The sequence below is a fragment of the Moschus berezovskii genome, chromosome 22 (genome assembly GCF_049115385.1).
Source record: "Moschus berezovskii isolate FMDL1 chromosome 22, NW_MosBer_1.0, whole genome shotgun sequence".
NCBI lineage: Eukaryota > Metazoa > Chordata > Mammalia > Artiodactyla > Moschidae > Moschus > Moschus berezovskii.
Genome location: NC_142481.1, coordinates 17,342,327 through 17,411,523, shown reverse-complemented (window position 1 = coordinate 17,411,523; position 69,197 = coordinate 17,342,327). Strand labels below are relative to the sequence as shown.

General features: G+C 48.3%; 3 protein-coding genes and 1 long non-coding RNA gene across 7 annotated transcripts; all 4 read right to left on the bottom strand.

Moving 5' to 3' along the window:
• Positions 1-9,317: 9,317 nt before the first annotated feature.
• LOC129546153 (uncharacterized) lies at positions 9,318-11,631 on the bottom strand. Its single transcript, XR_008683833.2, has 3 exons — positions 11,407-11,631; positions 10,147-10,220; positions 9,318-9,588 (listed from the first exon to the last, which is right to left on the bottom strand). It is a non-coding gene; the product is annotated as an uncharacterized LOC129546153 (long non-coding RNA).
• An 18,338-nt stretch (positions 11,632-29,969) lies between these two features.
• On the bottom strand, positions 29,970-33,464 carry KRTDAP (keratinocyte differentiation associated protein). Of its 2 annotated transcripts, XM_055410988.2 has the most exons (6): positions 33,318-33,464; positions 32,011-32,049; positions 31,874-31,915; positions 31,652-31,696; positions 30,802-30,849; positions 29,970-30,126 (listed from the first exon to the last, which is right to left on the bottom strand). In XM_055410988.2, the coding sequence occupies exons 1-6, from the start codon at positions 33,402-33,404 to the stop codon at positions 30,088-30,090; spliced, it is 300 nt and encodes a 99-aa protein (XP_055266963.2). In that variant the 5' UTR covers positions 33,405-33,464; the 3' UTR covers positions 29,970-30,087. The 2 variants fall into 2 exon arrangements, with proteins under 2 accessions (XP_055266963.2, XP_055266964.2); XM_055410989.2 differs by lacking the exon at positions 31,874-31,915.
• Positions 33,465-42,850: 9,386 nt separating this feature from the next.
• Positions 42,851-55,892, bottom strand: DMKN (dermokine). Of its 3 annotated transcripts, XM_088830738.1 has the most exons (20): positions 55,291-55,892; positions 54,836-55,027; positions 54,674-54,724; positions 54,356-54,400; positions 53,963-53,990; positions 53,775-53,917; positions 53,069-53,104; positions 52,869-52,931; positions 52,638-52,676; positions 50,594-50,644; positions 50,394-50,441; positions 50,079-50,126; positions 47,925-47,981; positions 47,530-47,577; positions 45,493-45,540; positions 45,106-45,147; positions 44,697-44,768; positions 43,918-43,941; positions 43,762-43,809; positions 42,851-43,158 (listed from the first exon to the last, which is right to left on the bottom strand). In XM_088830738.1, the coding sequence occupies exons 1-19, from the start codon at positions 55,690-55,692 to the stop codon at positions 43,762-43,764; spliced, it is 1,485 nt and encodes a 494-aa protein (XP_088686864.1). In that variant the 5' UTR covers positions 55,693-55,892; the 3' UTR covers positions 42,851-43,158. The 3 variants fall into 3 exon arrangements, with proteins under 3 accessions (XP_088686864.1, XP_055266980.2, XP_088686863.1); XM_055411005.2 differs by having other exon boundaries at positions 53,775-53,990; XM_088830737.1 differs by lacking the exon at positions 45,106-45,147 and having other exon boundaries at positions 53,775-53,990.
• An 8,009-nt stretch (positions 55,893-63,901) lies between these two features.
• Positions 63,902-68,495, bottom strand: SBSN (suprabasin). The gene is made up of 4 exons (XM_055410821.2): positions 66,964-68,495; positions 65,087-65,152; positions 64,925-64,969; positions 63,902-64,054 (listed from the first exon to the last, which is right to left on the bottom strand). Exons 1-4 carry the CDS (start codon positions 68,446-68,448, stop codon positions 64,031-64,033), a joined length of 1,620 nt encoding a protein of 539 aa, XP_055266796.2. The 5' UTR covers positions 68,449-68,495; the 3' UTR covers positions 63,902-64,030.
• Positions 68,496-69,197: the final 702 nt, after the last annotated feature.

Here is a 69,197-nt window from a genome sequence, read left to right as displayed (position 1 = left end):
TTCTCAGAAATTCTCATTGACCACACTTGTAGTGTGGTTTTGTGGGGGACACTGCGGTGGGAGAAGGCAGACGTGGGTAGGCCCGGAGAGGGTCTAAGGGAAAACACACAGCCAAGATTCCAACTCCATTCCCTTTAACTTCCCTGCTCCTTCCCTCCAGATTTCTATTGGTTCTCTCACTCTCTCTTTTTTCAACTTTCTCTGCCTCCTATGGTTAAATATTAATACTTTTGCCCTATTTTTTTTCTTTTCACTATTTTTCTCTTGTCACAGGAAATGAGGATATTTCTCATCTACAAGTTGCACATTCAACCAGGAAATTGGGCCAAAGATCTCTAAGCCTTCAGACTCAGTAGTCCAGTAACCTACTTAGCAGTGTTTTGAAGGTGTGATAAGGGAGAAGCTGTGAAGTGGTTGGGGGTGGGGAGCCAAGGCTGCGGTCAGCTGTCCACCAATAGCTTACTTAAGGAGGGGCTCTTTTCTAACCTCAGGCTCCCTCTCCCTAATCGTTGTCCCCTGCCATCTGTCAGCCCTAGCCTCAAGGAAACAGTGTTAGAAAAGTAAACATACTGCTCCCAAATCTAGATGTTTTAAACCATGTACAGCAGTCTCAAGTTTCTAAAGTGCCATATCAGGACTTCTCTGGTGGTTCAGTGGATAAGAATCCATCTGTCAATGCAGGGGACACGAGTTCAATACCTAGTCCGGGACAATCCCACGTGCCTCAGAGCCTGTGTGCCACAACTACTGAGCCAGAGTGCTGCTACTACTGAAGCCAGTGTGCCTAGAGCCTGTGCTCTGCAATAAGAGTTCAGTTCACTCACTGAGTTGTGTCCAATTCTTTGCAACCCCATGGACTGCAGCATGCCAGGCCTCCCCATCCATCACCAACTCCTGGAGTCTACTCAAACTCATGCCCATTGAGTCAGTGATGCCATCCAACCATCTCATCCTCTGTCATCCCATTCTCCTCCCATCTTCAATCTTTCCCAGCATCAGGGTCTTTTCAAATGAGTCAGTTCTTCACATCAGGTGGCCAAAGTATTGGAGTTTCAGCTTCAGCATCAGTCCTTCCAGTGAATATTCAGGACTGATTTCCTTTAGGATGGACTGGTTGGATCTCCTTGCAGTACAAGGGACTCTCAAGAGTCTTCTCCAACACCACAGTTCAAAAGCATCAATTCTTCAGTGCTCAGCTTTCTTTATAGTCCAACTCTCACATCCATACATGACTACTGGAAAAACCATAGCCTTGACTCGACGGACCTTTGCTGGCAAAGTAATGTCTTTGCTTTTTAATATGCTGTCTGCTGCTGCTGCTGCTGCTAAGTCACTTCAGTCGTGTCCGACTCTGTGTGACCCCATAGATGGAAGTCCACCAGGCTCCCCTGTCCCTGGGATTCTCCAGGCAAGAACACTGGAGTGGGTTGCCATTTCCTTCTCCAATGTGTGAAAGTGAAAAGTGAAAGTGAAGTCGCTCAGTCGTGTCCGACCCCTAGCGACCCCATGGACTGCAGCCCACCAGGCTCCTCCATCCATGGGATTTTCCAGGCAAGAGTACTGGAGTGGCTTGCCATTGCCTTCTCCAATATGCTGTCTAGGTTGGTCATAATTTTTATTTCAAGGAGCAAGCGTCTTTTAATTTCATGGCTGCAATCACCATCTGCAGTGATTTTGCAGCCCCCTCAAAAAATAAAGTTGATCACTGTTTCCACTGTTTCCCCATCTATTTGCCATGAAGTGATGGGACCAGATGCCAGGATCTTAGTTTTCTGAATGTTGAGCTTTAAGCCAACTTTTTCACTCTCCTCTTTCACTTTCATCAAGAGGCTCTTTAGTTCCTCTTCACTTTCTGCCATAAGGGTGGTGTCATCTGCATACCTGAGGTTATTGATATTTCTCCCAGCAATCCTGATTCCAGCTTGTGCTTCTTCCAGTCCAGCGTTTCTCATGATGTACTCTGCATATAAGTTAAATCGAAGTCACTGCAAAGAGAAGCCCGTGCACCACAAGGAAGAGTAGCCCCCACTCGCCACAACTAGAGAAGGCCCCTGCAGCAACAAACACTCAGTGCAAACAAAAATTAATTAATTTTAAAAAAGACTAACTCACTTAAAAAAATAAAGTGCCACATCAGACCTCACATCATCACACATAAGCATTCATTCATCCATGAAAGTTTGTAGAGGCCTATGGTACATTAGGCCCTGTTCTAGGTGCTAAAGACACAGCAGTGTACAAGGACAGGACCCCTACTCTCAGACAGGTCACATCTGGGGGAAAGGCAGACAAGGGGACAATAAACAGACACTCTGAAGCTGTGTTAAGGGCTCTGAAGATAGTAAGACAGAGCCAGGGTAGGGGATGACTTTGAGGAATGAATGAGTGGCTTGGGAAGGCCCCTGGAATGCGCCCTTTGAGCTGTGACCAGAATGACAAGAAGAAATTATGCAAGCCAAGAACTGGAGAGAAAATGTTCCAAGCAAAGGGTTCAAAGCAGGTACAAGGCTGGAACAGGCTGAATTTGCACAAGGAACAGAATGGCCAGGATGACTGGACTTGAGTGATAGTTGGAAGACAGGCAAGGAATAGATCATAAGGGGCCTCGAAGTTTCTGATAGGAAGCACAGTGAATTCTCTTCTACCTGCTTAACAACACGGAAAACAGGCTAGAGCTGTCAAGTGACATGCCCCAGTCCCCATCAAGACGGTCTTCGGAGCCCTGGTGCAGACCCTAAACTCCCTCTCAAAGCTAGATGTGCTCACGGGCTCTCTCAATCAGTTACCTCTTTGCGGGAGAGAAAGGGTAGCAGGAAACATGATTCATGAGGTGTGCACTAGTTTGGTACAGAACGCTGGAGGTGGAGGGAGATGTAGAGTGACTGCCAAGACTACCAGGAAAGAAAGGAAGCAGAGGTGGGACAAGACACCTGAGCCCCCAGGGCAGAGACCAGCGAGGAAAGCGAGGTTCTGGGAAGGAGTCATGGCTGGGGGAAGGAAGGATGCCTGGGATATGGGACAGCCTGGGTGGGAGGCAGAGGCAGTAACCAGCACCATCTCAGGCCACAGAAACAGAAATGGCGATGTGAGGACAAGTCACGGAACCTGGAGGAATTTTTAAAAGCTCTCACTGGAATAGCCAGCAGGGTTTCCAGGGAAGCAGCAGTCACAGTAAATGGGACTGAATCCTGACTTACACTGTGTGACTCAACTTCTCTGTACTTTAGTTTTCTGATTAAAAAAAAAAAAATGTGACTAACACAGCTTCATGCTATTATGAGGATTAAGTGAGTTTAATATTGTACATACAAAACACTTAGAACAGTATCTTGCACCTTGTAGATATTTATACAAGGTGAGCTTTAAAAATGTAATTCTGTTTTTCTGCATTGTTGTCGTTGTTCAGTCCCTCAGGCATTTCCAACTCTTTGCAGCCCCATGGACTGCAGCATGCCAGGTTTCCCTGTCCTTCACCATCCCCCAGAGTCTGCTCAAACTCATGCCCATTGAGTTGGTGATGCCATCCAACCATCTCATCCTCTGTCATCCCTTTCTCTTCCTGCCTTCAGTCTTTCCCAGCATCAGGGTTTTTCTGCATGGAGCCCTCCAAATGCTTCTCATGCATGGCTCTGAGGATAAAACTCAAGGTCTCCCTGGGCCAGCAAAGCTCTGCATGATTTGACACTTGTCCATCTGCCAAAGCTCGTCTCTTCCTCACCCCCGTATGGCACCCCATCCTTCTCACTTCATTTTTCCTTTGTGCAAATTCCAACTTGCTAAGATCTTGCTTTCTGATTCTTTGCACTTACTGTCCCCTTTTTCTTGAACCCTCTTCCCTTAGATCTCACAGGGCTGAGACCTCATCTTTCAGACTGCTGGTGACTTAAACTTTGCTTGCTCACAGGATGGTCAGCCCAGTCTAAAATTGCCTCTCTCTGAGACACTCACTCATGTTATTCTGAGTTACTGACTTTACTGCATTTATCACTCTCTTGTATCTATTTTTTCTTGCTATTTCTACAAAAGGTGTACATGTCCATAGTTTAATGAGTCAAATAGTTTGCTGTGAAAAACAGCATATACCTAACCCTCTCACCCACCATGGACATTTACCCCTTCCAGGAGGCAACTGCTTTCACCTTTTTTCAATTGAATATTTATCCCTCGTGTCTATAAGGAATTTGCTTATTTTACTATTCTCTCTCATTTTTCAGTATCAGGTTTTAGCTCCTAACTCCCCCAATGCGAGATGTGGATTTGGCTCTCCCAATACATAAACACACTTCCTACTCTTCATATTCATAGTATACTTACATCATAATCATAAGAACAACACTCAACGCTTATGTTATTGTGACTATGTAAATAATGGAGCTCTATATGGGAAATAGATGGGGAAACAGTGACAGACTTTATTTTTTTAGGCTCCAAAATCACTGCAGATGGTGATTGCAGTCATGAAATTAAAAGACGCTTACTCCTTGGAAGGAAAGTTATGACCAACACAGATAGCATATTAAAAAGCAGAGATACACCAACAAAGGCCTGTCTAGTCAAGGCTATGGTTTTTCCAGTGGTCATGTATGGATGTGAGAGTTGGACTGTGAAGAAAGCTGATCACCGAAGAATTGATGCTTTTGAACTGTGGTGTTGGAGAAGACTCTTGAGAGTCCCTTGGACTGCAAGGAGATCCAACTAGTCCATCCTAAAGGAGACCAGTCCTGGGTGTGCATTGGAAGGACTGATGCTAAGGCTGAAACTCCAATACTTTGGCCACCTCATGCAAAGAGTTGACTCATTGGAAAAGACCCTAATGCTGGGAGGGATTGGGGTCAGGAGGAGAAGGGGATAACAGAGGATGAGGTGGCTGGATGGCATCACCGACTCGATGGACATGAGTTTGAGTGAACTCCAGGAGTTGGTGATGGACAGGGAGGCCTGGCGTGCTGCGATTCATGGGGTCACAAAGAGTTAGACATGACTGAGCGACTGAACTGAACTGATAACAAACTATAATTACTTCTATATCCTGCACAACTTTCACCCCACCCCGGAATTAATAGTTAACTTATTTTTCATTTCCTTAGCTTTTTACATATTTATCATTGATTTCACCCAAACTGTTTGCCAATTGTCTTATCTCATCTCAAGACCTTCAGAGTTATTAGCAGGAGACGGATTCATCTTCTTGAGCCCTCTCCAGGAACTTTCTGATCTGTTCCAGTCTGGACTAGCAGTGGTTTACGCCAGCTGAGTCTTGGACATTTTAAAACTGAGGGGTTTTTTGCCACTCTGCTCTTGTTTCTCTTCCTTGGTTTATGTCCTCTCACAGCTTCTCTGTTATTGTGGTCGTTGTTTAGTCACTAAATCATGTCCAGCTCTTTTGTGACCCCAGTGGACTGTAGCCCACAAGGTTCCTCTGTCCATGGGATTTCCTAGGCAAGAATACTGAAGTGGGTTGCCATTTTCTTCTCCAAAGGATCTTCCCGATCCAGGGATCAAACCCACATCTCCTGCATTGGCAGGCAGATTCTTCACTGCTGAGCCACCAGGGAAGTCCAGTAACAGCTTCTCTAGAAAACGATAAATGTTTTGAGACTCCACACGTCTGAAAATGTCTTCAGTCTACCTTCATTCTTCACTAATATCAGCTGTATGTGGAATTCTAGATTGGAAATAGAAATAATTTTCCTTCAGAACTTTTAAGGCGTTGCCATATTGCCATCTGGCTTCCAGTCTTGTTGAAAATTTCCAAGGCATTCCTATTTCTGATTCCTTGTTTGTGATCTTTTTTTCAGTGGAAGCTTGTATGGTCCTTTACCTTTCTCACTATTATTCTAAAATTACCCCACTGCACTAGGCACTAGGTTTCTTACAATCTGCAAAATATCCTTCAGTTTGGGGAAATACTCTTAAAACATTTTGTGATTATTTCCTTGCTTTCATTTTCTCTCTTTTCTCTTTCTAGAACTCCTACTATTTGGGGGGATTTTGGACCTCGTAGCCTGGCCCACTAATTTTTCCTTCTCCCCCATATTCTTTCATTCCATTTTTTTTTCATCTCTCCATCCTTTAGCCCTACTTTCCATGAGATTTCCTCAAGTTTATCTCTCAGAACTTCTGTTCAATTTTTCCTTTTTTTTTTTTATCACTTTTCATATGCAAGGACCCTCTTTTATTCTTGACTTTATTCCTGATTTTTATTCTTGACTGATTACAACAAAGTCCTGGTTGTAATATCCACTCTGATATCTTTAAGAAATTTTCATCTCCTTGTTCCAAGTTACTTTAAAAGTGCTGGACTCAATCTTTTATGTCAGAAGATGTCATCATACATCTGGCAGTCCTTGATTGTCTGCTCATCTTGAAGAGAAGGAAGGAGACTAATATTTTTTGAGATATAAAAAATATATATATAAATAATGTGACATGTTGTCTAGGAAGAAAAGAAAAAAAAAGTTTGCATTAAAGGCAGAAAAGAAAAAAAAAATGAATGAAAACATGGCAAAATCTCCCTAAGTGTTGAATCTGGGTGATGGATAAGATTCTATTGTACTACTCCCTCTACTTTTGATCATATTTGAAAATATTCACAATAAAAATGTGGTTATTGGCAGAATTAAGTTCCTTGATATCTTCTGTACTGAGGGCCTCTTTTCCTTGCTGGCTATGAGCTGGAGGTCTCCCTCAGTTTCTTATCTCTCTGAAGGGCAGCAGGCCTCTACCAGAGCAAGCAGGAAAGCATAAGAGGACAAGAAGGAAGACAGTCTTTTTTATAAACTTGACCTTTAAATTGATCTTTCATCATTTTTTCTCAGCTCATTTTGAAAGGGGAAGTGAATTATACAAGAGTGTGATTACAAGGAGGTGAGATCACTGGGGCTGTCTTGGAGGCTGCCTTCCATAGGTACAAGGTAATGACTGGAAGCTGTGAACACATGAGTTAGGCTTCACTGGAGGGTTATTCAGCTGGGTCATTTAGTTAGGGAACTTCTGATGTCAATTGCTTCTTGGGCTGATCAAATTTTCCAGGAAAGATTCTTCTAATCTCCTGCCTGGAAAGTGAAAGTTGGATTTCCAGAAATTTAGGATTCAAATGGAAAAGACAGGTGAGCGGTCTCAATATGTACCGTTCCTTTAATCTCTGATGTACTTTATGTTGCTCCCTCATCCTACTGTCTCTGATGCCCCACATTCTAAAGACGCTCTGTGTTCTCCTCTCCAGAGAATAAAACTCCAGTCTTTCCCTGTGTGAGGGGCAGCTGCCTTGCATCAGAAAACTGGAGAAGAGATCTGGGGGTTCTTTTCAAATAAACTTTCAGCCAAGCTTCCTTATGTTAGCTTGCCCTTCACCCCCAGAGGCACCTCTTCCCACCAGTTTGTGAGCCTTCTGTGGGCTCAGCAGTAGAAGCTTGATTGAGTCTTGGCTTTTCCCGCTGCTGGTTTGGGATTCAACTTTTCATAGGTCTGACAAATCAGTTACCAGTTACGGGTGGCATTAGTGGTAAAGCATCAGCCTGCCAATGCAGGAGACACAAAAGACTCAGTTTCAGTCCCTGAGTTAGGAAGATTCCCTGAAGGAAGAAATGGCAACTCATCTCAGTATTCTTGTCTGAAAAATTCAATGGACAGAGGAGCCTGGTGGGCTACAGTCCCTAAGGTAGCAAAGAGTTGGACATGACTGAGCACACTGTCATTCATCTGCTCTCCAGCTTCCAAAATTCTGGCAGCATTGCATCCTCCTTTCTTCTCCCTGTTCTTCTAAGTCTAGTGCCTTTCAAAAAGATCTCTTTATTGTCATTATGGTGTGATCTCAGGAGGGAACCAATGGAAACATGGGTATTCAATCTACCATCAGCAAGTATTTCTTTTTATTATTGTTATTTGTTTGTTTACTTGTTTATTGCCTGTCTTCCCCTCTTGATTGTGGGTTCCAGGATAACTTGTTTTGTTCACCTGCCCATCCCCAGCATCCAGAACCATTCTTGACACAGGTGGGTGTTCAGTAAATGATGGAATCAATTTGCTGGAGAAGGAAACTTGCTACTCACTCTCAGCGTGGTGGTAGCAGACCCACCAGGTCTCTTGACTTTTTATCTTGTGTTCTTCTTGTCACAGGGTGGGTGATTTTGCTGACTAAGGATGTGTAACAGGTTATAAGCTGCTTCACATGTTACAGAGTGCTTTCAGAATCTTACCTCATTTGATCCCGACACCAGACCATGGACCAGATAAGAAAGAAATTATTGGCCCTAATACAGTTGTGACTCTTGCTGAGAACTACCCCGTGCCAGAGAAATCACCAACCTTGTTTCTGATCTTTTACCCCATGCTGCTGTCATTGGTCTGGCCCCTCCTGCCATTTTGTTTGCAAATAACTCTTAAGGCTTGGCACTTCCCAAGGAAATAGTTCTCAAGAATCCAAAACAAGCTGTTTCACAAAGAGGAAAACAAGTACAGATGTGGGTAAGTAGCCCAGGGGCCTTTGAGCAAACAGAATGTCTGAGTTTTGTGACATGGCTGGGGCAGAGAAAGAAGAAAAGTGGGACTATTGGAATTAGTAAAGCATAGAGAAAAGATTGGTACTGGGTGGGAGCGGGGAGTTAGATGTTCAAAGGAGAGAGAAAAAATCCCAGAATGTAAAAGCAGTATGTGTGGTGGGAGAGTGGTGGGAAGGGAATAACTATCGACCAGTAGACTCTTTAAAAAAAAAGAGAGAAAAAAGAAAGGTGGTGGGAGTGAAAGGAGATGAAAAGAAAAACCATGTTACAATGATAAAGCCAGTTACAAAATACCCTAGACAGCCAGTTCTATAAAACATGACATCACTATCTTGGGATCTAAGACTGGCTTAGTCTCTAGACAGTCTGAACGCTGCCTGAGGCTCCCCAGGGAAAAGTGAAAGTAGAAGCCACGCACCCTTAAGGGAGACAAGATGCAACTTCAGACACGTTCCAAAGGCACAGGTCAGAGAGATAAAAGGCTATGAGGTCTCACACTTTCCTTGTGCTACTTGCTCTCTTCTCTTGGACTCTGCCTGCCACCTCCTGGGTAGATAAGGTTACTACCTGCCTCCAAAGCCTGGGCAAACTCTGGGAGATAGCAGAAGACAGGAGAGCCTGGCGTGCTGCAGACCTGGCCTCTGTTACTCACATGCAGCCAGGAATCTCTCAGAAGCAGAAACTTAGGGATGAGGAGTTGACAAGGGGTCCACCTCCTTAACCCTGCATCAAATCTCGATGAGTTGTAGTGTGACAAAAGGCTCAAGACATCTTTTTAAAAAAATTATTTTTTTTATTTATTTATTCAGGCTGCACCGACTCTTCTCTAGCTGCGATGAGCAGGGGCTACTCTCTAGTTGCAGTGCTCGGGCTTCTCATTGTGGTGACTTTTCCTGTTGCAGAGCACGGGCTCTTAGGGCATGGGCTTCAGTAGTTGTGAAGCATGGGCTCAACAGCTGCAATTCCCGGGGTCTAGAGCATAAGCTCAATTGTTGTGGTGCATGGCCTTAGTTGCTTCCCCGGCATGTGGGATCTTCTCAGACCAGAGATCGAACCAGTGTCCAGAGGCTTAACACATCTTACAAAGCTACAAAAACAAATATAGGATCAATTGCACAATGATAGACAGTAACTAGACCTTTGGTGGTGATCACTTTGCTGTGTATGCTGCTGCTGCTGCTGCTAAGTCGCTTCAGTCGTGTCCGACTCTGTGCGACCCCATAGACGGCAGCCCACCAGGCTCCCTCGTCCCTGGGATTCTCTAGGCAAGAACACTGTAGTGGGTTGCCATTTCCTTCTCCAATACGTGAAAGTGAAAAGTGAAAGTGAAGTTGCTCAGTCGTGTCCGACTAGTAGCGACCCCATGGACTGTAGCCCACCAGGCTCCTCTGTCCATGGGATTTTCTAGGCAAGAGTACTGGAGTGGCTTGCCATTGCTGTGTATACAGATGTCAAATTATAATAGTATACACTGGAAATTTATATAATGGTATATACCAATTTTACCTTGATTTAAAGAAGGGAAATTAAAACTTTCTTATTTTAAAAAAATGTTTTATTGTTTATTTATTTGGCTGTACTGGGTGTGGCATACAAACTCTTAGTTTCAGCATGTGGGATCTAGTTCCCTGACCAGGGATCAAACCTTCGGCCCTTTCATTGGGAGCGCAGAGTCTTAGCCACAGGACCACCAGAGAAGTCTCAGGAAATTAAAACTTTCTAAAATAAAGAAGAAAAGAAGGAAGGAAGAGACAATTGCAAAAGAGCAGCAAAAAAGATAGGCATTAAAGCTCTCCAAAAGCATAAAGAAAACAGTATCATCCATTATGTTATTAATAAAATAAATATATGTAACAGTAGCAGCTAAGTGTCCTGAGACCTTGATACATGCAGTCACAGTGCTAATTCCTCTGCACTCACTCTTTAGCAACTCCTTACCAAACCACAATGTCAGTACTGCGATGGCTTTTCTTTTTACAAAAAGGGAAACTGAATTTTAGATTGATAAATCACTTGCCCAATATCTCATAGCAAAGAAAGTGGCAGAGGAAGGACTAGAACCCAGGTCTGTGTGACTCTGGAGACTGAACTCTCAGCCATCAAGTTTTATCCTGCTTCTCAAAGAAGAGCAGAACATTTGTGCACATGTCTGAAATCAGGAAAGGCTATGCAACAGCCAACAGTGGTTACTTAGGGAGTCGGGGAAGGGTCAGCTTTCATCAGCTACTTTAATAATTCTGTACTGTTTGCATTTCCCCAATGAGCACATGTGTGCTCCCCAAACACACACACACAGAAGAAAAGTCAAATTACTCTAGCATTTAGGCCTCGTTTACTGAGCAGTTGCTGTGTACTATGTCCCACGCTAAGCACTTCATATTCAAAACTCACTGACTCCTCACAGCTGTGTCTGGAGGGAGGATATTATCATTAAACCCTTTTACACATGAAGAACATGAGACTCAGAGATATGGATTGACCTTGCAAATGTTGCATAGCAATGCAGGGATTCTGCTCATGTCTGACTGGTTTCAGAGCCTGCTTTTACCTGCTTCAGAGTGCTGCTGATTGAGCAGTAACGATCATGATGATAATAACAGCAGTTTAAGTACTTACTGTATGCCAGACCTGTGCTTTCTGTTCAAGATCTCATCAAATCTCCATGGCTACCCCCATTTTACAGATGAGAAAACTGAGGCTCAGCAGAGAATGAGTCACTTACTTGCCCAGAACCACCCAGCAGAATTGGAACTAGAATCCAAATCATCATACATGGCACTGGCACCCACCCAGCTGCTCAAACCAAAAACTCAGTAGTTATCCTTGACTCCTTCCAGTCTCTCCTTTTTCTCCATGTCTAGTCCATTGGTTCCAGTTGGTTCCAGCTTCCAAAATACGTACTCACTTCTCACTAACCAGCTACTGTAGCACCAGTGGAAGGTACCGCCATCTCTCATCTGAGCCACTGCAAAAGATTGCTCACTGATCGCCGGGTTTCCATTTCTGCTTCAGGCTCCATCCCATCCACTCTCTACACTGCAGTCAAAGTGCTCTTTTTCAAGTCTGTTGCTAAATATCCTCTCATGCATCCTTTCTCAGGATCTTAGAGGAGAAATTAAGCCCTGCAGAGAATGGTATGAGTGAGTGTTTTCTCTGTTTTCCAAAGGATGATACTGGCTAATACCATTCTTTTGTTAACACAATAGGAAATGACCTAATTCACAACACGCAGTGGATGCCTTAGAGTGTCAGGGCTTAATTCTCTGCAAGAACTGGGTGGAGGTGGCCACAAAAGTTACCTGTCACACTTCAATGATCACAGCCTTTGGGGCCCTTGTGACCTGCCAGCCACCACACCTCCACCTGTGCAGGCTCATTTTCTACTAACTTTTTCCTGAACACAAGAGCTTATTTTTGTTTCTTAACTATAGAAGCCTCATTCTTACTTAAAGGTTTTTACAGAGTCTGTTCCATCTGCCTGGAACTCCTGCCCCCAGGTTTTTCAGGGCCAGCTCCTTTGTAAATCATTCAGGTCCCAGCTCAGTTGCTACCAGTTCATAGAGACTCCCTGACGCCTTAATTAAAGAGACATTGCCAATTCCTGCTGTTCCACTCCCCATTCTGTTTCTTTTCCAGTGTGTATTTATCATCATCTGAAACTATCTTCTTTCTGTGTTCACTTACCTATTGAGTGTCTCCCCAGTTAGAGCTGAGCACTCCAGGGCAGTTCTATTTCTTCATGGTTGCATACTCAATAACCAAGAGAAAAATTTTCACAGGGAAGCAATATGTTTAAAAGTGTGTTTAGAGAACTTGTTAGTCACTCAGTTGTGTCCAACTCCTAGAGACCCCATGGACTGTATCCCACCATGGAATTCTCCAGGCAAGAATACTGGAATGGGTTGCCATTTCCTTCTCCAGGGGATCTTCCCGACCTAGGAATTGAACCCAGGTCTCCTGCATTTCAGGCAGATTCTTTACTATCTGAGCACCAGGGAAGCCCTTAGAAAATTTATCAAACATTTATGGTTTGTCAGTCACTGTGCTAAAAGTTTCCTTGCAATGTTTCCTTCTATCAACTCAGCACTGTGCAACAGAAATACAATGTAAGCCATTTTTAATTCTTAATAGCCACATTATAAGAAGTTTAAAAAAAAAGAAATTAACATTAACAATATATTTAATTCAACATGTTCAAAATATATTATCTCAGCAAGTTATTGTTTTTAAAACAGAGAAATATTATCTTTTTTTTTTTTTTTTGTACTCCTCTTCCATCCTTCCACTCTGCCTTCTGGGTTCTGAAGACCTCAGCTCTTGTTTCAAAATTTGGGAATTCGAAAGTTCACACTTCAGAACTGGGCCTCAATGTCCTTCAGACTATGTCTCAACTTTCCTGCCTTTTCTGTACCTCTCTCAGTGTGCCAATGCCCTTCAAGTGAGAAATGGGGATGCAGTCTGAAGTCTGAAAGTCAGAAACAGATGTGGTAAGTTGTCAACAGCAGGGTCTTACCCGGAAGTGGGATGGAAAGAGCAGAGGAAGGGGCGCCAGAGTCAAGGAGCATGCGCAGGGTAGCTTCCACCGGATGGACGTGAGAAGGGAAAGGAAACGACCGTGCGCAACAGTTGGGGGCTGCGGTGTCCTTTACTTGACGCTTGGCATCCTGCCCTGGCCGTGGAGCTGGGGCAGCCAGAAGAGGAGTTACCATTGGTGTTCGAAGCCAAGTCAGAACTGGACGTGGACTTTTCCACTGTTAACAGTAAGAAGTTTGGGCACGGAGGGGAGGAGGGTTTATTCCTGGGCAGGTTCTTTGCAGGGAGGGAGCTGGACTGGGCTTCTCTCAGATAAGAAGAGATTCTTGGTACTCAGTTGTGTCCAACTCTTTGCGACCCCATGGACTATAGCCCACCAAGCTCTTCTGTCTGAGGAATTTTCCAGGCAAGAATATTTGAGTGGGTAACCATTCCCTTCCCCAGGGGATCTTCCCGACCTGGGATAAAACTCATGTCTCTTGGATCTCCTGCAGGGGTGTATTGAAAAATGAATCAAAGCCAAAGTAAAATGTGTTTCCAAAATCGTGCCATGTCATAAAGATTTACATTGAATGAACTATACAATAAAAAAATACATCCTGGACAGTATAATAATGGACGATTTAATTTATAAGAGATAACAAGGTGGCCTGGTAATGGGACACTATTTTTAAGTTGTATGGTGAATGAGACCTTGGTTTCTTAATCTAGTCAGCCTGTCTCTGTAACTCTGAATAATCTGATTTGGAGTTAATTTAAGGAGTCAAAAGTTCGTTTTCCTGGCTCCTGCTTCCATAGAGGAGGAGCCCCAGATGTTCTGTTAGGAATTAGTGTGGAAGATTATCCCAAGCATAAGGAGGATCTGTGATAATCAGAAGTCTTGAGGGATCTTTTCATCAGGTCACCAACTCTAGATGGACGTTGATCCCTGGTGCTACACTGGGAAAGAGTATGATGAGGAGTCCTATGTGTAGGGAGAGAGGTTTGTCATTGTGGGGTCAGAGCTGGGGGGAGGTTGCTGGTTGAGTTGATCACAGTGACCCATGACAACACATTATTTAAGGAATGCAGAGAATCACATAAGAGGCACCGGAGGACTTTTTTTCTTGGCTGTGCCAGGTCTCAGTTGCAACACTCTGGATCTTCAGTCTTCATTATGGCTCATGGGATTTTTCACTGCAGCATGCACAGTATTTCGTTGTGTCACGCAAAGTCTTAGTTGTGACATGTGGGGTCTAGTTCCCTGACCAGGGATTGAACCTGGGTGCCTTGCATTGGGAGGGTGGAATTGTAACCACTGGACCACCAAGGAAGCCCTGGCACTGGGGAATATTAAGGTGGGTTTCCTCACCTGTGAGAGAGAGAGTGAGAGAATAGTATTTAGGGAGGTTCATGCTGTGGGAGTTGTTGGGGCCTTTACTGTAGGGCCAGGATGGTGTGGGGCCTTGGAGAGAGAGTTTTCAGAAGGAACATGTGAAGAGAAGTAATTGTTTGGCAGACTCAGAAGGAGGCTTGATCAGATGAAACCTTAGGCATGGACACGGAGACTGCTCCTTTATTCAATTCACAAGTGTTTATTGAGTACTTTCTCTGTGCCAGGCACTATGTGCAAGGGATACAATGGGAAGCAAAAGAGTTCCTGTCTTCATGGGACTCACCTTCTTCTAGCTCTATCTAAGAAATAGAATGTGAGCCACATATGTAATTTTAAAGTTTCCAATAGCCAGATTTTGAAAAAGTAAGACAAGTGAAATAAATATTAATGTATTTTCTGTAATCCAATATATCCAAAATATTCCAACATATAAAGTCAAAATATTAGTGAAATATTTATATTCTTTTTTCTTTTTTGTAATGTCTTTAAAATTCAATGTATGTATTTTACATTGCCCCGTATATCAGGACTAGTCACATTTCAAGGGCTTCATAGTCACATGTGGACAGTGGATAGCTGCACTGGAGAGTGCAACGAGTATTACAAAGACAAATTAATAGAGATGTTTCTGGTAGTGATAAATGCTATAACAAAATATGTAGCAGAATTGAAAGATCAAAAGGGCAGGTGACTCTTTAAGTGAGGTGATCAGACTGGAAAGGTCTCACAGAGAGGTGTTATCTCAAGAGAGTTGAATGAAGAGAGGGAGCAAGGGAAGTGGGGAATGAGTCATGTGGTAGAGGGAGCAGCTAGGCCAGTCGGGAGGAGCTCCAGAGGGGCTGGGTGTCTGGATCAGAGTGAGAAGGGAAATCGGGGAGGTAGGAGATGAGGCCCCTAGTAAAGTCCATAGGGTTTATTCTGAAAGTAATGGGAAATCATTGAAGAGTCAAAATTGGAAAGATGACATGATCTGATTTAACATAAGAGAAGGAGCTTACAGGGCTCCTGGGAGGTGATTGTGTATCCATGATGGTGCAGGGTCTGGTAGAAGGGCAGACGTGATAGTGGTCAACAGAAGTAGGGGGCACTGAGGAACACTACTCCAGTTGCCAGTCTGGGAGACTCGGGTTCATATGAGGAATGGGAGGGGTTTGTTACTGGGAGAGGACTGGGGGCTTTTTGTTTGTTTGGATTGTCATTGGTTTTGGGGAGGAGCACCCAGGAATGTTGTCATAGGTTTATCTGTTGGGTGTCAGGAATTGCAGTGGGAGTCTTAATAGGAGGGTAGTTGTCAAGGGTGGCATGTTGTGTTCACTTCTCAGAAGCATCTGAAGATATTTCATCATCAATATAAAAGTTCTTGGGCTGCCTCCCACAGTGCCATAGTTGTGGGGGGTTGTAATAAAGGAAACCAGTATATAAAACCACTGTATTTAGGAGATGGTGTGAGGAGTATGGGGTCAGCCACAGAACTCCTTCATGGCTGAATGGCTTTGGGCAGATTGAAATTAATGTCTTTATTGTTGTTTTATAATATTTTATTATGAAATATCCCAAATATACATAAAAATATGAGAAACTATACTAACAAACCCTGATGTACGTGTCCCTCAGCTTCATCCCTCTTATTTGATCTACCTGCTTCAGTCTTGTTTTAATATGTAAAACATTATAGACAGAGTTGAAGCCTGATAGGACCTTTCTTGATCCTATTTTCTTCTATTCCCGGAGGTAATAGACTCCTCAAGTGAGTGAAAATCCTTCCCACCAGTATTTGCACTTTTACTGTAAGTAGATGTACCCATAAACATATAGTATTGCTTTGCATGTTTTTGGGCTTTATATTAATGATTTCACACTACAGGTATTATTTTGAAACTTGCATTTTTCCTTTTCTTGTCAATATTTATTTAACGAAAGGCTTTATACTTTGATTTTTCCCTTCTGAATTAGGCTTCTGTACTTATTTGTATTACCCCTCCCCATGCAAGATGTACACAGTGATAGTTTTTATGGTTAGAACATGTTCCGGATTTTTTTAGACAATAAAGTATCCTCAATCAATGGCCCCTTGTTTGTGTTGCTGAAACTCAGCCTCTGCTCACCAGTGCCAAATAGAAATGCAGAGACGGAGTTTTGGATGAAGTAGAAAAGAGTAGCTTTTATTGCTTTGCCAGGCAAAGGGGGCCACAGAGGGCTAAAGCCCTGAAGACCATGTGACCCACCCAGGAGTGGGTACTAAGGAATTTTCTAGTGTTCAGGGAGCAGGCCATGATCAGCTCATGGACTACTCTTGGATTGGTTGACATCAAGGTGAAATTTCAAGTATCATCAACCTTCTGGTTTCAACCAGTCGAGGGTCTATGGTCTTGTGGTCAGCAGTTTTCATCTGGAGGGGATCTGCTTCCTGTAAAAACAGTTAGGATTTTGTGTCAGGCCTTTATCTGTATCTTTCAGGGAACTGGGAGTTGGTAACTCTGTTACGTGGCAGAGTTACAGTCTAAATTGTTACCAGTTCCCTAGCCCAACAACTGTTCTTTGTTTCTACATCTTCACTTTTCCCAAATATTAACTCTTGCATCAGCATTTTACTTCAAAAGACAAGGATACCAGGGCTTGTGCACAGTGTCACTTGGATTGCCTAATATCTTTTTTCTTCTCTATTTTGAAAGTTCACCTCAAGAAAGTCTGTTTCTTCTTGAATTCTTCTCTAAATACACATTTACTCCTGACTGATTATTTATAGACTAGCCCCATGGACTGTGATTCAGGCTCATAAAGTCAATTGGGTTCCTTATGATTTTCAAATAACATAATATAAGACCATTGCCAAGATCCTAGAAGAGAAATGGCAAAGGTAACACTATAATAAATTTGATCTAGGGGTATGTTTTGGATTTGCATTTGAATGTGAGGATGTCTGGCATTTAGAAAATTAGTGTAGTAATAACAATAAAAACAATTTCAAATTATAGCTGTTATATATGTTTATTGTCTTCTAGATCTGCACTGGCCAGTGTGGTAGCCCCTACCTACATGTAGTTCCAGATCATTTGAAATGTGACCAGTGCCACATGTTGAAAAGATAATATTTAGGGGCTTCCCTGGTGTCTCGGTGGTAAAGAATCCGCCTGCCAATGCAGTATACACAGGTTCAATCCCTGGTTCAGGAAGATTCCACATGCTGCAGAACAGCCAAGCATATGCACCGCAGCTATTGAGCCTGTGCTCAAGAGCCCGGGAACCGCAACTACTTAGTCCATGAGCCACAACTACTGAAGCCTACATGCCCTAGAGCCTGTGCTCCAAATAAGAGAAGCTATGAGAAACCCGTGCACTGCAAGCAGGGAGTAGCCACTGCTCATCGCAACTAGAGGAAAACCCGCACAGCAGCGAAGACCCAGCACAGCCTAAATAAATAAAATTATTTAAAAAAAGAAAAGATAACATTTTGGAGGTATAAGGGTAAATAAAATATATTATTAAGCACCTTGCATTTTTCCGTTAACAGCTGTTTAGCCTCAGCCTGGTTGATTTATGTATTTCTGTCTCATTTTCATTCCTGGAGACCTACCGTTCAACCAGATGGACATACCGTATTTTATGCATCCGTTCTCCTGTTGATGGACATTTCGGTGATTTCCACTGTGAGCTATCATGAGCACTGCTGCTGTGAGAATCTGGATACCTGCCTCTTTGCCTTGAGGTGCACGTTTCTAGTGTGTACTAGGACAGCAGTTGCTGGCATGCACGTGATGCGTCCACAGCTTTGTACTTTAGCACTGGTTTTATCATTCAGGAGTCTGACGAGAAACTTCACTGACAGCAAGTTAAACCCAGCCATGATTTGCCCCTTTGAGTTTTATTTTCCTGTGTATAAAGCAGACTCGATCATAGTACCCACTTCATTGAATTGCAGGAATTAAATGAGATTATGAACATAAAGTACTAACACAATATCTTACCACGTGGTGGGTCCTCTTTGCATCTCATTGACAGGAAATTAAAATCATTAAAAGCTCTAAGGCTTTGGAGTCTAATAGAAAGTGTTAGTCGTTCAGTCGTGTCCGACTCTTTGCAACCCCGTGGACTATAGCCCTCCAGGCTCCTTTGTCTGTGAAATTCTCTAGGCAGGAATACTGAAATACTGAATTTCCTTCTCCTGGAGATCTTCACAACACAGGAACTGAACCCCTGTCTCCTGCATTACAGGCCGATTCTTTACCATCTGAGCCACTAGGAAGGGAATCTAACAGACCCTGGGTTCAAAGCGTGGCTTTGCTGCTTCCTCTCTGGGTGCCTTTGGGAAAGTCATGTCGCCTCTCTGAGCAGCAGTTTCCTCGTCTGTTAGGAAAGAGCAAATGTGTGCTGCTGTGAATGCTAGCTTTCTAACTGTTTCTGGGTCATGAGATGACTGGCGTTACAGAGCAGAATGATAACAGCTACCCTTTGTTATTATGAATGTTAGGCTAATATTTATTGAGTGTTTCTTAACTCCTATGAAGTACTGCTATTATTCTCACTTTACAGATGATAAAACTGAGGCCCCAGCAGGTGGCCGCCCAGAGGTCACATGGCTAGTGAAGTGGTGTGTGTGGCCTCAGTCACTCAGTTGTGTCCGACTCTGCTACCCCGTGGACTGTAGACCACCAGGCTCCTCTGTTTGTGGAACTTTCCAGGCAAGAATACTGGGATGGGTTGCCATTTCCTACTCCAGGGGATCTTCCTGACCCAGGAATGGAATCTGCATCTCTTGTGTCTCCTGCATTGGCACGCAGATTCTTTACCGCTGTGCCACCTGGGAAGCCCTTGAAACCACATCTGACTGATTTTAAAGTACATGTGCTAATCACCAGGTTATAAGCCCTAAATGCCTCCAGCATGCTCAGCAGTAATTTCTAAACATTTTTTTGTGAAAGAAAGCATTTTGTCTGGGAAAATCTTATATAGAACCCCAGCCTGTAAAGCAAATGAATGTTGTACAACTCCAGTTAAAGTGAGAGTAGCGTCATAGGTCCATGCCAGTTTAATTCAGGCTCTGTTTAGGCTGTGTGAGCTGAAACAAATTACTCATCTCTCTGAGATTCGGTTTCTTCATTTGCGAGATGGGGATAATATACCGACCTAATAGCTTTGTTATGTGGATCAACTGAGACAATATATGCAAAACACTAGGCATGAAGCCTGGCTTGTGATAAGAACCAAATTAGAGTGGCTGTTGTTGCAGTTGTGGCTGTGTTTGTTGCAGGAATCTCTTCACTGACCCCGGAATGAAGTGGAAATTTCTCAGCCTTGTATTCATGGCCCTCCATCATCTGACCCAACCTGCATTTCCAGCCTTCAGCACCTACACTGTATTACAACAACCCCAATCCAGTGTCCTGCACTACCAGTTCTGCATTTATGCTCTGTCCACTGGGGGAACCCTCCACAGTTCTCCTCCTTGCTCCAAAAGTACAAAAGTACACTTAAAAAAAATACTACTGGACCTGTTTGCAGGACAGAAATAGAGACACAGATGTAGAGGATTGATTTGTGGACACAGTTGGGGAAGGAGAGGGTGCGATGAATTAAGAGAGTGACATTGATGTATTTACACTGCCGTATGTAAAATGGATAGCCAGTGGGAAGCTGCTGTATATCACAGGAGCTCAACGCAGTGCTCTGTGATGACCTACTGGTGGGACGGGGTGTGAGTGGGAGGTAGGTTCACAAGGGAGGGGATATATGCATACATAAAGCTGATTTACATTATTGTACAGGGAAAGTCCCTTTCCTATAATGTTTTCCTTGAATAAACATGGGAAATCCCAAGAGATTTTGTTGATTTCCTCTCCCTGGAACCCTTTACCAGGTTCTTCTGTACTTTTTTCCCCCTGCAGACTGGTAGTTAGAACTACAACGGATGCTAGAGTTTTAATTTGATTTGAAGTTGACTGTTGGCAAGAATACTTCATAGATGGTGATCTGTCTCTTCTCTTGAATCAGGTCTCCTCACCTTTCTTGCAGTATTTGGATAGATCCATAAGTCCACAGATTGTCAGCCTGATCCAGCCTTCTCAAGTTCCCTGCCAGGGTTTCACATGATAGTTTTAGCAGTCACTGATGCTAGCTTAGACTCATTATTTTATTAAGTTTTGGAAAATGGTGATATTATAATTCTGTTAATCCTTCTGCATTTATTAGCTTCAAGTTCTTGTGTAAAGAAAAACTATTTGTTTGCCCAGAGGTACATTTCTTACAGGAAAGAGAATAAATGCTTGGTTCATTCCCTTTATTTAGCGGTTTTCAGAATAATGAATTCGGTTCCCAAGCAGCCTCTAAAGGTTACAAATGAGTTTGTTGGTCTTATTTAATCCTATTATGAATTCTTCAGTGCCTAGCTCCAAAGTTATTTCCCCTAGTATTTTTTACCCTGACTCAAAAGAAATTTCTCCCTTCTGAATTTAAGCACATCTTTTCTAACTGTGGCCTTGAAGAGATACCCCTCATCCAAGGTAAGGTGCAGCAGCTGCGCTTTCTTGGAGCAGCTGTGAAGAGATATCCCACGCCCAAGGTAAGAGAAACCCAACTAAGACGGTAGGTATTGCGAGGGGGCATCAGAGGGCAGATACACTGAAATCATAATTACAGGAAACTCGTCGATCTGATCACATGGACCACAGCCGAATGTGGGCCACTGGAGAAGGGAATGGCAAACCACTTCAGTATACTTGCCTTGAGAACCCCATGAACGGTATCAAAGGGCAAAATGATAGGATACTGAATGAGGAATTCCCCAGGTCGGTAGGTGCCCAGTATGCTACTGGAGATCAGTGGAGAAATAACTCTATAAAGAATAAAGGGATGGAGCAAAAGCAAAACCAATACCCAGTTGTGGATATGACTGGTGATAGAAGCAAGGTCCGGTGCTGTAAAGAGCAATATTGCATAGGAACCTGGAATGTTAGGTCCATGAATCAAGGCAAATTGGAAGTGGTCAAACAGGAGATGGCAAGAGTGAACATAGACATTCTAGGAATCAGTGAATTAAAATGGACTGGAATGGGTGAATTTAACTGATGACCATTATATCTACTACTGTGGGCAGGAATCCCTTAGAAGAAATGGAGTAGCCATCAAGGTCAACAAGAGTCCAAAATGCAGTACTTGGTGCAATCTTAAAAACGAGAGAATGATTTCTGTTCATTTCCAAGGCAAACCATTCAATATTACAGTAATCCAGGCCTATGCCCCAACCAGTAATGCTGAAAAAGCCGAAGTTGAACGGTTCTATGAAGACCTACAAGACCTTTTAGAACTAACACCCAAAAAAGATGTCCTTTTCATTATAGGGGACTGGAATGCAAAAGTAGGAAGTCAAGAAACACCTGGAGTAACAGGCAAATTTGGCCTTGGAAAGGCTAATAGAGTTTTGTCAAGAGAACGCATTGGTCATAGCAAACACCCTCTTCCAACAACACAAGAGAAGACTCTACACAGGGACATCACCAGATGGTCAACACCGAAATCAGATTGATTATATTCTTTGCAGCCAAAGATGGAGAAGCTGTATACAGTTAGCAAAAACAAAACCAGGAGCTGACTGTGGCTCAGATCATGAACTCATTATTGAGCCAAATTCAGACTTAAATTGAAGAAAGTAGGGAAAACCACTAGCCCATTCAGATATGACCTAAATCAAATCCCTTATGATTATACAGTGGAAGTGAGAAATAGATTTAAGGGACTAGATCTGATAGAGTGCCTGATGAACTCTGGACAGAGGTTCGTGACATTGTACAGGAGACAGGGACCAAGACCATCCCCATGGAAAAGAAATGCAAAAAAGCGAAATGGCTGTCTAAGGAGGCCTTACAAATAGCTGTGAAAAGAAGAGAAGCGAAAAGCAAAGGAGAAAAGGAAAGATATAAGCATCTGAATGCAGAGTTCCAAAGAATAGCAAGGAGAGATAAGAAAGCCCTCCTCAGTGATCAGTGCAAAGAAATAGAGGAAAACAACAGAATAGGAAAAACAAAAGATCTCTTCAAGAAAATTAGAGATTCCAAGGGAACATTTCATGCAAAGATGGGCTTGATAAAGGGTAGAAATGGTATGGACCTAACAGAAGCAGAAGATATTAAGAAGAGGTGGCAAGAATACACAGAAGAACTGTACAAAAAAGATCTTCACGACTAAGATAGTCACGATAACGTGATCACTGACCTAGAGCCAGACATCTTGGAATGTGAAGTCAATTGGGCTTTAGAGAGCATCACTACGAACAAAGCTAGTGGAGTTGATGGAATTCCAGTTGAGCTATTTCAAATCTTGAAAGATGATGCTGTGAAAGTGCTTCACTCAATACGCCAGCAAATTTGGAAAACTCGGCAGTGGCCACAGGACTGGAAAAGGTCAGTCTTCATCCCAATCCCAAAGAAAGGCAATGCCAAAGAATGCTCTAACTACCGCACAATTGCACTCATCTCACACGCTAGTAAACTCATGCTCAAAATTCTCCAAGCCAGGCTTCAGCAATATGTGAACCGTGAACTCCCAGATGTTCAAGCTGGTTTTAGAAAAGGCAGAGGCACCAGAGATCAAATTGCCAACATCCGCTGGATCATGGAGAAAGCAAGAGAGTTTCAGAAAAACATCTTTTTCTGCTTCATTGACTATGCCAAAGCCTTTGACTGTGTGGATCACAATAAACTGTGGAACATTCTGAAAGAGATGGGAATACCAGACCATCTGACCTGTCTCTTGAGAAACCTGTATGCAGGTCAGGAAGCAACAGTCAGAACTGTACATGGAACAACAGACTGGTTCCAAATAGGAAAAGGAGTGCATCAAGGCTGTATATTGTCACCTTGCTTATTTAACTTATATGCAGAGTACATCATGAGGAACGCTGGGCTAGAAGAAGCACAAGCTGGAATCAAGACTGCCGGGAGAAATATCAATAACCTCAGATATACAGATGACACTGCCCTTATGGCAGAAAGTGAAGAAGAACTCAAAAGCCTCTTGATGAAAGTGAAAGAGGAGAGTGAAAAGGTTGGCTTGAAGCTCAACATTCAGAAAACAAAGATCATGGCATCTCGTCCCATCACTTCATGGGAAATAGATGGAAAAGCAGTGGAAACAGTGTCAGACTATTGTTTTGGGCTCCAAAATCACTGCAGATGCTGATTGCAGCCATGAAATTAAAAGACGCTTACTCCTTGGAAGGAAAGTTATGACCAACCTTGATAGTATATTAAAAAGCAGAGACATTACTTTGCCAACAAAGGTCCGTCTAGTCAAGGCTATGGTTTTTCCCGTGGTCATGTATGGATGTGAGAGTTGGACTGTGAAGAAAGCTGATCGCCAAAGAATTGATGCTTTTGAACTGTGGTGTTGGAGAAGACTCTTGAGAGTCCCTTGTACTACAAGGAGATCCAACCAGTCCATTCTAAAGGAGATCAATCCTGGGTGTTCATTGGAAGGACTAATGCTAAAGCTGAAACTCCAATACTTTGGCCACCTCATGCGACAAGTTGACTCACTGGAAAAGACTCTGATGCTAGGAAAGGTTGGGGGCGGAAGGAGAAGGGGACGACAGAGAATGAGATGGCTGGATGGCATCACCAACTCTGTGGACATGAGTTTGAGTGAACTCCGGGAGTTGGTGATGGACAGGGAGGCCTGGCGTGCTGTGATTCATGGGGTCGCGGAGAGTCGGTCACGACTGAGCGACTGAACTGAACTGAACTGAACTTTCTAACTGTATCCAGGGCTTTCTACCACTTTCTCTTTATCTTCCACTGGATTAGAAGCTCCTTGATGGCATTCTGCACAGCACTTAACATAATGCCTCAGGTAGTGTTTCTCAATCTTCAGTGTGCCTCCATTTGAATTCTATGGGGAGCTGCAGTGGGGAGGGGAGCAGAGTTTTTGTTAAAATGCATATTCTGATTCACTGGCTCTGGGATGGGCTGAGATTCTGCTTCTTCACAAGCACCAAGTGGTGCCAATGCTGCTGGTCCAAGGAGCACACTTTGAGTAGCAAAAGGGTATGATGAATGTACGGGAAATTTCATTCACTTAGTAAGAAGTGCTTACTCAGACTAGTTCATGGGCTAGGCCCTAATACCTTAAAATGCAGAAGGTTTCTTGGTGGGTTTATTTGTTTTATTAGAATTTTTTAAATTTATCTTTTTGAATATATAATAGTACATATGGTAAAAAAAATTATTTTTCATAAAATCCAAAAGGGTACACAGTGAAAGTTCATCAGCCCCCAAAGATGATCACTGTTACTTCTTGAGTTTTATTCTAGAAGTAGTTTATGCATGCATGCATGCTGAGTCATTTCAGTTGTGTCCGACTCTGTGAGACCCTGTGGGCTGCAGCCTGCCAGGCTCCTCTGTCCATGGGATTCTCCAGGCAAGAGTACTGAAGTGGGTTGCTGTGCCCTCTTCCCGGGGATCTTCTCAACCCAGGGATCAAACCCTGCAGATGCCTCTTACATCTGTCTTCATTGGCAGGTGGGTTCTTTACATCTAGTGCCACCTGGGAAGTCCTACTTTATACATACAAGAGCTACCATCTTTTTTTTAACATACTGTTAGGGGAAGCACACTGATTGAAACCACCCACCCTGGCCAGGCACCATAGTAACCATTTGCATGAGTTGTTTTATGACAGGAGATCCAGATAAGGAATACGGAACTAAAAAGCCACCACCAACCGGAAGAGTTCGGGAAAGGTAGAAAGGAGACACCGGGTGTCCATCCACTTCCCAGAATCCCTCTTGCTAGCATCCATCTTGGCTGAGCGATGCGTGCGCCACCAGGAAAGACTCTGAATTAGAATGATTGGCCAAAGACCACCCAGAAACTAATCCCATCACCATAAAACCCAAGACTGCAGCAGAGCAGTTCTCCTGGGTTCCCTTACCCTACTGCTGTCCACCTGGGTGCCCTTTCCCAATAAAATCTCTTGCTTTGTCAGCACGTCGTGTCTCCTCGGACAATTCTTTTCCAAGTATTAGACAAGAGCCCAGTTTCGGGCCCTGGATTGGGTCCCCTTTCCTGCAACAATACTATTCCCTGCTCTGCCACTTTCTTTTTCCATTTTACTATATCTTAGAGATTATTCTATATTTCAACATATGTTTCTGCATCCTATTAATGAGTAGCATATGTCCACACAGAATGCATTTGTTGTTTCTGTGAAATGTAGAGTGAAATGGCTTAGCTTCTTCGTTATCCTGCACATTCCCCAGAGAGAACAGGTATCTTGTTTTCTGTTCTTTGAATCCTCTGAATTATCTCACCCATGTTGGTCCATCTTTGGCAGTTTCATTTGATCTAGAGTACATACATCACCCATTTACAAAAGCATGTCTGCATTTTTTTTTGCCTTCAGAGCCCAGTCTTCCTAGACCCATGCTGCTGCTGCTGCTAAGTCGCTTCAGTCGTGTCCGACTCTCTGCGACCCCATAGATGGCAGCCCACCAGGCTCCCCTGTCCCTGGTATTCTCCAGGCAAGAACACTGGAGTGGGTTGCCATTTCCTTCTCCAATGCATGAAAGTGAAAAGGGAAAGTGAAGTCGCTCAGTGGTGTCCGACTCTTAGCGACCCCATGGACTGCAGCCTACCAGGCTCCTCCGTCCATGGGATTTTCCAGGCAAGAGTACTGGAGTGGAGTGCCATTGCCTTCTTCACCTAGACTCATAAATTGTTTCTTAACTCTATAACCCCTCAACACTCACAGATTACTCCTGTGTTAATAAAATAGTGAGTTGTCCAAAAAGTTCGTTCGGGTTTTTCCATGCCATGCTTGGGAAACCCTGAACGAACTTTTCAGTCAACTCAATGTTATTGTGCAATACTGAATACGTAAATGTGCGTTATTGGTGGGGTTCAGTATGCACTACCCCAAATACGCTGCCTTAGCATATTGAATATTTCAAGCTGAAGGAATCCAAGAAAATAGATGCAGGAAGGACTCTCTGACCTTCCCTAGAAGCAGGTCACAAAACCCTCGTGTGTGAAGTGCCCTCCCTCCACCCAAGGGAAAAGATCATGCTTGCCTCCAATATTGAGGGACCCCCAAGAGGAATATTATTGAACACACCTAAGTTTTCCCAGTTTACTGAGCTCATAGCTCATTTGTCCTATCCCATTTCACCATGACTGCCCACTCTTCATCAAACCTAGCACAAAAACAGACAAGCCTGACTGCTGCTTCAGGCCTTCATTTATTTGTGAAGGCTCCCGTGTCACATAAAACTTATACTAGATAAATTTGTATGCTTTTCTTTTGTTAACATGTCTTTTGTTACAGAGACCCAGTCAAGAACCTGGAAGAATAGAAGGAAAAGATTTATTTTTCCTCCCCTCCAATATATTTAAGGAAAAAATAAAAACATTAGTAATAGAAGCCTCTGTCACTTCCTACTGCCTCCATGTATCCCTTCCCTGTTACATGATGGTCTCTCTACCTACGAGGTAACTACTATCCTGAATTTTGCATTAATCTTTCTCCAGTTTTCCTTTCTCAGTGGTTCTCAAGCCATTAGAATCACCTAAAGAGCTTGTTAAAACGTGAATTTCTGGGTTCCACCCCCAGTTTTTGATATCGTAGATCTGGGGCGAGGCCCAAGAATTTGTGCCTCTTGTAAATTTTCATGTGGTGCCAATGCTGCTGATCCCAGGCTTACACTTTGAGAACTACTTTATCTCAAAGATACTCCTGCCTTCTATGTAATGACAGCTTGTCTCCTTCCCTAAAACTTACTCACTCAATAAATATAGCTTAAGGACTTCCCCTTCTTCTTCCTCTACTCCATTTCCAATCACCCAATTTATGAGCGTTCAATCTTTGCTAAGTATTTTAATTGACTGTGGCATTTAACCAGTTTTCCATTTTTTCTTTCCCATTAATGATCCTGTTTATAAGTTGCTTCTTGTATGTGTGTTGTGTGTCAACTAGAAGAACGGGTATAAACAACATTTACATGTCTTGCTCACCTAGACTTTAAGCTGCTTGGAAGCAGGAACCAAGTGAAGGGGTTCAGAACATGCCGTGTTCAAATATTCTGCTTTGATGATTAATTATTGATTATTTTGAGCTGAGGACACTTATTAAACAGCAGATTACAGGAAGGGCTCTCTGACATCCCCCGTACACACCTAAAAGTGAGTTGTAAATTTTTCCTTGAGAAAGGTACCCTCCCTGTACCAGGAAGAGAAGAACATGCTTATCATAAAAGACTGGGAGTTGACTCCAGTCTATATAAACAAACCTACTAAAATAACCCTTATCTTCCACCAGTTCCCTTCACATACTTCGTAGTCACTGTCCCACGATTTATTGCCCCTAGTACAAACCCCTGTGCTTTGTCACATCCCCACAATTTATTATTCTTTTTGTTAAAAGGTGTGTACCGTATAATCTTTAGGACCTAACGACTTTGGGTTTTCATTTTCCATCTGAAGATACCTGTGTATATGTAAAAACAAATTAAATGTATATGCCTTTCTCCTGTTAACTTGTCTCAGGTCCATTTAATTATTAGGCCAGCCACAGAACTTAAGAGTGTAGAGGGAAGTTTTTCCTCCCCCCTACACAAGTTTAATTTCCCTTTGTAGTCTACTTCTTCAAGTAAACTACAGGCCACAGTTTGCAAGTTCAGTTGCTTGTAAGGGCCAAAAGACCTTACAAGAAATAAGTGAAATTTGCCACGTGGAGCTTAGCTGAGACCATGTCCTATGTAAAGACGGCAGCTGTTCCTTGGATTTAAGACAACTGAGGGCCCCTTGTTGTCTCATTTTCCCAGTTTTCAAGAGAAACCAGAAATAACCCCAACTAATTCAACAGTTTAAGTACCTACCGCAGCCACACAGAGCACACAGATTCCAGACAGAGTATGTCTGCAGGAACCGAAACTGAATCCATTCCACACTTCCGGACCTTTGCGGTAAATGGGTGGATGGATGGATGGGTGGGTGGGTGAGTGAGTAAGTGAGGAAATAGTGAATCTGGGTCTTCACTGCAGTTCTCAAGGTTGTGGGGGAGGGGGTGGAGAAAAAAGCAATTGTTGAGGACCTACTATATGCCTGGCCCTGTGCAAAGGGTTTTACACACCTTATCTCATTTGACCTTCATAACAACACCTCAAGGTAGTTATTATCATTCTTGTTTATTTCCACACTCATTTCACAGATAAAGAAAGGAGGTTTAAAATGGCCCAGGGTCACACCACTAGTTTTCTTTATTTGTTACCTACCTAATTTTTTTTTACTTTTATTTGCATTTATTTTTTGCGACATTTATTCCTGGGCCATAAGTTTTTGTTTCTGCAGTTTCTTCTGGGATATCTTTTTCTTCTGTGCAACCTCCTCTTCTGGTTTAGGAACAATCTGTTCTTTTTCAGTAAGGATCCTATGGGGTTTTCTGGGTCAAGTGAATAACGCACCATTTTTAGACGTCACTTTTAAGTCAGACACGACTGAGCGACTTCACTTTCCGTTTTCACTTACATGCATTGGAGAAGGAAATGGCAACCCACTCCAGTGTTCTTGCCTGGAGAATCCCAGGGACGGGGGAGCCTGGTGGGCTGCTGTCTCTGGGGTCACACAGAGTCGGACACGACTGAAGTGACTTAGCAGCAGCAGCAGCCTGCTTCCCTGATGTCTCAGGTGGTAAAGTGTCTGCCTGTAATGCGGGAGACCTGGGTTCCGATCCCTGGGTTGGGAAGATCTCCTGGAGAAGGAAATGGCAACCCACTCCAGTACTCTTGCCTGGAGAATCCCATGGATGGAGGAGCCTGGTAGGCTACAGTCCACGGGGTTGCAAAGAGTCGGACACGACTGAGCGACTTCACTTTAATTTTCAGGCTGCTTACTGGAAAAGCTATAACCTACCTAATTTTTAAGGGGTTTCAGATTATGATTCAAGCTGGGTCCTGAGCCTGGAATCCCAGATAGCTCTGTTCTACGAAATCACCAACACCAGAGGACTCAGGTTCTCAGAAGGCAGGTCGGGCAGGGTGCCGGATGTTCAGGGGCAGCTTAGTTTCCTCGGGGATCTTACCAAGCCGCTCATCGCTTCATGCTCCTTGATGTCAGCCAGGCTGAGGAGCTAAGGCACAGGGGTCTCTTGCCAGCCTGATGTGCCCTTCCCACTTCATTCTACCCCACCACTGACTACTCTCTCTGCTTACTCTGTGTGTGCGTGTGTGTGTGTGTGTATGTGCGCGCACGCACACTCAGTCGTGTCCAACTCTTTGAGACCCCAGGGACGGTAGCCTGCCAGGCTTCTCTGTCCAAGGGATTCTCCAGGCAAGCATACTGGAGTGGGTTGCCATGCCCTCTTCCAGGAGATCTTCCCAACCCAGGGATCGAACCCACATCTCTGGCATCTCCTGCCTTGGCAGATGGGTTCTTTACCACTAGCATCACCTGGGAAGCCCTTTCTACTTACTAACCTCTCAGAAGTCAAAATTTCTGCCTACCAGCCTTGGAGCTCACTCCATCTTAATTCCTTTTGAGAGCCCAGTAAGATAAGGATAGAGATGCAGATGCAGGAGCTGTTTATTTGGAAAATGTTTTATTGGAGTTACCGAGGCAGCAAAGGGTGATCATAGGATGGTGATCAGGAGCCCACTCTTTCAGTGGCATTAGCAGCACTGGGACTCAAAGGGGCAGGTCACTGGGCATCAGGAGTTGCACTCCTCAGTCCTTTCAGCTGGGAGAGAGAGGGTACAGTCAGATTGGAGACCCTGGGGCACGGGGAGCCAAGGTCCTAAGAAAGTCCAGGATAGGGTGGGGTTCTGACAGGGAGGACTCACTGCCCTGGTCTAAGTGCCTATTCTCTGAGTTATAGTGGCTGCAATTTCCCTTAGACTTATTTTGTTGTTGTTGTTTAAATTTTTGTTGTAGTATAGTTGATTTACAATGTTGTATTAGTTCCAAGTGTACAGCAAACTGAGTCTGTTATTCATATAGATATATGCGCTCCTTCTTTAGATTCTTTTCCCATATAGGCCATTGCAGAGTATTAAGTAGAGCCCCCTGTGCTACACAGTAGGTCTTTATTAGCTAGCTATTTTATTTGTAGTAGTGCGGATATGTTAGTCCCAATCTTCCAATTTATCCCTCCCCTCCCTTACCCCCTGGCAACCATAAGTTTATTTTCTCTATCAGCAACTCTATTTTTGTTTTGTAGATAAGTTCATTGGTAGTTTTTTTTTAGATATCTCATATCAGTGATATCATGTGATATTTGTCTTTCTCTGTCCGACTTAGCTTTGGTCAGAAGAACGTTTAGCCCGCTTTCACTTTCCTTCCTCTCCTGCTCAGATCCTCTGCTTTTTCCCTCACCCCCAGTCTCCTTTCTCTCTTAATGCCTGCCTCCTCTTACCTTAGGAAAGGCATCCCAGTTGAGGAAAGGAAGTTTCCTTTTGATAGACTAAGAGAAAAAGAGAATGAGGGTGATGTGTTACAGGTCAGGTGAACACGGATCAGTAAGCTCTTGTTGAAGAGTTCTCTGAAGTGGTGATGGTATCATTGTCTTATAAATACAGTAAGAATGAACATTTTCTGAGTCTGTATTCTGGGCTTGCCTTGTACAGACTACTTTACAGGCATGATTTTATTTGGTCTTTGCAGCAATCTTTTGATTTCAGTACTGACATCATAGCCACTTCACTGATGAGGAAACTGAGGCTCAGAGAACTGAAGACATTTGCGTGGGGGCACATAGTGAGTATGTGCAGGATTACACACCACAGGCTCTACTTTCAATTCTGCCACGGACCTAGCCTTCGTTTTATTTAATATTTATTTTTAGTTATTTGGCTGTGCTGGGTCTTAGTTGCGGCAAGTGGGATCTAGTTACCTGACCAAGGATCAAACCCGGGCCCCTTTTGCATTATCCACTGGACCACCAGGGAACGCCTTGGCTTCAGCCTTCTAAATTTAGGTAAGTCACTCAACTTAAGACCTCATTTTCTTCCTGGAGGATGAGGAGTTTTGAATAAACCCTTGATGGATTAAGTTCTTACTTTTCAGGGATTGTCTTTGTGGGTCATATTAGGAAAACAAGGTGTGGCCATGACAGCCTCCCAGGGAAGCTTTCTTCAGCTGGGCAGCATCCCAGTGGGACAGTTACTCCCTCCTGGAACCCAGGAAAGCACCAAAAGGGATAAACCAGGATATGTTGCCCCTACCCGGGAAAACAATCAGGAGAGAAAGGGCACCCAAGCTCTTACCTCAAAGAGAGCGTGCCAGTTCAGGAATTCATCGTTCCTTAAAGCCTTTGCAGAGAGAGAAAGAGACCAGAAGACGGTCACTTCCAGGGAAGGACAGAGCTTAGCCCCTGGCCCTCTGGGAAGAGTGAGGGACCGAGGAAACCCTGCAAGCTCTCCACCCAGGGATCAATCTCCTTGAGGATGGGGGTGTTTGTGGAGGCTGCTCTAGAGAATGAAACTTACTGATCGCAACTTGTCAATGTTCAGGAACTGGGCATTAAAGGCCTAGGCAAAGAAGCAGGGTGTTAAGAAAGTTACTGAAGAACATTGAAGAGATAGGGGACGAACTCACAGTCAGATGGGGAAAACAGGTGGTTTACCTCGGGTCCTGCCGCATAATTACCAATGGTGGTTTCTTCCTGGAAAGCAAAGAAGAGAAAGGGACTAAATGATCGCCTGATGGCAAATCGCCTTCCCCAAAGCCTCTCTGCCCCTTGCCGCCCTCCACAGGCCAGCCCCATTCTCCATCCCCGGGGGCCTCGGTTAACCCACTCCATCCCAGGATGGTGGTGGACGATAGACAGATGTACAGGTGACAAGAAAGGGACTGGAGGGCGGCGTGTGGGAGACAGAGAGGTCGGAGCCCAAGCCTGCATCCCCTGTAGGCAGCAGGAGGAGAGGGTGGAGAAAAGAGGACTCCTCCCAAGAAAAACTAGCTTGTGTGGTTCTGCAGTAGACTCAGGGTGTTCCTGAGACGCCCCCACTTAACCCACAAAGCTGGGTGCGGGAGATTAGACCCCTTTCTGAGGCGGCCTGCCTGCCTTTAATTGAGGGAGGTTGGTTTGCTTTGTGACTTGATTGCCACCAGAGCCCCGGTCTCTTGTCTCTCCACTCCAGCTGGTAGCCAGCCCCCATCCCCGGACCCCAGTGCCTCCAGTGTGTCACCCTCCCCAATTCAGCTGCCCAGCTTCATCCCCCTTTATTTCTTCCTCCCCACAACAGAGGTCACAAACAGTAGCCCACAGGCTAGACCCAAATGCTGACATCGCATCATAATTTGGCTTGTTTTTAATTTGCATTGAACATTTTTAATTAGTAAGAGTTCATAAATCAGATTTCCAGGTTCTCTGGAAAACTTTTCAACTCCGGCCACACCGGGTACCTTTTCCCACTTAGCAGCAGGCAGGTGGCATACGGACTGTCCCTTTTGAGATGAGGTAAGATCGGGCCACCTCCCCTGAAGCTCCACCAGCCCTCTTGCTCCCCAACATCACTTGCTTCCATCCTACGCAGCGGAGTCTGTGCCCTGTGGTTGACTTTCATATCCAGCGTGGACATTCTCCCCGGACAGTGGGATAAGGTGGGAAGAGAGGGACCTCAGGGGTTTTCCTGAGGTCAAAAAAAGGTGTGGCTGAACCCAGACGACAAGCCTCAGCCCCTGTCCCCTCTCAGGATCTCCAGCCTCCACCCCACACTTGACCATCCTTTCCAAGAAACATAAGCCTCTCTGCCCCTTCCCAGGAATGCTTTGTCACCTTCCTCTTGTCTTCCCTTCCTCAGAGCCCCAGCTTCTCCTTCAGCCCCTGGGAATGGCCAAAGATAAGAGCCACTTCTCCAGTAACTGATGGAGGGTAAAGAAACTGAGGAGTAAAGCAGCTGATTAGAGAAGCCAGGTGACATTGCTCACCTCAGAGCTGGCCAGGGCCGCCCCCTGAGCAGAGTGGAGCGTCAGGACAGAGAGAAGAACGACAGCGGGAAGAACGGGGATCTTCATGATGTCAAGTTTGGGATGCTCTGAGGCAAGGCAACCCAAGGCTTGCCGTTTATATTCCCAGGGAGGCAGATCTGAGCAGAACTGGGGTCCCCACCCCACTGACTCACCTCCAGATCCTATTGCCCACCCCTGGGGCTCTGGGAAGGGGAGGTGTGGACTGTTCCCCACTTACCTTGGATTTCTCAATTCACATACTGCCCCGGGCACTGGAAAGGTGAGCCAGCGATGGGGTTCTTCATGCAAGCAGAGCTGAGATGGAGACAGGTTGGACCTGTCCCTCCAAGAGACTGGCAGTGGCACCCAAGCAACCTGTCCTGTTGTCTTTGTTTGCTTTCCTTGTAGCTCTTGGTTCCTCTCTTATAATTCAGGCTTTTTCCCACCCTATCCAATTCTGTCTAAACACCCTACACTGTCATTGAAGGCCGACCAGGCTCTGGCCTCAACCCACCTTTCTAACTTTTCCTTCCTTCCACTCCCTTTGCACACACCTCATGTTCTGGCCAAACTGAACTCCTTACCAAAGATACGCTTTTACTCCCTCCTCCAAGCAGCTGCCCGTGCTAACTTATGCTTAAAATGCCCTTCTCTCCACTTTCGTTCTTAGAACCCAACACCCATCTTAGATAAAGCTTCCCTGATATCTCTCGTCATCTGTTATCCCCGACTCCAAAACTTTTCCCTCCCTCCTCAGAACTGCCATAGCAGTTCATTTGTATCTCTCTGGCATTGTACCTAGAGTCCCTTGTGTTCTTCCCTCTTAGAATGTCAAGTTCCTTGAGGTCAAGGACTATATCTTGATCACCTTTATATCCCCCAGCACTGCGCCTTAGAATGGAGGGGGATTCTACAGATGCTAGATTAGGCATCTTAGAATTTAAGCATCGTTCCACCAAGTTGTACACTTTCTTCCTTTAGGGCTGGACCCATTATCCAGCTGTCCATCTTTTACTCTTGGATCTTCAGAGAGGTAACTGTCTTGAGCTAAGACAAAGAACTGAGAAATACAGGAAAGCAAGGTCTTAGAGCTACCCAGATGGAGATGGCCTCTAGGTCCTAAACTTTGAGTGCCTACACCATCTTACTGAGCTGATTCTGTTCCCCACCCCACACCCCCAGCTTGGGAGCTGTATCATCTCAAAGCAACAAACCACCCTCATCAGGCAGCCTTCTCTGCAGTGAGGTTCAGGCAGCCCAACCGGTTCCTGATGTAACAGGGAGGTGCTGGAATGAAGACGGGCGCTGCCTGGACAAGGCAAGATCTTCTTTAAGAGTGGACTCTTGGGACTTCCCTAGTGGTCCAGCGGTTAAAACTGCATCTTCCAGTGCAGTGGGTGTGGGTTTGATCCCTGGTCTGACAGCGATGATCCCACAAACCTGTGGCCAAAAAACCAGAACATAAACAATAGAAGCAATATTTACAAATTCAATAAAGACTTTAAAAATGGCCCATATCAAAAAAAAAAAAAAGAAAAACCTTTAAAAAAAGAAGACTGGGCTCTTTACCCCAGCCTGATGGGATACACAGAGCTGGCAGGCCTAGTGGGGGAGGGCTGGGTCTTACTCAGCAACAGTCTTCTTGAACCCCAGAAGCTGGAACATTGGTTCAATTCTCCTCCTGCCCCCACACCCCAGTTCCCAACATCCTGCCCCTCTTCAGCCTCAGGAAGCCTCCTCTATCTTTGTGACGGCACCTCCCCCTCTGCAGAGCTGTCTGAGGAGACAGAAACCATCAAGCACAGATGACCAGGTCACCATGGATGTCACGCAAGGTTGGTGCTCCTGGAGGGGACAAGTGAGAAAATGACAGATGGGTGGAGCACCTCCCAAAAAGGTTTTCCGGAGGACCCGAGTTTTTTCATGTGTGATGAATTCTTACCAATTAATTAACAGGGCCTGAAGGAGCTCATTATCCACCATTCTGTCAGCATAGGGTCAACAATGAATGAAGTTGAATGAAGAATGAACAAAACGGGACTTCCCTGGCGTTCCAGTGGTTGAGAATCCCCCTTCCAATGCAGGGGACACAGGTTCGATTTCTTGATCGGGGAGCTAAGATCCCACATGCTGCAGGGCAACTAAGCCCGTGAGCCACAACTGTAGAGAACCCCGCACACCAAAGACCACACATGCTGCAAATAAGACCCAAAGCAGTCAGAAATAGAACATACTCAACTAATAGTAAAGAATGACCAAATGAAGACTCGACCAAGGAGAGCCCATGTGGTGTAATGAAGTCCCACCAGACCTGCTAAGGAAGGAGCACTTCGGCCTGGATCACCTAAAAAAACAGACCAGCCCAGCACCATCACCTCTCCCACTCCAGAGAACTTTTGCAACAAACTGATTTCCCTGTTTTCCTTTCCACCTCATGCAAATGCTGCTAATAATAACGTGAGCCAGTTTATTGATGTCCTACTCTGTGGCAGGCCTTGCGCTAAGCGCTCGAAGTGCATGATCTCACTGAAATCCTGCAGAGCTCCTATGAGGCGGGTGTTGCAATTATCCACAGTCTGTAGGCAGGAGAACCACAGCACACGGAGGTTACACAGCTCACCCTAGGTCACACAGCCAGGGCGTGGCGAGACCAGCATCACAACCCCAGATTCCAGAGCCTGCACCTGTGTCACTCCTTTCCTCTACTGTGTCCTGCAGAGGGTCTCAGCCTGCCCACCTAGAGCTTTGTATGAATTAGACCCATGCCCTGAGAGCTGGGGAGGGGGGCAAAGCTGCAGGGAACCCCCACTAGTCCTCTTCAACAGGTGTCCTGTGTTTTAATTTCTATTTGCTTAATTTTTGGCTGTGCTGGGTCTTTGTTGCTGTATGGACTTTCTCTTGTTGCAGCGAGTGGGGGCTACTCTCTAGTTATGGTGCGCAAACTTCTCATTGTGGTGGTTTCTTTTGTAGCAGAGTACAGGCTCTAGAGTACACGGGCTCAATCACTGTGGCCCATGGGCTTAGTTACTCCAAAGCATGTGGGATCTTCCTGGACCAGGGATTGAACCAGTGTCCCCTGCATTGGCAGGTAGATTCTTAACCGCTGGACAACCAGGAAGGTCCCAGGTGTCCTTTTGCGGTGTGTGGCTTGCACAGCCATAGATGGCAGGTCTGAGCAGGCATACATTAATTTCAGCGAATTCAAATGCAGTCTCAAAAATGACAGAATGATCTCTGTTCGTTTCCAAGGCAAACCATTAAATACACAGTAATCCAAGTCTGTGCCCAACCAGTAATGCTAAAGAAGCTGAAGTTGAACAGTTCTATGAAGACCTACAAGACCTTCTAGAACTAACACTCAAAAAAGATCTCCTTTTCATTATAGGGGACTGGAATGCAAAAGTAGGAAGTCAAGAAATACCTGGAGTAACAGGCAAATTCGGCCTTGGAGTACAGAATGAAGCAGGGCAAAGGCTAACAGAGTTTTGCCAAGAGAATGCACTGGTCATATCAAACACCCTTTTCCAACAAGACAAGAGAAGATTCTACACATGGACATCACCAGATGGTCAATACCAAAATCAGATGGATTATATTCTTTGCAGCCAAAGATGGAGAAGTTCTGTACAGTCAGCAAAAACAAGACCGGGAGCGGACTGTGGCTCAGACCATGAACTCCTTATTGTGAAATTCAGTCTGAAATTGAAGAAAGTAGGGAAAATCACTAGACAATTCAGGTATGATCTAAATCAAATCCCTTACAGTTATACAGTGGAAGTGAGAAATAGATTCAAGGGATTAGATCTGATAGAGTGCCTGAAGAACTGTGGACGGAGGTTTGTGACATTGTACAGGAGGCAGGGATCAAGACTACACCCAAGGAAAAGAAATGCAAAAAGGCCAAATGGTTGTCTGAGGGGGCCTTACAAACAGCTATGAAAATAAGAGAAGTGAAAGGCAAAGGAGCAAAGGAAAGATATACCCAATTAATTGAATGCAGAATTCCAAAGAATAGCAAGGAGAGATAAGAAAGCATTCCTCAGTGATCAATGCAAAGATATAGAGGAAAAACAATAGAATGGGAAAGACTAGAGATATCTTCAAAAAAATTAGAGATACCAAGGGAACATTTCATGCAAAGATGGGCTCGATAAAGGACAGAAATGGTATGGACCTAACAGAAGCAGAAGATATTAAGAAGAGGTGGCAAGAATACACAGAAGAACTGTACACAAAAGATCTTCACGACCCAGATAATCACAATGGTGTGATCACTCACCTAGAGCCAGACATACTGGAATGCGAAGTCAAGTGGGCCTTAGGAAGCATCCCTACAAACAAAACTAGTGGAGGTGATGGAATTCCGGTTGAGCTATTTCAAATCCTGAAAGATGATGCTGTGAAAGTGCTGCACTAAATGTGCCAGCAAATTTGGAAAACTCAGCAGTGGCCACAGGACTGGAAAAGGTCAGTTTTCATTCCAATCCCAAAGAATGGCAATGCCAAAGAATGTTCAAACCACCGTACAACTGCACTCATCTCACACACTAGCAAGGTAATGCTCAAAATTCTCCAAGCCAGGCTTCAGCAATATGTGAACTGTGAACTTCCAGGTGTTCAAGCTGGTTTTAGAAAAGGCAGAAGAACCAGAAATCAAATTGCCAACATCCACTGGATCATGGAAAAAGCAAGAGAGTTCCAGAAAAACATCTACTTCTGCTTTATTGACTATGCCAAAGCCTTTGACTGTGTGGATCACAACAAACTGTGGAAAATTCTTGAAGAGATGGGAATACCAGACCACCCAACCTGCCTCTTGAGAAACCTACATGCAGGTCAGGAAGCAACAGTTAGGACTAGACATAGAGCAACAGATTGGTTCCAAATAGGAAAAGGAGTACATCAAGGCTGTATATTGTCACCCTGCTTATTTAACTTATATGCAGAGTACATCATGAGAACTGCTGGACTGGATGAAGCACAAGCTGGAATCAAGATTTCCAGGAGAAATATCAAAAATCTCAGATATGCAGATGACATCACACTTAAGGCAGAAAGCGAAGAACTAAAGAGCCTCTTGATGAAAGTGAAAGAGGAGAGTGAAAAAGTTGGCTTAAAACTCAACATTCAAAAAACTAAGATCATGGCATCTGGTCCCATCACTTCATGGCAAATAGATGGGGAAACAGTGGAAACAGTGACAGACTTTATTTTTGGAGGCTCCAAAATCACTGCAGATGGTGATTGCAGCCATGAAATTAAAAAACAGAGACATTACTTTGCCAAAAAAGGTCCATCTAGTCAAAGCTTTGGTTTTTCCAGTAGTCATGTATGGATGTGAGAGTTGGACTATAAAGAAAGCTGAGCACTGAAGAATTGATGCTTTTGAACTGTGGTGTTGGAGAAGACTCTTGAGAGTCCCTTGGACTGCAAGGATATCCAACCAGTCCATCCTAAAGGAAATCAGTCCTGAATATTCATTGGAAGGACTGATGCTGAAGCTGAAACTCCAATACTTTGTCTACCTGATGTGAGAAACTAACTCATTTGAAAAGACCCTGTTGCTGGGAAAGATTGAAGGTGGGAGGAGAAGGGGACGACAGAGGATGAGATGGTTGGATGGCATCACCGACTCAATGAACATGAGTGAGTAAACTTCGGGAGTTGGTAATGGACAGTGAGGTCTGGCCTGCTGCAGTCCACGGAGTCCCAAAGAGTTGGACACAACTGAGCAACTGAACTGACTAACTGAAGCTGTGTTCTTACCGAATGGAAACAGAGAACTAAGAGATTAAATGGTCCTCACTGAGCATATGCCCCAAAATAACCTGCAGTTGCCTCAGATTCCAGATGCCTCTTATAGTTTGAGCATCTTGCCACACCAAGGGTGTGTTTAAAGATAGTCTTCTTAAAGATAGGTGCTTTTATATAATGCCTCTAAACAAAAGCCTATTGTTTCACGTGCACAACCCAAGAAATTCTGTTCACATACTGGAGAAAAACAAACTGGGCGTGTCACAGGAAACTCTGCTCAATGTTATGTAGCAGCCTGGATGGGAAGGCAGTTTGGAGGAGAATGGTTATATGTATGCGTATGGCTGAGTTCCTTTGCTGTCCACAGAAACTACCACAATGTTGTTCGTTGGCTATACTCCAATATAAAATTAAAAGTTAAAAACAAAAAACAAAAACAATTGGCCGTGCCAAACTTACGATTATTTCCATTTGGCACCTTCCTGATTTTCAAGGGTAATTTTGGCTTTACATGATTTATGCTATAAATGCTAATCTAGAGTCTAGTGTCCCTCTCTCCCAGTTCTCTCCCCTTCTCCCATTTAAACTGCCTCGGTGAGTTTGTGTTTCCCAAGTGTCCAGTGTCCAGTGGTTGGGCAGGTTGGGAATAGAGGGCTAGGAGGATCCTCATTGGCAGAGAGAGTCCCCGCAGTTCAGGTAATGGGACCCTCAGCAGGAGAATTTTCCCAGGTTCAGCCTTGCTTTGGCTGCATCCCATAGGGTAAGTAAAGTCAGGCAGAGTCACGGAGCCTGCCTCTGTGTCACCCCAGCCCCAAGTCTGGTTGATCTCCTAGTTCTCACTCCGAGGATACCAGTAAGCCCCTGTTTTCCCACAGGCCTTGGCCCACTCCGCCCCAAATCTGCCAGAACTTGAGTGTGGGTGGGAGGCGAGGCCCAACCCTGATTGCTACATTACAGACACACCTAGGGGCTGGGAGCCAGCCTCCTTGGGCTCAGGGAAGGGCTGCACGCTAGGGTCTCAGGGTCTTGGTGAACATCAAGGTGAAAAGCCTAGAATCCTTGGAGAGAAAGGGGGCCAGGGTATGAGGTATTGGGTATGGAGAGGCAGAGCCCAGGGCATCCCTGCCTCATCCTTTCCAACCTCTGCTGGTGTTGTGGTCACACCCAAGAAGGCAGTCACGTTGCCCAGCAGGTCTGGTTTCTTCCCTTGCCGCCCACCCTTTGCTCTGTGCACACTTTGCTTAAACTTCTCCCAGGAAGACTTCCTAGATGCAGCCCACTTAATTCTTCTTTTTCTTTTTCAAGAAATAGAGTTTTATTTCATTATGATAGATTCAAACCAAGGTTATAAAAGCCCGAGGATAATGACTAACACATTCCATGAAAAGATTTTGTTACTGCTTGACAGTGATCTGTGCTGGACAGATACCAGAATTACTTTTGTTTTTTCAAAAATATCAAACGATGACTGAATTGGAAAATTTTCATGTACTTCTCGTGGATCAGTATTCCCAGAATATGATATAAAAGCTGACCAACTTGGAGATAGACCATCTCATTTACCTAATATATTTCAATACTTTTTATACCTTATAAACTACGTTCACAAGTGGCTGACAGAGGCTAAGACTTTGTTGAACCCACTTAATGCTGACCACTCTTCCATTCTCTAATTCCCAAATGTTTATTAAACAGCTTTTTTGTCTCTTGGTGCTGAGTTTTCGAGATGGACAGAAACCTGTCCTGTGAAGCTTCTGTTCCATTAAAGGAGACAGATTATAATCTAACAAAAAAATTAAGAAACAAGATCATTTCAGAGGATGACAAGCTCTGTGAAGAAAATAAGACCGGGTAATGTGAGAGTGGTTGGGGAGGTGTCCTTGGTTAAGCTGGCTTGGAGATTTGCATTTAGACCAAAAGTCATTAAAGTTTTAGCCTTTTGATGATCCAGGGTTTCAGGGACAGGTAATAGCAGTGTTCTTTGGGAGACTGTCCAAGCACATCTGGGTTGACATTGGACAGAGAGACCAGAACCAGAACATGCTGAGCCATGCTCACGGGTTGAAATTTTATTAGACGGTTAATGGAATTTGTGGGTTTCCCTGGTGGCTCAGACGGTAAAGCGTCTGCTTGCAATGCCTACCATGTGGGAGACCCGGGTTCAATCCCTGGGTCAGGAAGATCTCCTGGAGAAGGAAATGGCAGCTCTCTCCAGTATTCTTGCCTGGAAAATCCCATGGATGGTGGAACCTGGTAGGCTACAGTCCATGGGGTCGCAAAGAGTCAGACGCGACTGAGCGACTTCACTTTCTTTCTTTCTTTCTTTTCTTTCCTGGTGGCTCAGCAGTAAAGAACCCTCCTGCCAATGCAGGAAACACGGGTCTGAGTCTGGAAGATCCCCTAGAGAAGGAAATGGCAACCTACTCCAGTGTTCTGGCCTGGAGAATCCCATGGACAGAGGAGCCTGGCAGGCTACAGTCCTTGGGGTCACAAAAGAGTCAGAAATGGTTTAGCCAGTAAACCACAACAGTGGGCTCTGTAGGGGATTCTGAGCAGGGAAGACTCCCTGGCTGCTGTGGAGAATGGATGTTAGGAGAAACTCAAAAGTCAGAAGCTACCTCAAGAAGCTGCTTCAGAGGTCCCAGCAGGAGAAAGGGCTGGCCTCCTGTTTTATGAAAATCCTTTACAACCAGAGGACCTCAACCTGCTTCGCCTGGTGCTTTAAACTTTTAAGAGGGTGGCTTTCAGCCCTTTGGACCATGAACGCCCCAAGCCCAGAACTATGTTGACCACCTCGATCCCTCAATCCCCAGCTTCTCCCTCAATCCCTCAGGGATTGGCAGGAGGCAACCTGAGGTCCAGCAATTTCTGTCGCTCACCCACGCTCCCTGAAGGAAGCCCGCTGTCAAGTCAGCTGGAAGGACTGAGCGGCAGCCCCGGGACGGGCGCGCTCGCCCCCCTGTGGCTACGAGGAGGTACTGCAAGGTCCTCCCTAACCAGGTGAGATACGGAAAAGTGTGAAAGTGTTCGTGGCTCAGTCGTGTCCGACTCTGCGACCCCCGTGGACTGGAGTCCGCCACGCTCCTCTGTCCATGAAATTCTCCAAGCAAGAATATTGGAGTGGGTTGCCATTCCGTTTGCCAGGGGATCTTCCCGATCCAGGGATCAAACCCGGGTCTCCTGAACTGCAGGTGGATTCTTTACCGTCTGAGCCACCAGGGAAGCAACTGAGATTCAGAGATAAATATAAAGCAGGAACCCCGGCTTAAGGACAAAGGTAAGAAGCGGATGCACGTCAAGTCATTTCCCCTAAGTCCACTTTGGGCCCAGCTTCTTTCATTTCTTCATCAACTATTTGAGGCCCACCCTGTGCCAGGCCCTGAGCGAAGCCCTGGGAACTGAATCTCCCCTTCCCCTTCATGTTAGTCATTTTGTACACCCCTCTCAGGAGGAAGGGGCTTCCGCAGTGACTCAATGGTAAAGAATCCGCCTGCAATGCAGAAGATGTGGGTTCGATCCCTGGGTGGGGAAGATCCCCTGGAGGAGGGCATGGCAACCCACTCCAGTATTCTTGCCTGGAGAATTCCATGGACAGAGGAGCCTGGCGGGCTACAGTCCATAGAGTTGCAAAGAGTCAGACACAACTCAGTGACTGAGCACACTCAGGAGGAAGGTGAGTTACCCGCCCCCAACGCCTCTTCCCTCCTCCCTGACCCAGACCGTCGGTGTCATATTAAAGAATAAAATCTGCCAAAGTCTGAGGGATACGAGATTCATGTTTTATTTCCACAGAGAAACTAAAGTAGGACGCTCCTCCTGAATTTTTGTCACGGTGACTTCAGGTCACAAAATGGAGCCAGTGAAGAAACGGCTGGGGTACCCACTGAGACTGGTGGTCAAGGAGATACCACCACCGCGTGTGGGGGGAGACAAGGGACAGGCAGGCAGGACCCCAAGCTAGAAAAGGCAGGTGTCGGCACGCAGCCCAAGAGCTGGGGCAGGGCACAGCCCGGTCCCTTGACGATCCGTGTTTCTCAGGGCCTCAGTCGCGGTCCGAAGTGACTGTCTAGAAGGGAAAAGAGAAAATGGTTGAACACCGGCCACTCCCAGATCTGTTGGAGCCAGGCGTTCTCTCAACTCCCCCAGGTGCTGTGCCCACAGTTCCCTCGCGTCCTGCCCCGCCACCTGCAGTCTCCTCTCTCTCTCCTCCCTAAAACAAGTATCACCTCCCCACAGCGCCCCCCCCACACACAATTTCTATCCTGTTCCTGCTCCTTAATGTGCGTTCCTGTCCTGCCGGGCCCCACCCAGCACTCAGAGGGTGCATTCCCAGTGTTCTAGGTCATTTTTTAAAAACTCTTCTAAGTACTTATTTTAACTGAAGCATAATCTTCTTTTTAATTTTTAAAAACATTTTTTGGCCGAGCCATGCGGGAATCTTAGTTCCCCAACCAGGGATTGAACCCACACCCTTGTATTAGAAGCTCAGAGTCTTAACCACCGGACCACCAGAGAAGTTCCTGGTCATTTTCTTACGAGTCTTTATCCACAAGCCACACTCCGGTGTCTCCTGCTCCTTAATACCTTTAGCATGTTCTTCTAGAACAAAGGGAAAGCCCAGCCCCCAGCCCTGACCCGAGGTGACTATGCCTCAGCTCCTGATACTCACCTACCAAAACTTCACCCACTGCAGCAGGCCAGGGTGCGTCCGGGAAGCCTGTGGGGCAAGGAGAAGGTCTGAATGGACAGCGCATCGGCCCCCATGCACCCTCTGGCCTCAGACCCCTTCTCTCGAGAGCCAAATTTTCTCTGGCCCAGAACTTACCGAGGAAGAAACCGTGACTCCCCCCTGTAAAGAGAAGATCAGAGGAGGTGACGTGAGGTCCTCCATGACTGCTCTGTACTCAGCCATGTCGTCAGGGCTCAGGAAGGGCCCGTGGCCCCAGCACGTTCAGACCAGAGTCATCCCAGAGATCCTTCGGTCTGACAGCAGCCCTTCGGCCACAGCCCATTTCTCATCCTGCGTGCATACTGAATGTGGTCCCTGAGCATGCACTGACCAAGGAGAGTGAGAAGAGAAAAGGTAGGTCTCCCTCTGCCTGCCCAGGGGATGAGCGAAGTGGATGCCCACAGGAGTATTAGCTGCAGCTTCACCTCCTTTCAGTGAGCAGGCAGTTTCTGATCTCTCAGGAGAAGTCCTCTCCCCGAGGGCAGGGGCTTTATTATTCTGAGAGATGGAGGGAAACCCCGGCAGTTCGTTTGTTTGTTAACCAGCCGAATTAGTATTTAGCATATACCTTTACTGAATTTATAAAATTGTTTCTTTGAGCCTGAATAAAGCAAAATCCTCACTTTGCTTTCCTGTTACTTCCTTTATGAAAAGAAGCCTTCAATTTTCCCACCAACCAAGAGTTTCTGGGCCAGCCTCCTGTCCCCCAGAAAGGTCAGCAGTTAGAGGGAGACCGGTTTTGCCATGGGGCCTGTGATTTTTGAGGAGGCTTATGCTCCTCATTGAGAGGATCCCAGTTTTCTCCATGGCATGTGATGCAGTCACGGTTCCCCTGTAAACTCAGTTCTGAGTGGGTGGGCAGTTACAAGTCTTACCTTAGAGGGGGTCTTGGCTGGGTACTGCCCTCCCAGGGCTGTAGGAGGTCCCTGCTGGTTGTAATTGTAGTTCTGTGGAAGGAAGCAGTGGGGGGAGGGCGGTGGGTAGGGGGACAGGAGAGAAGGGATGAAGGCATTTTACCGCCTCCCCCCTGCTCTGGCTGGACCTTGCTCAAAACCCCTGTCTCCTCCCCTCCTCAGGTCAGGCGTTTGCTTCTACAGAGTCTCCTTCAGCCACACCCCACGCCTTCACCTCACTTCACCTCCCAGCCCAGACAGCCTGGCCTCTGGCCTCCCTCATCCTTCTCTGCCTCTCCCAGCATCTCAGGTGTCACTGAGGAGTTGGGGAGAGGAGACCAAGGAAAAAAAGGGAAGTCTGAATCAGGTGGTCAGGTGGCAATTAGCTCACCTTAGCAGTCACAGCTACTGTGTCTTGCCATCCTGTGCCAGGCTGAGAAAATGATAGAACTGGGTATGAGGAGGGAGAATTTCAGATTGGCCAGACCAAGAACCAGGTGGACTTCCCAGGTGGCGCTAGTGGTAAAGAACCTGCCTGCCAATGCAGGAGACATAAGAGATGTGGGTTTGATCCCTGGGTCAGGAAGATCCCCTGGAGGAGGGCATATCAGTCTGCTCCAGTGTTCTTGCCTGGAGAATCCCATGGACAGAGGAGCCTGGTGGGCTGCCATCCATAGGGTCGCAAAAAGTCGGAGATGACTGAAGTGACTTAGCATGCATAAGAGCCAGGCGGCAAGGGCCCATGGGCCTTCTAGGGCATTCTGAGGGAGGGACTCACCTGGCCAGCCCCACCTGCCCTCTTCTGAAGCGATGGCACGTCCTCGCCCTGGAAGGAAGGGGGAGTCAGAATGAGGGCGGCCTCGCGGTCCTTCAGGCCTTGCTGGACTCTCACCGCCCAGGCTCTGCCCTCCTCTCTCGGGGTCCGTGATAGGTGCTGCCTATGATGAAGGCAGCGGGCCAGGAGGAAATTGATGGCCCGGATAGATAGAGGACAGGTTGCCACACTCAGTGGGCAGCGAGGAGGAGAGAACAGGTTTGGCAGCCCCACCATCACCCAAGCACCTGCAGCGCCGACCTGAGCCAGAATAACAAGTGAGGGAACCTACACAAGCTCCCAGGGCGGAGCCCGCACGTCAGCCCCACCCATCTTCAGCCTGCAACACACCCTGCTCCCCTCACAGGCCTGGTGATCCCTCTTCCCAAATGCTGTTCTCTACGGGGTCTTTGGAAGGCCTGGCTCCGTTCCCACGGAGGCCAAGTCAAAGGAGAGAGGGAAAGGAGAAATACAGGAAAGCAGACAGAGCCCTTAAGAAGCACTGCAGGGACTTCCCTGGTGGTCCAGTGGCTAAGACTCTGCACTCCCAATTCAAGGTGCCCGGGTTCGATCCCTGATCAGGGAACTGGGATCCCATATGCCTCAACTAAGGGTCCCCATGCCAGAAAAAGATCAAAGGTCCTGTGTGCTGCAACTAAGACCCAGCACAGCCAAGAAAATGAATAAATATTTTTTAAAAAGAAGCACTGCAGATGCACAGGCCACCTCCCCTCCTCTGATCAAGGCAAGGGGAAATCTTGCCTGTCTCTTTCTCAGGCTCAGGATGCTCTCCCCAAATCTGGCTTAACACTCCACCTTATCCATACCCGCCATTGACTTCTTTTTTGTTCTTTCTGTCACTGACTTCTAACCCCACTGCTGCTGCTGCTGCTGCTAAGTCACTTCAGTCGTGTCCGACTCTGTGTGACCCCATAGACGGAAGCCCACCAGGCTCCCCCTTCCCTGGGATTCTCCAGGCAAGAACACTGGAGTGGGTTGCCATTTCCTTCTCCAATGCATGAAAGAGAAAAGTGAAAGTGAAGTCGCCCAGTCGTGTCCGACCCCTAGCGACCCCACGGACTGCAGCCCACCAGGCTCCTCCATCCATGGGATTTTCTAGGCAAGAGTACTGGAGTGGCTTGCCATTGCCTTCTCCTCTACTAGCCCCCAAAACGTGGACACAAACTGGAGGACCACAGGCTTGGTCCGCATGTGTAAATTCAATTAGTTGTGAACAGTTGAAAGCCCGAGCTTTTCTAGAAAAAGTCAAGACAACATATCCCCATCTGTCCAGCCTCATGTGCCCACGTGGACAAGGGAGCCTGCAGCCCTGGCCTCAGTGCCCAAGAGTCCTGATTCCCGAAGGCCACTAGCCCCACGAAACCCAAGTGTGGCCTTCAACAGGACGCTAAGGCCCTGCCTGTCCTTCCCAGAACTCAGATAACCAGACCCCCCACCCCTGCACCTGCCTGCATGCGACCTTGACCATCCCTCCTCCTCCTCCGCCCCCTAGAGATACTACCCTCCTGCTGCCCTTCAGCTTTCCTCCTGAGTGACCCCATTCCGGCCCTGAGAGTTGAGCCCAGCTCCAGGCCCCTCCATCTCCCCCACCCCGCGACCCCCGCCCCCTGCTCCCCCTGCAGTACCCACCGAGCTGTGGCTCCCCCCGAGCCAGGCCACACCCAGCAGGAGCAACAGCAGAGATGAGACAGCAGCCGGCTTCATGATCTCCCGCCTGTGGAGCCCTTGACTCTCGACCTCGGCTTTTATCCCCGGGAGGACCTCCCACCCGGCTCCCTTCTCCATGACTCACAGCTTCCCTCTCCCACCCCACCTCCGCTGGGCACGCACACAGGGAGGAAAGTGGGCACCGAGGGAGGCACCTTCCCTCAGCAGGGAGGAAGCAGAACCGAATCTCCACACCGCTGCCCAGGGCCCCGAACCCCGTGTCCCCAGAGCTGAGCGTCCTGACCCCCAAACCGGGGGTTCTATGGCCCTTACCTCAGTAATGACTTTCCAGTTCAAGAAAGGAGTGTTGTGTTTGAAATCCTGGAGGAAGAAGGAAAGATGAGTGGGCCACAGGGAAAGAGGATTCAGAGGGTGGAGTGTGGCAGCCTGTTGTGAAAGTTTCAAGATCACATGCAAGAACGGGTTTTGGTGCCTGGGTGTCATTTGGGGTTAGATGAAGATAAGCCTCCAGGAGACTGAGGGTGTCAGCATTGCTGATGGCACCGGTGATAAGACTTGGGGAAGATGGCGCATCTCAGAAGTGGGAAGAAGGGGAATTTTGTGACAGGAAGACGGGAGCAGAGGCAGAAATCTGCCTTGAGGGAGGGAGGGAAGAGGGATGGGATCACCAGGATTCCCAGTTCTTCAGAGAGTGAGAGTTCTCCTACCTCCCAGAGCCGCCTGAAGTAGAGGAGGGCGCGAGTGCTGGGGGGTGGGGCTTGGCCCTGCGGATGAAAGTGGGGAGCGAGCCAGTGAACAAGGTGCCTATCCCCCAGCTACCCTCACCTGAACCCCGGCTCCTGCATCCCTCAGCCTTCAGAATTCCCTGTGACTGAGGTCTGGGGGGAGCTGGGACACCGGAATACTGTTTGGGGGGACAGGGAGAGGGAGCCTAGGTCTCTGGAGCCATTAACCACCCCTCCGTCACCCCCACAGCACATGACAGCATTCTTCTCTAGCCCAGTTCCATCCGGAGCGAGAACACAACCTCAGGTCCTGCCCCCTGGACCTTCCCACCTTACTGCCTGCCCACCTCCCAGGAATGTGGAGCCTAAGTACCCTCTTCCAACCACCCCGCCCGCCCCATTCCCCAGAACAACAGTGGAGACGTTAAGAAAGGAGCAGAGACCAGGAATGTGGGATAGCTAAGATTTATTTTGGAGCAAGCGTTGATGTTAGTAGGGAGATAGTGGTGCTTTAAGCATGGGTCGGGGGGGCTCCCCTCCATCTGGTAGCTCCGTGTCTGGAAGTCATGGGGTGCGAAAGCTCCTCTGGTCCTGGGCAAAGAAAGAATTTCCAAGGGGGAGCTCAAGGACTAGGGATTCGGGGAGCAGTGGACCGAGGCAGGGGTAGATGGGACCTCCGCATCAGAAAACTACAGAGACCCTTGAGCCCACGGCTGTCATCCAGTCAAGTCCAGCTCTTGGGCTTGGAAACCTCCATACCTGCCAGGAACGTGCGGTCCCCTGTCCTCACGCTTCATCTGGCTCCTGGCTCCCTCATTGCCCCTCCCCCTACCATGAAGGAGGTGGACCTATCCATCCTCTTCTCTGCCCATCTCTTGTGTCTTGTCCCTTTCCTGGGAGATCTGCTCCTGGGGGAGCTGCCCCCAGTGAACCCCTCTTGGTGGTGAGCACTCCCTCTACTGCCCCCCTAGAAGTGGAAAAAACGTTTGACCCCCTGGGAAGGATCTGTGCATGCCCTGGTTCTCCCACTAAATTCTTAAGTACCCATGCTCACAGACCGGAGCATGGTCCACAGCAGAGTCTTGCCCTTACCAGAGACCATTCTCTATGAAATAGAAAAGTCTTGTTCATTTCATCCCTCCAAGCCAGGACTCTGCTATAGCGGGGAGCTTCTGCAACTCCCATCTTTCAATTCCCATCTTATTCCCAGAGGGTAGTGTTCCTGAGGTGGGGACTGCCTCTCTGTCTCCCCACCGACCATCTCCCTCCCCCATGAGTTTTGGAGGGCAAGAATCCTAGTCTTCATTCTTTTACTTGGAGGGTCAGGAACTCTAGTTTCTCCAATTAGGTGGCTAGGGATGGGCAGGGGGCGTCAGACCGCTGGAGAGCAAGCCCCAGCGGCAAGAAGCAGTTGCTTCTAGGCTCTGGGCTCTCACAGGCCATAGAAAGAGGAGCCCAGTGTTGCCGTATTGTTCTTTGAAAATGAATCAAACAAAAGGATCAGTGGACCACTGACTGCAGCTTCTGCCTTTGGTATTTGAAACATTTATTTGTCCTTCACCCCCCCATTCCAGTCCACCCCCTCTGCTCTGGAGATGCATCTGCTATTCTGATGTCAGACCAGCCCAGCCAGGGCTTCCCCTGCGAGAGCAAGGGGTGGGCAGGGAGGAAGGACAAGGGGGTTCTGGGCTCCGAGCATCTCCTAAGATTACATATGTGCAGGGCCCAGACTGATGCCTGGCGTGTTCATTCCCTTCTCCCTTCTCTCTTGGCATCAGTCCTCAGGTGAACTTGAGCTCCCCTGATGATTCAGTCCATGCCCTCCCTGCCTCTCTGCCTCTGCTCCCTCCCTGGTTCCGGGGAAACTGAGGTTCAGGACTGTTCAGGTCTACATGTTGAGACGTGAAAGAAACCTGCTCCCTCCTTATCCCCTCTCCCAGCTGTTTTGAAATTCTCTCTTTTCAGGTCTCTGCTGTCTTTCCTCCTCATTTTTATCTTTTCTTTTTAAATGACTGGTGGAAATGCCTTCTTAATGACCATTGTCACTGTTCCCTGGCTCACCTAGCCGGAGTTTAGCTTTCTTCTCTACATCCCTCTCTTAAAAAGATCAGAATGGCACGGCCTTCCAGCCCTTACCTTGTTTATGGCATCCCAGTTAATGAAGCCCAGCTTGGATTTAAAATTCTGCAGGAAAAAAAAAGAAGAAGAATGGCCAAATTGGATCACAGTGTGATTGAGTCAGGGCCTCAGGACAAGAGAGGTCAAGGGCCACTGCTGACAGTCATTATATTGGGTTGGCCAGAAGTTTGATCAGGTTTTCCCAAAGATGGTATGGAAAAACAGGAATGAACATTTTGGCCAACCCAATAGCCCAAAGACTACACAGCCTGTGGGACCAAGAGACACAGGTTTGGTTTCCAAAGAAGAGTGAGCAGAAGGTGCCGAACTCACCTTCCAGAAAGTGTCGAAGTTGAAGGGCTCAGAAGATGTCTGAGAGTTCTAAGGGACCAATGAGAAACAGAAGGAGGGTAAGAACCCACTCCGTGGGCTGGAGGCAGGGCTGGGAGGTATGGCTGTCGGGGGGTGGGGAGGGCAGGCAGGGGTGCTTGACACCATGGTCCCAACCCAAGAGGAGGGATGTTCTCACTCACCAAGGTGTTGATTCCACTGACAGCTTCGCCTTCTCCACTGGAGCCCTGCCCCTGGGTGGGGAAAAGGGGACTGACGGTCAAGGCTCCATGCATCCTGTCACACATGCCACCTATCACCTCTCTCTTCTCATCCTTTGTACTGTGGACTCTCTGTCAAGCCATCCACCCCACTTCTTTCCACATCTCCTAGGAGCTGCCACCTCCAGAAAGGCTTCCTGGACTGACTTGCTGCTTGCTCTCCAGACTAACCCTACCCAGTCCCTTGAATCAAATCTATATTCTTTCTTCCCCCCATTCCTTGCTCCCCAAACACCACAAGTAGCCAACATGTAGTCCCACTGTGCACGGGGCACTGTGCCTCTTTCCACCACTTTCCCATGTGGAGATGGCTTTGCTTTACAGAAGGAAACTGAGGCAGAGAGCTGTCCAGCAGCTTTTCTCAGCTCCCGTCTCCGTGTCAGATTCCAGTGCCAGGACCGTGTCAGATTCCAGTGCCAGGACTCTGAACCACCTGGGTGTGATTACGATGCAGAAAGCTCTGCAGTAACTGACGGGGGTCAACAAGTTAGCTTCGCTGTCCCTGTTTTGCACAAGAGGAATCCCAGGCTCAGCGAGGTCAACTGACTTGCCTAGAGACACACAGATGACAGGTGATACTGCTGGTGTTCAAACCTCCATCTTTTAACTCAAAATTCACTGCCTTTCCATTTATCGATTCTGTCTTCTTACATTTGGTTTTTAAAAATATCCCCTTGGGACTTCCCCTGTGGCCCAGTGGTTAAGACTCTTCCTTGCAATGCAGGGGGTGCAGTTTTGACCCCTGGTTAGGGAACTAAGGGGTTTCCCAGGTGGTGCTGGTGGTAAAGGACCCACTTGTCAATGCAGGAGACATAAAGGACATGGGTTCGACCCCTGGGTCAGGAAGATCCCCTGGAGGACAGCATGGCAACCTACTCCAGTATTCTTGCCTGGAGAATCCCCATGTGCAGAGGAGCCTGGTGGGCTACAGTCCATAGAGTCAAAAAGAGATGGACATGACTAAAGCAACTTAGCACGCATGCACAGGGAGTTCAGATCCCACATACTGTGGGGCGAGTCCAAAAAGTAAATAAATAAAATAAATATCCCCTTGATGACAGAGGATGTGATGGTTGGATGGCATCACCAACTCGATGGACATGAGTTTGAGTGGACTCCAGGAGTTGGTGATGGACAGGGAGGCCTGGCGTGCTGCGGTCCATGGAGTCGCAAAGAGTCGGACACGACTGAGCGACTGAACTGACTGACTATTCTGTTATTTTTGTGTTTCTTTCCACCTCACTACATATTTAAGACTTTGGTGTGGAAAAAGAAAACTAAAAATAGAGTTACAAACTGGGAGGTTTCTTAAAACCTGCCTACCCATAAAAGGTTAGCATCCCTGATACGTGAGGAGCTCTTCACAGAGCCTTCTCGGTGTAGTGCCCTCCTCCCCACTGGGCGTGCTCCTTGTCCTCTCACATAGGCTAGCAACCTCGCCAGGATGCTTGTTGGAAACCAGAGTCTCAGCCCCATCCCAGTCCTGCTGAATCAGAATCTGCATTTTCACAAGACCTCTCGGCACTGCCTGTGGACCTTAGCACAACTCCTCCTCTGTCAGCACAGCAGGTGCTGACAGAGAGCCAGATTTCCAGGATAACTAGGAGGGAAAGGTACACTTTCAAAATAAGTTTCAAAATTCATCACCGAATTCTGTTCACTGGTCGGGTATAGGACGTTTGAAACAATCCTGTTTCTTAAAGGACTGGTTTTCGTTCCATTGTTCACAGCCCCAGTCTGTGGTCTAACGTGAGATAGATCATGTAAAGACCTACAGTTAATTATTATTTGGGAGCTTATTAGTCTTTTGAGGAGCATGCCGGTGGTTTCCTCCCCCTGGATTGTAAATTCCCCACAGACGGGGTTGGGACGGAGGCTCGCGTTAGGAGAGGGGCAAGTGGAGTTGCATTGAGGAGAGGGCACCGCTGTGAGGATGAACTGCAGTCGCTGCAGGTTTGGCTCTCACCTGACCCCCAGATCCCCCGGACACGTGTGTGTTGTCACACTGTGGGAGAGACAAAGAGAAGACTCTCAGTCCCCACCCAGACCCCTAGTCCAGCCCCGCAGACTGCAGCCTTTGCACCCCAAGGCTGGCCTGGGTCCATCACCCCATCAGCATCCGCCCCCGCTCCCTGTGGGGACTGAGGGAGCTGTCCTCGCCCACCATTGCCCACCTTCCATGTCTCTTCACACTCACCTCGGGTTTGTTTCCGCCACCACTTCCAACTCTGCTCCCCGAGGAGGAGTTGGGGTTGTATCCCTACAAGGGAGAGCAAGAGTCCATGTGGGGGCTTCAAAGGACTTGGAAGGACCCAGAGTTCCCGAAGTAGGGATTGTTCCCATCCCCTCACCCTCTCCTGGAACCTAGAGAGGGGAAGGGACCCCTAGAATCCTTACCTGGGAGGAGCCACCATGATCAGAATTTCTAGTGTCCTAGATGCAGGGAAAGGGGGTGGTTCAGAGAGCAGTAAGTTACAGCAGCTTACAGAGCCCGGCTTGTTCTTGCCTGAGACCTTTCCCAGAACCCCAAGGAAGCCAGCTGTGCCCTCTCTCTGCAGGCCCCCTGGTCGGAGTTCACCCTCATCCAGCCTGCAGGTCATGGTCCCCTCCTGACCCTCTCGTCCCTCGTGTAGGGACACTATTATTAGCATCTACACCGAAGTTCTGTAAGTGTCCTTGAGTCTCCACATGCGGTCCTGTCCCTGTCCTCCTGGGAGCTTCCCAAATAAGTGTCATGTTTCCCTGGGCCCATCTCTCTGGCTCCATCCACCACCCCAACTCTGGTCAGATTCACCAAGCAGACATGCCTGCAGGAGCAGAGGTTAGACAGGGGACAGCTTCCCCTGTCACCAAGTGGATGGCAAGGGGCCAGGGTAAACATAGTAGGCAGGGCACCTCTTCCAGAAATTAGAGGGCACATGTCAGTGGCACCGCCTGGTGGGGCTGGAAGGTGGGCAACATGAGCTGGGGGGCCTGGGATGACAACTCCGTTGATGCCAGCTACCCTGGGGCTGGCTGCTTTCAGGAAGACCCTGGAGTGAGTGTCCTCAACAGGGACCACCAGGGGCCCCATCTCTGCCTTTAACAAAGGAGAAGAGCATACCCAGCCGGACCCTGAGCTGCCGCTGCTGCCTCCATTGCTGCCTCCATTGCCACCTCCAGGGCTGCTTTCATGGCTGCCACCACCGTTACTGCTGCTACCTCCATGGCTGCTTTCATGGCTGCCGCCACCGTTACTGCTGCTGCCTCCATGGCTGCCTCCATCGCTGCCGCCACCATTACCGCTGCTGCCTCCATTGCTGCCACTGCTGCTGCTTCCCTGAGGAGCGGGAAGAGACCAGCGTCAGCCACTTCAGTCCTGTCCGACTCGGTGCGACCCCAAGGACTGTAGCCTGCCAGGCTCCTCTGTCCATGGGGTTCTCCAGGCAAGAAGACTGGAGTGAATAACCATTCTCTTCTCCAGGGGATCTTCCCCACCCAGGGATCGAACCCTGATCTCCCTCACTGCAGGCAGATTCTTTACCGTCTGAGCCAAGAGACCAGAGTGAGGTCTAAAGATGAGAACACCAATGCAGAAGGCTTTCCTCCCTCTCCCTCCTCCCTCAGGAATATTTCCCTCCCAGTTTGAGAGGAGTAGAGTTTCTCTGTGGTGCAAAAATGCTTCAGGTTGCCCCGTCCTCTTACCCCAGAGTTGCCAGAGCTTCCACCTGGGCCAGGGGGGTTGGTGCACTGTGGAGGAAAGGGGACGGTGGGGTTCCAGTCGAAGCTGTTCCCCCAGGCCAGGCTCTCCTGCATCCTTGGCTTGGCTCCCTGTCCCGGTGCATCTCTCACCCAAGCCTAGCTCACTCTTCTGAGCCTCGTCCCCCGCCACGCCCATCTCTCCCCAACCAGTCTGCCTCTTCCTTCCACCCGTCCCCTGCCAGTCTTTCTCTCTGCTATGTCTCTCCCAGAGTCTATCACATGCATCCAGACACCTCTGCCTCTCCAGGCTCTTCCTCTTACTTCTGTATTTCTGTTGCTGCCTCTCACTGAACCAGGCTGGGCTGCGGCTCCCTGCAGGAAGGGTGAGATGAGCTTGGCATCAGGAAGGACACGGGGGAGGCACCAAGAGTGTGGGCTTGAGGGGAGGGAGGGGGCAAGCATCAGGGTTGATGATTACTTTACCTGAGAGTTGGCCCCCAGGTTGAATGGCCCTCTGTGGCCTCCCTGGCCCCAGGGGCCTCCCTGAGCATTGGCTCCAAAGCTGCCACCTGAGCCTCCAGAGAACACGTGGTCCCGGGTGTCCCCTGGGCCTCCAGAGCTGCCCTGAGAGCCAGGGATGCCATGGCCTCCGGATGAAGGCTGCCCATTGGTTCCCTGCAAGAACGACATGGCTGCACTGAGTGTGTGTGACCTCCTCACTCTGGGGTGGGAGAGTGGGCAGAGCCACTCAGAGAGAGAGGAACCAGAGCAGGACACGGGGGAGGCAGGTGGAGAGACACCCAGGGCAGTGGAGCAGGGGCCCTGATGTGGAGGGATCGCCACTGATGCAGAGGCGCCCTCCTTTCAGCTGCTTCCTGGGATCCTCAGCCCAGCTGCCCACAGCCTCCCCTCTCCGCAGCGGCCTTCCAGCCACTCACCCAAGCTCCGTTGCTGCCAGGCGTCCCCTGCCCGGAGCTGTGGGCTGGGTCCACTCCGTGTCCGATGATATTCTCAGCCTGTCTGCCAGCCTCGCTCCCACTGTTTTCAAGAGCATGGCTCGCTTCCTTAAGCTTGTGGGCAAGAGCATCCCCCAAGTGGGGGTCCCTGGCCTCCCTGATTCCCAAGCCCGCTTTCTCTTCAGTCCCTCGGCCAATGGCCTTCTCGAGTCCATGGATGGCAGCTTCTCCCACCACGTGTCCAAAGGCCTCTCCCACCCCGTGTCCAATGGCTTCCCCAACTTCTCCTCCGCTGTCCTCCTCTCCACCCTGCAGCGGGCTAGCCTCCCCTCTGCCCAGGAGCAGGAACAGCAGCAGGCAGGCCAGAGACCCCTTTAGCTTCATCTCTGCCCCACTTCCTCTCTCCTGAGTGTCTTCTTTCCACCCAGGTTCCCTTTCAAGGCCTGTCGCTTCCCCGGTGTCTGCCGGCCCTCCTCCCTTCTCTCCTTCCTTCTGGCTTCTTGTTCGCCCTCCCTCTGGGTCTGCAGCCTGCTCTCTCCCTCCTCAGATGTCCTTGTCTTCCCAAAGTCCTCCTCCACGCCGCTACTCCTTATAGTGTAGCTTGGGAGAAGGTGGCTGGGCTGGGCAGTTCAGGGTCCCTCCCCACAGTGACTCAGATCCAACCACCCGATAGGGTAATGAGCTGTAATTGTGAGTCTGAGTGTCTGTGTCGAAACAGAGAGGGAGTCTGTGCATCAGGGAGGGAGGAAGAAATGGGATGATTTCGGTGCCAAAGTGTTCTGATTTCCCAACCCCAGGAATTTGGGGTGCGGGGTGGGGGTGGGGGCATCTGGGGAGCTAGGCTGGTGATGCCTCCTAAAGGTGGTGGGGTGGAGGGGACTTAGGAGGGAGGAATCAGGCAGGACATCAAAAGAGGGAGCAAGGGCAAGCAGCCCAGTGGAACAGGACCCACCCTAGGCGTAAGCCAGCCTGGGTCCGGGGCACCACGATGGCCGCTGGTGACCTTCACCAGCTTTCATCTCTCCCCTCTCTCCCCTCCCATACTGCCACCTACAGGTGAGAGCCTGATACTGCCATGCTTTCCAGCCACAGAGAGCCTGGGACCCCAGGCATCAGTCAGGGAAGGAAGTGGCGGCGACCCTGAGTGGTCATCAGGGCGTGTCATTTAACATCTGGGCTGAGAAAGCTGGGTGTGGAGCAGGGGAGCTGGGCGGGCCAGCCACCCCCAGGGAACGAGTGGGAGGGAAAGACCTAGGGAGGGTGCAGCTGACCCAGGCACCTATCCTGTTTACCAGGCCTGACCCAGGCACCTATCCTGTTTGCCAGGCCTGGAGGGGGCACGTGTGTGAGCTCACAGCCTGCTGTGAGGGCTGGGACTACACCAGCTCACCCCACCCCGCCCCCGTCTGCTCCCCAACGAGCCAGAGCAGCACTGGCGAGGGAGGAGGGGTCAGCACAGTGGTCCTCTCTCCTGGGCCCAGCTCAGGATGCAGAACTGGAGCATCCTCCAGAGGACTCGTGGCTCGCTGCTCAGCAAGTGTGGCCGCTTCTCCCACTCCCATGAACCCCGGGTCCTCCCATTTGGCACTGCCTTGTATTGTTGGGACTCATCGCCCAGTTAGGAGGGGCCAGTTTCCATCTGCCTTTCTCAATGTCTCCCAGTCAGTCTCTCTCCACCCCAGCACCCGCACCCCAACTTGTAACATCCATCACCTCTCACGATGTAAACACTGCCTGTCCTCCGCCGCTCCTTCCTACTTCCCTATTTTTCCGTCGCTGACTCTTTAATGATCGTAATGGTGGCGACGGTAATACCATGGTAGCCGTCATCATCTTTGTAGCTGCAGTTGATCCACGGCTTCCTATGTGCCCAGCACTGGACAGAGCGCTTTAAGGCTCAGACAGCCCTGGAAGAATCGGTCTTATTATTACCCCCATTTAGGGACAGAGAACTTGGTGCTCAGAGAGGATATAGTAACTGTGCAGCAGTGGCAAAGCCCAGCCCAGACTGGCTCGCCCCTGAGCCTGGCTCCCAGCATACCCTGCCCTGGTTCTCAGAACCTTCATTCTTCTCTGGGTAGAACTGGTTTGGGTTTTGTTCTGGGGCCATGTGAGAAGCAGAGAGCAAGAGTAAATCTGAGGCTCCGGGGTTAGTGATGGACACCCCACACCCCTCAGGACTCGCTGTTCCCCACCCGCACAGGACCTCGGGGCAGCAGGTGGCACTCATGCTCGCCAACTCCAAGACCCCTTCCCACACTTCCCTCATGGGACATCCTCACAGTGGCATAGAGCTGTCCTGTCCTTCTTCTTTCTTCTTTCTCTCTCCTTGGAACCAGCTTACCTTCTTAAGTATATTTTAAGAGACTACTTTATATCACAGATCCCCTGGAGAAGGAAAATGGTAACCCACTCCAGTATTCTTGCTTGGAGAATCCCATGGATGGAGAAGCCTGGTAGGCTACAGTCCACGGGGTCGCAAAGAGTCGGACACGACTGAGCGACTGAACAGAACAGAACAGAACAGACTTTATATCACTACTCTAAGTAGAAAGCCAGGACCACTGGCTCATAAATAGAAAGTACAAAAAAACAAAGTGAGAAGCAAGCAGTTTTATTACATTATAGCTGGTGGCAGTTCCTGTATCCTCTTTGTTAAAAAAAAAAAAGATTATCTCATCTGAGAGAGGTGTTCCGAGCCCACAAGCACAGAAATGGAGTCTCCTTCTTCACCTAATCAGAAAGTTTCTTAAACATTTTAAGAAAATGGTTAAGTTTCTCACTTTTTGATTCAGACTTATTCAAAGCCGTGTTCACAAGCCATCTAAATTCTCCCATGCCACCAGTAGTCCCATTTCTACCTTCTGGAAAAATACTGCGGTCAGAATCTGTGGACCTGAGGGGTCACTTCAAATCAGTCTGAAGGCGTGTTTATTAAATACCTGTTGTATATTTAATAAACAGAAGACTAGGTGCTTTCACATGAATGATCTCATTTAGTCCTCACTATAGGCTCGAGAGATAGATGTTATTCCCATTTTACAGATGAGGTAACTGAGGTCGTGATCTGTTTAACACACAGACAAAATCGTATACAAAATCATGGCAAAATGGAGCTGTCAGAATCTAACCTAAATCTGTCTGACTCCAAACAGCCTTTGCTGCTACAGCTCCTTGCCTCTTCTCTTCTTTTATGCATAACAGTATCCACAAATCTGATATGCCCAGACCCTCTGATTTCAGCTTTTCTCTCTAAATTACTACTTCATTCATTTAGCAAATGTTTATTGAGTGCTTACTCTGTGTCACACCTGTTCTAGGCATGGAGTACAGCATGGAACAAGATCATGAAAATCTCCCTCCTTGGGGAGCTCATGTTCACTAAGGGGAGATTGGACAATGAACATATCAGGTGATGAAGAATCTTATAAAGAAAGATACAAGGGGATGAGGAAATAGACAAGATGGAGTTTGGGGTTTGTTTTCGTTTGGGGTTTTTTGTTTTCTTGGCTGTGCCTCCTGGCTGGCAGGATCTTAGTTCCCTGACCAGGGGTTGAACCCAGGTCACAGCAGTGAAAGCACAGAGTCCTAACCACTGGGCCACCAGGGAACCCCCTCATAGTGTTTTAAGTAGCGTGGTCAGGCTCTTTGAGATGTGATCTATGACCCAAGACTTAAAAGAAGTGAGAGTGAGCCATGAGAATATCTGGAGCCTGGAGATTCCAAGCAGAGAAACAGGGCAGAGGCCCTGAGGCGGGAGCCTGCTTATTCTGTTTGAGGACCGTTGTGGCTTGTGCAGAGGGGAAATGAGAGCAGCTGAAGTCAGACACAACCAGGCCAGATTGTGGAACTTTGGGGACTGTGGTGAGGACTTTGACTCCTAAGGAGGTAGAACCAGCCAAGGACTGGGAACCAAGGAAGGTTGTGACCTGATTCAGATGTTTAGCTGAGCAACAGTCTGGGGTGGGGCGGGACTGAGGTGTACAGAGACCAGGGAGGAGGCTTCGGGGGACACCGGAGGCCGGACTAAAGGATGGAGCAAGCATGGGGCTCGGGGCTCGGTGGTGTCTCTGCTCCGCTCTACGGGGTCCTGGGCCTCAGACTGGCAGCTGCTGGCTCACCTCATCGTGTCGTGGAGCCCACGCTCAAATCCTGACTTGATTACTTACTTACTTCAAGAGGGGCGGATCCGAGGATGTCACACGGTAATACACGCTAAGAGCTTAGGACGGTGCCTGGCGCATAAGAACACTGGAAATATGTTCTTGCTAGTGTCAGACACATCACTGCTGTTGGAATACTTTCCTGACAGTTGTTTAATTTTGAGACACAAGCACAGGCACACAGGTACCCCCTGAATGGGCCAAAGGCAGAAATTTACTTTTTAAGAGGACTTATTTGGGGAATTCCCTAGCAGTTCAGTGGTTAGGACTCCCCACTTCCACTGTGGGGGTGACAGGTTCAATCCCTGGTCCAGGTACTAAGATCCCACAAGTGATGTGCTTCCCACTCCCCCACCCCCGGAAAGAAACCAGTTGGTACAGGGAGCTTATTTGGAAGTAGCCCTTCCCCCACTCAGGGTCAAAGGGAAGCCTGCCGCCGCCCCTTGAGCAGAGATGGCCAGCAGAAAAGTGCTCTGGTAGAGGAGCCAGCCATCACTGCCTACTAGCTGGGTGGCCTCCGTCAACTCTCTCCCTTCTGTGAGCCTTGGATTCATCGTCTCTAAGGGGGTGATCATGGGACCTGCCTCAGGGGAGGTTATGAGGGTGACTAAATCATGTCTGTAAGTTCTTAGTCCAGAGTGAACACCCAATAAAAGCTGGCGGTGATGGTCCCACCCAGCCTCCACTCCCTGTTCTTCCACAGCCTCAGCAACTGGCCTCCTCTCTTTCTGACTCCCTCGCCTGACTCTGCCTGTCTGGCCCAGCTTCGGGCTTCTTGCTTATACATCCCAAGTCTGCTCCAGCCGGTAGCCTCTCCTCTACTAGTTGCCAGACACCTGTGCCCGGCCTCGATCCCTCTTCCAGAACCTCTTATTCCAGGGGAAATGGATATGAAACAGGTAAGGAGATAATTGCAGGCTTCCCAGGTGGCTCAGTGGGTAAAGAATCTGCCTGCGATGCAGAAAACGTGGGTTTAATCCCTGGGTTGGGAAGATCCCCTGGAGGAGGGCATGGCAACCCACTCCAGTATTCTTCCCTGGAGAATCCCATGGACAGAGGAACCTGGCGGGCTTCAGTCCATTGGGTCACAAAGTGTTGGACACGACTGAAGCGACTGAGCATGCACACACACAGACAAGCATATAATTACAGTTTGTCACAGCACCTTGACGACCAGGATCAGTGCACTATGAGAGCAGAGATAGCCCTTTGCTCAGACTGGGGAGACCGGAAAGGACAGACAGGCAGGGCGAACGTCCCTAGCAGAGGAAGCAGAGCTCGCCAGGCCTCAAGGCAGGACTGAGCCATGCCTCTTGTAACCTTGAGATCTGGCTCAACTCTTCTCTTCCAGAAGCCTCCCAGGACTGACCCCCAGCATTATCCTATATCTCTTTGGCACTTTCAGGAACCCCATTCAAACCAAACTAGCAAGAAAATGGGGGCAAATAGAATCAACGAAAGCTTTAACTTTCTGAAAGAATGATCTCCCACTCGGAAGGGGTTCTTCCAGACCAGGTGAAAGGACGTTCAACCCAGAGTAGACCCTCTGTTCCCACAGGTGTAGGAAACATGTGGTATTGAGTTGGCCAAAAAGTTCGTTTGGTTAGTGAATAGTTGTTCAATAAAGTTCTTGTGAAAATGAAAAATATGTCTTTTATTATTACTTAAAACCAAACGAACTTTTTGGCCAACCCAATAGGAATGAATGCTTCTGTTTATTGAAATGGCGGAAACAAAGCTCTGGGATTTACTTTAAAAAGCATTGAAAATGTATCGGTACGCGAGCAGAAGGATCAGGGGAAGGGACGGTTAGGGAGTTTGGGGTGGACATGTATACACTGCTATATTTAAAATGTATAACCAACAAGGACCTACTATATAGTAAAAAAAGAAAAAGTATCAGTACATGGCTAGATGGCTTGGTGTGTGTTGAGTGGAAATGTGATAAAGCAAGCATAGTCATATGTTCATGGTGGAATCCAAGCGGTGAATATGCAGGTATCCACTCTAAAAGTCTTTCATTTTTGCAATAAGATATTGCCAGGGGAAAAAAGGAGCATGTGTTGTTTAAGCAGGGACTTCCATGGTGGTCCAGTGGTTGGGACTCTGAGCTTCCACTGCTGGGGGCCTGGGTTCTATCTGTGGTTGGGGAGGCAGCAAGGCAAAAAATAAATAAATAATAAAATAAAATAGTGGTATTCTACAAACAAGGATAAACACAGAGAATATGAAGTGCCAAGAACATTGCCTTTACTGTGCGTATCAGGCCCCTCCCCTCCCTGGTGTGTCATTTAGTCTTTATTGATACATCACTTTGCATTTGTTTTCAAATTCTGTTTGTGCTCTGTGCTTAGTCACTCAGTCATGTCCAGCTCTTTGCGACCTCATGGACTGTAGCCTGCCAGGCTCCTCTGTCCATGGGATTCTCCAGACAAGAATACTGGAGTGGGTTGCCATTTCCTCCCCCAGGGGATCTTCCCAACCCAGGGATCGAACCCACATCTCCTGTGTCTCCTGCTTTGCAGGCAGATTCTTTACCCACTGAGCCACTGGGGAAGCCTTCCCAGGAAGCCTCTAAATTCCCCAATGGCAAAAACACTGTCTCTATTTCTGGTCCCACGGTTGATAGAATTTTGGAGCCAGAAGCCACGTTTGTAGTCCTCTCTTGCAGACACCCGCCCCCCTTTATATGGGAGGAAGGGGAAGGACATGGCCCCCAGGCACCCGGTCTCCCAGCACTCCGCCCATGCTAGGTGAGTGTTCTGCAGACTTTATAGGTAACTGGGCAAGGTCAGGTTCTGGAAATAGACAGGCCTGCTACTTTCTCATGGGTTACCCCAGGCAAGTGGCCTGGCCCCTTGGATCCTCAACTTCCTCATCCATACAGGGTAGATCATATCCTTTGGGTTGGAGGAAGCTTAAGTAGTTGTAGAGTATCTTTCATATGATACCTGGAACCTACTGCATGCTCAGTATATAGTAGTTGCTAGCATCATTGCTCGGAGAAGGCACTGGCAAGCCACTCCAGTACTCTTGCCTAGAAAATCCCATGGATAGAGGAGCCTGGTAGGCTGCAGTCCGTGGGGTCGCTAAGGGTCGGACACGACTGAGTGAGTTCACTTCCACTTTTCACTTTCACACATTGGAGAAGGAAATGGCAACCCACTCCAGTGTTCTTGCTGGGAGACTCCCAGGGACGGGGGAGCCTGGTGGGCTTCCGTCTATGGGGTCGCACAGAGTGGGACACGACTGAAGTGACTTAGCAGCAGCAGCATCGTTGCTCCGGGCTTTGCACCATCCACAGATCTGAAAACGGGGCCTTGTGTGTCACCATTCCTCTCATAAAGAGGCCTCCCTCCTGTCCCCGGTGTGCCCTCCCCCTGAGCCCTTTGTGGTCCCACCAGAGAGAAGACCTTGCAGGAGTACCTCCTTCCTCTCTCCTTATTTACTGAGTCCCCTCCCTACTGATACTAAACAGCAAAAGAGGACTTCCCTGGTGGCACAGTGGATAAGAATCTGCCTGCCAACGCAGGGGATACAGGTTCGATACCTGGTCCTCGAGGTCCCACAAGCCGCAGAGCAGCCAAACCCCGTGCGCCACAACTACTGAGGCGGTGCCCTAGAGCCGGGAGCCACAGCTACTGAAGCCGTGAACCGCACCTCCGGAGGCTGGCACCCTAGAGCCTGTGCTCCGCAACAAGAGAAGCCACTGCCATGAGAAGCCCACCCACCATGATGAGAGAGTAGCCCCCACTCTCCACAACGAGAGCGAGCCTGCTCGCAGCCATAAAGACCCAGTGCAACCAAAAATAAAATATTTTTTAAATATTAAAAAAACAAAAACCAGCAAAAGACCTCTGGGTTTTCAGAATATCCTTTGTGGCTGTTTCTCCCTCCACTTGTTGTGTGACTTTGGTCGTGTTTCTTAACTTGCCTGAACCTCCGTGTGATATTTTTATAAAATGGGGCAATAGCAGTACCTCTTCCCTAACTGGTCAATTGAGCATGCCTTAATTGCACAATACACACGGGTCACTATTGGTATTCCTTTGGTGCCACGCCCCTGAATGAGGATGCTAACTTTGGGGGCTCCACCAAGGTTCCTGCCATTTTTTCCCTGGGTGCTCCTCCCCCCACTACTGGCCTGGAGAGGCTTTCCCTGCATGGATTTCCTCTCGGTGCCAAGCACTAACTTTGCACTAGTGAAGCATAACCTGTCCCTGTAACCACCCTCTTCCATCAGATCAGCCCAAAATCTCCAGCTCCACCCATCCTGTGCATCAGACTCCCGGCTCCTCCAGCAAAGCAGCAAGAGGAGGAAAGACAAGCCTCCCCACATGGATCCCCCGCTTAGGGAGCACAGCGGACCATGATGTTGTACAGTGTGTTGTATTTATTCACAAGTCTCAGTATTGCCCCCTTAAGGGACTCTAGAAATCCATCCTCCCCCTTCCCTTCCCCGCCCCCCACCCCGCCCTGCGTGCCCCAGCTCCTTCGGGTCATTTCAGCGGATACAACAATAGGAATGTCAGTCTCTTCAACGAGGCCAGTTCATCAGCTTAGGGAATGATGCTGGTGACGCTCTGGAGGAGAGAAGGAGAGAGGGAGTGGATACAGAGTCTTGCGTCCTCACACCCCCTAGAGAGATGAGAGGGAGACTAGCTACTCCGGCCGGGAATTGCTTCTGTTCCAGGGACTATCCTAAGGACGGCGGCACCTAGCCTCAGGAAGAACAGGGAGCCGGTCCACCCAGACACAGGTGCCAGGAGGCTCGGTAGAGACTGAGAAGCCTTGTCTGCTTTGCCTGAGAGGATCCTCCACCACCTCCAGAGCCCGGGAATAAACAAGGGTGTGTCTCTGAGTTTCTGCCATAGTCTCAGGGCTGTTCCACACCCTCACCCATTGGATCCAGTTTCAGGCTGCTGAATGTACTGAGCACAGATGACAGCTAGGACTTCTCTTCGGGTCTAGAGGGAGGCCCAGGATCCCAGAGGAGCCTTTAGCCCGGTGGGGGGTGGGGGGTGGGGGTGGGGCTGGGAAGGACTTGCTGTCCACCAGGGACGGAGCTGGGGTTCCCGCCACCCGGGATGTTGCCACAAGACAGCAGGGACAAAATAGCCAAGGGAGTCACAGTGAAGGGAGGGGGTGTGACAGGAGATGCTGAGGGGGGTGGTGATGGGCACACATGGGAAGGTTTCGGCAGCCTCTCCCTCCCTGGCTCCTAGACGCATAGGGACCCCTAGAGGTCTTTTCTGTTTGGATGTGAATAGAAAGCCCAAAAGGTGAGCGCAGGATGTGAAGGGCAGAGAGCAGGGAGGCAAGGCAGACCAGAGCTGGGAAACGGGTTGGCTGGCATCTGCAGAGCCTGAGTGTCTGTCCGCAGCGCAGCTCTCAATGAACAGGTGATGGGAGCGGGTGTGAGAACATCTCCCAGAAACCACCTGGACACTCACCTTCCACAGGACTGACAAGGCCATGAAGGGCTTGTTGACCGAAGCCTGAAATTCAAGGATAAGAGGGTCAGTCCGCAGCATCGGTCCCACCTGCCACCCGAGGAGAGCCTCCGCTCCCTGCACCACCACCCTCCGAGTCCACGTTGTGTGCTTGAGACTTACTCCAGATGTTAAGGTTGTGGTTGCGGCCCCTCCGTGCTGGGCGGTGGATCCGCCTGGATGACCGTTCTGTGGATGAAGCCCAGACTGTCGTTACAACCCCCCAGACCATGAGGGTCTCCCAACTTCTTTTTTCCCAGTGGCCTGTCTCCCCTAGGGTGACTGGGGCTGGGGTGGGAGGCATAAGCTCACCCACTGACCCCGCACTGTCCAGGAAGAAAACCCAAAGCCCACATGGCTGTGGGAATTCCATGAAAGATGGGAGGAGAAGCCAGGAACCATGTCTGCCCTTACTGGTCAGTCTTCCCTCAATTCCCTTTTGTTCTGGTTAATGAGACGTTCTTAGTCACTGAGAAGGGGCCCCACTGGAAAGGGAGCCCAGAGGAGCCATACAAATACCAAGACCATAGCTTAACCTCCACCCTGACCTCTAAAACACTCTTCTACACACACTGCAGCCTAATCACTCATTCGGGCTGATCCCCATCCTGAATCCTCCCCAGACTCTCAGCAGTGCCTCCGCCTCTGCACTGCTGCTGCTAGCCTTGAATCCCCAAACCAACCACCCTCTCTTGGGCTCTAGTCAGTGAATCTTAGCATCTGACTCACAGCCCTCTCCCTTACCCTGCACACTTTCAAAATAGTTCCTTTCTCCACACCCACCCATCCCTGGCTCCGTGGCTGCCAGCTTTCAAGGCCTGGGTCAGTCTGCAAGCTGGTGTCCCAAGACTCCGCATGGAGAGTGGGGAGTGGGGAACTGGGGCAGGCAGGAGTCAGCCTTCTCTCGCTCCTCCTTGGTGCCCATAATGCCGTGCATGGTGCAGCTTGCCTTCCAGTATTTGTCCCCTCTACCTAAGTGGGGATCAGAAATCCCCCAGGAAGTCTCCCTGGCGATCTAGTGGTTAAGACTCCAAACTTCCAATTCAGGAGGTGGGACTTGGACCCCTGGTTGGGAACTAAGATCCCATAGGCTGCATGGCTATGCTCGCTATGCTTAGTTGCTCCGTCATGTCCGACTCTTTGCAACCCCGTGAACTGTAGCCCTCCAGGCTCCTCTGTCCGTGGGGATTCTCCAGGCAAGAATACTGGAGTGGGTTGCCATGCCCTCCTCCAGGGGATCTTCCCAACCCAGGGATCGAACTCAGTTCTTTGGTCTTGCAAGCAAATTCTTTACCATCTGAGCCATCAGGGAAGCCCATGCTGCATGGCATGGAGAAAGAAAGAAACAAAGGAAGGAAGAAAGGAAGAAAGATCCTCTGGAAGGCCTCCTCTGACAGGGCAGTGTGGAGGAAGAGAAAGAAGCCCAACTTGCAATTCACCAAAGCTGTGTGCTAGCCACGTGACCTTGGCAAGTCCCTCAAACCTCGCTGAGCTTCGGTTCCTTATCTGAGAATCAGGGAGTCAGCATCCTTATCCTGACTACCTCAGAGGCTTGCTATGAAAATTAAACGGAGTGGGCTTATCTCCCAAAGCTAGTCCTCAAGCTCATGCTGACGTTCTGGGTTTTCTCACCACTCATTCTCTTTGCTCCATTGTAGATCTTGGCCTCAGTAACTGCTTCCTAGTCCTCAGGGGAGGCTGTGCTCCTCCCTACCCATCACCTTAACTGGGAGGGCAGCTCCCTGGAGGTGGGGCTGGGCTCCCGTCCACACACTCTGATACAGGGCTTTGCAGATAAGATGGCTTAATCTGTCTGACAGGTTGGCCACCAGCTCCTTTGTAAGGGAGATGGAGAGTGGGAAGCTCAAGCTTCCCCCAAGGTTAGCCGCCCAAGCTTCTTTCACCAAATGATGGTGATATGGGCTCCCCAAATGTCCCAAGGGTTGAACCTCTCCCTCCCCAGCACCCTTCTCCCCACTTCCCCACCACTGTTCACCTACATTCAGCAGCTGGTTGGCCTCCTTGCCGGCTTGGTTGACCCCATTATGAACATTCTGCTGCAACCTGTCCTCCTCCTTCCCGGCCTGGCCTGCAGCATGGTGGACACCTTGGCCAAGTTTCTCCGCTTCCTTTCCAGCCTGGCCAGCAGCGTGGTTGACCCCGTGGCCCAATTTCTCTGCCTCCTTGCCGGCCTGGTTGACCCCATCATGGACCCCTTGAGCCACTTTACCCGCCTCCTTTCCGGCCTGTTCAACGGCATGGTGGACCCCTTGACCAAACTTTTCTGCCTCCTTCCCAGCCTGATTCACTCCATGTTGGACCCCCTGAACTATTTTTTCTCCCTCTTTCCCAGCCTGCCCGGCAGCATAATGAACATCTTTGCCAAACTTCTCTGCCTCCTTCCCAGCCTGATTCACTCCATGATGAACCCCCTGGACTACTTTTTCTCCCTCTTTCCCAGCCTGCCCAGCAGCATGGTGGACCCCCTGACCAAACTTCTCTGCCTCTTTCCCAGCCTGCCCAGCGGCATGGTGGACCCCCTGACCAAACTTCTCTGCCTCTTTCCCAGCCTGCCCAGTGGCATGGTGGGCCCCCTGACCAAATTTCTCTGCCTCTTTCCCAAACTGGCCAGCAGCATGGTGGACCCCCTGACCAAACTTCTCTGCCTCTTTCCCAGCCTGCCCAGCGGCATGGTGGACCCCCTGACCAAACTTCTCTGCCTCTTTCCCAGCCTGCCCAGCGGCATGGTGGGCCCCCTGACCAAACTTCTCTGCCTCTTTCCCAGCCTGCCCAGCGGCATGGTGGGCCCCCTGACCAAACTTCTCTGCGTCGTTCCCAAACTGCCCAGCGGCATGGTGGGCCCCCTGACCAAACTTCTCTGCGTCGTTCCCAAACTGCCCAGCGGCATGGTGGGCCCCCTGACCAAACTTCTCTGCCTCGTTCCCAAACTGCCCAGCGGCATGGTGGGCCCCCTGACCAAACTTCTCTGCCTCGTTCCCAAACTGCCCAGCAGTATGGTGGGCCCCCTGGCCAAACCTCCCTGCATCACTTCCCGCCTGGTTGACCCCATGATGGACCCCATGAATCACTTTGTCTGCCTCCTTCCCAACCTGTCCAGTAGCGTGGTTGACCCCATGGGCAAGCTTCTCTGCTTCCTTTCCTGCGTTTCCGACGCCATTGTTGATTCCATGGGCTACCTTGTCCAAGCCGTGGTTGAGCCCCTGGACGCCCTTGTCCAGCTCCTTGCCGGCCTGGTTCCCCACGCTGCTGAGTCCATTAAAAACCTTCTCCACTTCCCTTCCAGCTTGAGTGATTCCATTGTTGATGCCTTCCAGGGCCTTGCCCACCTCTCTCTCTGCACTGCTCAGCCCTCTGTTGATCCCTTCGATGACCTTCTCAATGGGGTCATTGTTGGCCGCCCATCCAGGCAGGGCCCCCAGTAGCAGCAGGAGGGAGCAGGAGCTGAGCAAACTGGCAAGATGCATATTGTTGGGCAAGCAGGGAGGATGCAGAGAAGAGCCAGGGAGGCAAAGCTGCTATTTATCCTCTGCCTCCTTTGCTCTTCTCCACCCCTCATGACTCAATTACCCTGTGAGGTACTTAGTCCCCAGTCAGGGAGGTATTTCCCAGGGAGATCTGGGGTTGAGCAATGAGAAGAGGAGGAAGAGGGGGTGAGTCATGAATGGAGAAGGCTCACGCGGCATCTTTGCTCCTTGCCCAGCTCGCACCCTCCACCCCAGAGCCCAGATGTCTGCCCTTTCAATCACCTGCTCTTTTCATTCCTCAGTTACTATCCAGGCTTCATCTCTCTCAACCCCATCTTCAGTCACCCTCCATCCCTAGGACCCTGGCTGGTTCTTCAGCATCTTCACTCCTCTCAGGGGCTCTAAGGATCCAGCTTCCCCAGCAACAAGAGTCTGAAAAGATGGGGAGCAGGGGCCAGAAGCACCCCCCAGGGAGTGGAAGGAAGCATTAGACCTTGCTCTGATTGTTGTTGTTGACCCCCAGCCCCTGCACTTACTATGCTCCAGCCACACAGGTCTTCTCTCTGGTCCTCAAACACACCGAGCTCATTCCTGCCTCATGCCCTTGGCACTTCCTCTTCTCTCTGCCCAGAATGAAGAACTCAGATTTTCACAGGTTGGATTCCTCCTCACTCTCTTCTTGCCTCACCTTCTCAAAACACCCTTCCCTGGCCCTCCCCCAGTTATACTCTGTAATGTCATCCTTTACT

Bases quoted from the DNA above. Each gene is read 5' to 3' on its own strand.
- KRTDAP (XM_055410988.2), bottom strand. From the start codon at position 33,404: ATGAAGATCCCCGTTCTTCCCGCTGTCGTTCTTCTCTCTGTCCTGACG. The intron at 32,050-33,317 runs GTGAGCAATGTC...TTTGCTTTCCAG, and splicing joins CGGCCCTGGCCAGCTCTGAG to GAAGAAACCACCATTGGTAA. The intron at 30,850-31,651 runs GTAAGAGCTTGG...TTTTTCTCTTAG, and splicing joins ACTGGCACGCTCTCTTTGAG to TCTATCAAAAGGAAACTTCC.
- DMKN (XM_055411005.2), bottom strand. From the start codon at position 55,692: ATGAAGCTAAAGGGGTCTCTGGCCTGCCTGCTGCTGTTCCTGCTCCTG. The intron at 53,105-53,774 runs GTATGCTCTTCT...CCCTGCATCTAG, and splicing joins GCAGCTCAGGGTCCGGCTGG to GACACTAGAAATTCTGATCA. The intron at 52,677-52,868 runs GTGAGTGTGAAG...TCTCTCCCACAG, and splicing joins GTGGCGGAAACAAACCCGAG to TGTGACAACACACACGTGTC.
- SBSN (XM_055410821.2), bottom strand. From the start codon at position 68,448: ATGCATCTTGCCAGTTTGCTCAGCTCCTGCTCCCTCCTGCTGCTACTG. The intron at 65,153-66,963 runs GTAGGTGAACAG...CTTCATCCACAG, and splicing joins AGGCCAACCAGCTGCTGAAT to AACGGTCATCCAGGCGGATC. The intron at 64,055-64,924 runs GTGAGTGTCCAG...TCTCTCCTCCAG, and splicing joins CCTTGTCAGTCCTGTGGAAG to AGCGTCACCAGCATCATTCC.